Source organism: Pinus tabuliformis, chromosome 2_2, assembly GCF_031772625.1.
Source record: "Pinus tabuliformis cultivar Carrire ecotype Pingquan chromosome 2_2, CPIR1, whole genome shotgun sequence".
Taxonomy (NCBI): Eukaryota; Viridiplantae; Streptophyta; class Pinopsida; order Pinales; family Pinaceae; genus Pinus; species Pinus tabuliformis.
Window position 1 is genome coordinate 1,084,808,139 of NC_142300.1, and position 72,089 is coordinate 1,084,880,227.

Below are 72,089 nucleotides of genomic sequence, written 5' to 3' on the forward strand. Positions count from 1 at the left end.
AAGGACAAGTAAAGGTGGTCTTATCTTGGTCTTCTGGGCTGATTTGGATCTGGTTGTACCCACCAAACCCATCTAGGAAAGAGAAAAACTTCTTTCCCGCCAGTCCATCCAACACTTGATCTATGAAAGGTAGAGGAAAATGATCTTTCTTGGTAGCTTTGTTCAGTTCTCGGTAGTCCACACAGATTCTCCACTTACCATTTTTCTTGGGAACCAACAACAAAGGGGACACCCATTCGCTATCCGAGATGGGGTAAATGAATCCGGCATCCAACAGTTTTTGCGATTCTTCCTTGACGATGTCCTTAAGGGCTGGATTCATTTTCCTCTGGGGTTGCCTAACCGGTTTACAATCCTCTTTGATGTAGATGTGATGGGTACAGACCGAAGCATGGACTCCTTTCATCTCCTTATAGCTCCAAGCAAAAGCATCTAGATGACTGGCCAACAGACTACACAGCTCCTTTTCCTGGGAAGGAGATAGGGAGGAGCTGATCTTTAACGTTCTCTCAGGGCCGAACTCCACATTTTTCACTCTGGGAGAGACAGGGTTGGTCGCACAAAGGTCCACTAAGGTGCTGGCTTGGGCATCCTCCACCAATTCCTCTAAGGATAGTGCACTGGGAGGTGGATTCTGGATCAAGGTCTCAATCAAATCATCCTCGGTTGGGGGATCTCCCCTAGTGGTGTCTAGGGTGCACAAAGGTGCTGAGTACACCTCATCCTCTTCTCCCTCCTCCAACCAAAGTGGTAAGTCATGCTCTAATGAGGGTTGGGCAAGAGGGTACAGGACTAGCTGCTTGGACATAGGACCATTTTTGATGATCATGTTTCCTGCACGGCAGCTTATGTAAGCATCTGCAATGGCTAACCAAGGCCTTCCCAAAATAAGAGGATATCCAGTGAGCTTTGCCTTTGGTTGCAGAACCAAGAAATCTGCAGGGTATTCCCAAGAGCCAACAGAGACCAAGACATCCTCTACAATCCCTTCGGGAGTCACGGTGGAGCGATTTGCTAGTTGTAGGACTGTCGAGGTCTTTCTTAAGGAACCCTGAAGGTTGAGTTTGAGCATGGTATCTCTTGTCATCACATTAATGGCAGCCCCCAGATCGATCAAGGTGTGAGGTATGATGGTGCCATTGATGTGGACATCTACTACAGGACTCCCAGGATCTAGATACTTTGGGCAGATGACTTGTCCCAACATAAGTCAGACAGTTGTCCTATGACATTGATGGTTGAAGCATCTCTCTTTCGCCTGCCTGGGTGTCTGAAACACTTTTCCTTAACCAGTTTGTTGTATATCGGTACATATTTGATGGCTTGGAGAAGTGGTATTTTCACACACAACTGCTTGAGTTCTCCCAGAAGCTCATCCTCCTCTGGGTTGGGTTGTGTGGTGGCTGTTAGTCTCTCAGGAAAGGGTGGAATAGCCTTTGGTTCACTTTCCTGTTTATCTTCCTCGTCCTCTGGGGGAGGAGGTTGGCGATCCAGAAGAGTCTTTCCAGATCGCAGATTGATCTCCCAGATCTCCACAGCATAGGTAGGGCATGATGTTTCCCCAGTATATACCTGCTGGGCCTGTCTGTTGTTGGGGTTCGGGTTCGGTTGAGCAGGCATTTGAGGTTGCCTTGGAGGAGCAGGAGGTAATGGTTGTGGTTGAGCTGGTGGTGGAGGCAAAATGGCGGGAGGAGTATTGTACTGGGGCCTCCACCCCGATTGAGGTGCATTCCACTGAGGCTGTGGCTGGGCATGTGAGTGAAACGAATGAGTAGTAGGCTGAGTATGGTATTAAGGTGGGTAAGACCATGGAGGTGGTATAGACTAGGAAGAATGAGAAGGGGGACCCCAGGAGGGCATAGGAGCGGATTGGTTGGGGTTGTAATAAGCTTGGGGTGTCCCTTGCATCCCCTGCTGGTAGGGCCTAGGTCCTTGTGGCCTCCTCTGGTTGAGGAAATAGAGAGGTCCATTGGGGGCTTCTGTCCCTTGATACACGGCTTTAAGCCCAGGTAAAGTTGGACATTGGTTTGTGGGGTGGTCCTCCTCACAAACAAAACATACTTCAATCGAATGTAATGGGCATTCGTTCTTAGGGTGTTTCCTTGTACACCTAGGGCAGAAGATAGCCAAGGCCCTCTCAGCTTATTCCTTCTTCTGCTGGATTCGGAATGTATCAAGTTGCATGGCAATAGTCTGTCTCACCTCACTCTTGAGATCCTCTAATTGATTTGCAAACTCATGTTTGGAGAAAGGAATACCAGCTGAGAGGAGGTTTCCTCTACCTCTTTTCCGGGCTGCCCTAGAGTGGTTTCTAAACACAGTCTTTATGTCCTCATAAGATAGTTGGTAAATATCTCCTCCAGCTAGCATGTGAAGGATATCTAAGATGTCTTCAGGGACTCCTCGGAGCAGGACCAACTTGAGGGATTCAGGGTCAAGTGTGCACCTGGCCCGTTTATAGCTAAGTTGGAACCTTTCCTCGTAATCCTCTAAGGACTCATCATTTCCCATGGTCATCGGAAAGATTTCTCCTTTGGTTTCCTTGTACCTACAGTAGTCCGGGTATTTGGTATTGAAAGCTTGCTGCATCTGAGCCCAAGTAGTGATATTGTTCCCAGGTAAGCCCATGAACCAGCGTAATGCTGCATCCTTCAATGTTGAGGGGAAGAGTTTCAGCTTCTTCTCATCTTCAGTATAGTCATAGGTTCGACAAAGGACAACAAACTCAAACAGGAAGGTGTCAGGATCTTCAGTAGTCAGTCCATGGAAGTGAGGTAAAGCAGAGGGGCTTATGTTCTTCATTTTCATGTCTCCATTGGTCTCTCGGATGGGGAAGGCACCTTCTATTCTCTCATCTTCTCCCCTATTGTCAGCCATAGCTTCAGATGGAGTGGTCTCTAACTCTTCTTCTGCTATAGGATCTTCGTATATCTCAGGAGGTTCACCTATAGGTTCTTCTGGATCACTGTCACCAAAGAAGAGAGAAGGGTGACTCAGTGATGTGGTGGGGGTGTTGGGTAAGAGTTTGCCTGTTTTATCTCGATTCCTACGAGGCATGAAATGGAAAGACTTTTGATTGCTTTTGTTTTTTCTGGTACCTAAAAAAACTGAAACAGATTGATCTACAACTAACTATCTTGCTGAAATGAAAATGCAGAATTGAAATGAAAGCAGGAAAGAACCAATCTACTTTGCTCAAATGCAATTGCAGAATTGAAATGCTAATCTACACTTGCAAAAATGAAATTGCGGAATTGAAATGTTAATCTATGAAAGTAGGAAATGTCTATGCTACTTTTGTAGAATGGAAATGAAATAAACTACTTAGCAGAAGGCGAGAGTAGGAAAATAGAAGAAAAGCAACAATTACTAATACTCTAACGCTTCCCCAGCAACGGCGCCAAAAAGATGGTGGGCTCCAGTATTGTAGCAATAATGCTACAACTCCTGGAGCTTCCTTCTCTAATTTTATCAACCCGGTAGTTCGTAACAAACTTGGAAGCGACGGTGTTGTATGCACAAGTACTAGCTCTTGTCGCAGCTGTCACTTGGTCAGCTGGCACAAGTCTGCTAGGGCTCAAGCCAACTTCTATGAGCTCTTAGAAGAAGCTTTCTAACTGATGAACGAAAGATAACTCAAAGGAAATTAACCTACTTTGCAAAAATGAACTGAAAGCCAACAAGAAATGAAAACCCTAACAAACCCTAATTCTACCAGCTAGTCCTTCTGCTGCAACGGTGGGAATGCAAACTACTGAAAGTGATGCCATTACTTCTATTAAGGTGAGATGCATGTGTCTAGACTACTTTCATCTGAAGAGAACATATTTTTGTATTTTTGCTCAAGTTGTTGGAATTATTATGCATGTGCTTCTAACTGGGTCTTGACTGTGCAGGGATAGATCAAGGAGGGGAATGCTTGGAAGAGGTCAGGAAGGCTCAGAGAGGGTCTAAGGAGTCCCTAACATCCTTTCAGAGAAGTTCACAAAGCTGAGATGCCTAGCAACCATGTTTACGAGCTTCTACAGGAAGTCTGCAGGGGTTCTACAGGATGTTCAGGATTTCTACAGGAAGTTCAGTAATTCCTACACGATGTTATACAATCGGATTTTTGGGTGATGGATGAGTGGAAGAGGCTGTATGGATGGATAGGGAGGTAGGAGGGGAGCTTGTAAGGACTCAGTGACAGAGATATGAGATGAAGAGGGGGTGCGCTAAGCTGGTTGGTCTAAAGGAGGGTCGAGGGAATAGAAGGCCGAAAAGGTAGAATAACGTGGGTGATAGAAGAGTTAGCAGGCAAGTGGTCTACCTGGGAGATGAGTAGATGGCCTAGGCATGGCTTAGAAGGATAAGGGAGTGAGGGAGTAGTACTGCACAGTGTAAATGAAACAAATCATCCACGTCTTTTACATAACCGAAACTTCATCAACCTAATCTAACTGTTTTAATAAAACCAAAGAACACCAACGTTATTTCTGAGGAAAATCATGCATGGTGCTGAAGCAAAGAATCATTCCACAAGATCTAAACACATGGACACTTCTACAAACGAAAATATTGCATCAAAGATTGCATGAACATGTAAAACAATGTTTTTGGTGGGTGGCACGATCTGCAATTCCAATCCCTAAACAGAGGTGAAAGTGAGTGTGCAGTCAACCCTTTTTGGAACTCTTTTTAACTCCAATCTCCTTACTCTAATCTAAACTACTGAAGCAACTCTGTTCATAGAACTAACCTACTCAACCACACCATGAAATTCAACTCAGAAAACTGCGTTTCCAAATGCATGTAAAGGAAAAGAAATACAATGCTAAAAGAAAGGTAACAATACAGAGGAAGGAGGCCTTAGGCTCTCAGGTTGAGCCCAACCCGAGAGCTATGGCTCCTTTAAGGACTCAGAACTGAACTCAAATCTGCCTGCTTCTCTTTAAAAGATAATAGTCATAAGTCAAATAACATGCCAAAAATGGCTTACAAAAGAGCAAGACAGAGCTATCAGCTCGTAGTTCAGAATATGCAACAAGGTTTCAAAAGTCCCCCTCGAAGGCCACAGCCTCATCATTTATACATTACGAGGGCCAAGCTGGCCTCCTAAATTAGTGGGGTTTGGCTGACCAAACTAAGAGTAATCTGCTACTTCATCAAAATCCATTTGGCTTCCTTCTATCTCGGTGGTGGTGGCTGTTGGAGCTCGAAGTTGGGGGTGAAGATCACGAGGAAGGCCATTCAATGTTGTGGACAACCTTCCTACAAAATCTCAATCCCATTTTGGCTGTCTCCTAGCCCTCATCTGGGTGGTTTTACTCCATTAAATGTCAAAAAACCTGAAATAAGCATGTGTTAGCCACCTAGGAATACTGACTGCCCTCATTCGTACAAATGGTATAAATATACTAAAAAATGATGCATAAGTTATGAAAAATGAAGGGTTGAGCAAGGGTAGTCAGGCCAAATGAGCCCAAAATGTTACCAAATTTGGGGCTCATCATCACCCCCCAGTTAAAATGATTGCTCACCCTTGAGCAACTAATCCAGCTCCTCGTCCTTCATTGTCTTCACTGCCACCCTCACATCCCAAGCTTCTGCAGTAGTGTCCTCCTTACTGACATGGAACCCAGCCTTTCTTTCCACCTCTTCCCACTGTTCATGCTGATATTTCTCTGTGCTGCCATCCATCAATCCTAACAGTAGATGTGGGCTTAGCTTGAGGCCAATCCAGCTGGCCTGGAGGTTCTGCATAGATTTCTTATAGAGGGGCACCCGTACTAGAGCTTCCTTCATTCGAGTTGGAGTGTGATATTCCCTGATTTTTAGACTGTGGGCCAATGTGTTCCATCGGAGGGTGCAAGCTTGAGTACAGTTGTCCCCTAACAGTCTCTCCATATCCTCGAAATGTGCTATGGCCTGGGCCTGCTGATCCATATATTTCAATAAAGCTTGAGGGTTGGTGGATAAGTGTTGGTGTGCCGATATTAATGCAGTTGGATCCCCTGGCTCTGCTCTAATTAGTAATGGCTCATTCAGCTCTCGGTTCATGACCGCTTTGGCTTCTGCTGCTCTTTTGTCTTCATGGTTCAACCATGAGGCAAATGCCATTAACTGCATATCCCCTAAGACCGTGTTGGGATCCCATGAAGTCACATTAGGAAGGGCCAAATTATGGAGGTAGAACTCCGATAGTTTGGCCTTATCCTCTGATGAACTGGTATTGCATAATTCAGTGAACTGCTACGGGTCTTGGAGCTGAGAGATACCCCTTTGCACCAAGGTATTGATTTGAAATTGCAGCCACTGGTCTCTCAGGTACAGGCCATAGGATTTGGCCGGCTGTCTGCATTGTATAACATCCATGGCCCAACTGGCCATGCAGGCCAATTGTGCCTCTTTCTGCTGCAGCTGCTGTTTGAGAGCTTGTACCTCAATTTGCGCTTGCATTCCTTCTTTGCCTTGTTGTTCTGCTGTGATTTCCCCTGAGGATGTGCCCTCTCCTTTCCTCAGTTCATGTAGCTGCAGTCTCAATTTTTCATTCTCTTCCTGTAGGAATACCCGCTGGCAATTTGCCACGTGTTTAGCCATAGCTAATTCCTTTCTTGCCTCCTTAAGTTGCTCCTCCAAGGGGCCTATGTCTGCCACACCTTTTGATTTGGCTATTTCCATCCACGTGTGGGTTCGTACTCTCTCTTCCTCCAATGCAAAGAACAGTGGCACAGTGAATTTCTGTGGTATAATTTTGCTAGCTTCTAAGAAGTTATAATATGAGCTCAGACTTGGCTGAGGGCTAGGCTCCAGAATATTCTCTTTCTCTTCTTCTCTCGGTGGCTCTACTTTGTCTTCCCTCGGTGGTGATGAGGGTGCTTCTCCTTCCATCCTCTCTGTCTCCTTAAGCTGGGCCAAGGTTTCCTGTAGAGCGGCCTCAGCATCCTGTAGCTGGGCTTTTGAAGCCAACTGGTCCAACCTCTCTTTCCAAGTAGTTGTTTTCGGGCTCCCCCTCTCATACGTGACCGATATCTTTGAGGGGGACCTCTCCCTGGGCGAAGTAGGGGTGTCCTCTATACTAATTGGGCTGCTGGATGGAGGCTGTGGCTTCCCCGTTTTGATTCTCACACTTCTCCTAGCTTTAAAATATAGAGGGGCCTCCCTCTTTCTCTTTTCCTTTGGCTTAGGAGGTGTACTGAGGGCGGCCAACATGGCTGCTGCCTCCCTTGCAAGAGTGTCAGCTCTCTTTTCCTTGGGTTTTCCTTTCTCAGGGCTTCCTGTAGAAGGCCCTTTATCAGCTGATTTTTGGCTTCCTGTAGAAGCCGGTTTTGGTTTTCCTGTAGAAACAGGTGGCACTGTTTTATTTTGTTTTGCTGAGTGTGTTTTTCTTTTTGACTTGGTCGAGGCTGCTGTCGAGGTGCCTTTACTGACGTGGACCTGCTCAATCTTGTCCACCCTACTTTGTAATCTTTTCTCTCTGGCCGTCAAAATGGGTGTGTCATCCTTCTCTTTGGCACCCTTTTTCTCTTGTTTCTCCTTTTGCTCTTTCTTCGGTGCTTTGGCCATGGGTCTCTGGCATTTTTCTTTCTTCTCTGTGGGTACTGACTCCTTCTCCTCGCTGCTGGAGGAACCAAGCTCTTCGGTCAACATCTTTATATCGCCATCCTTAGTCAGATTTCAGAAGGCTTCCCACGAGAGAGGGACTTTGTATGTGTGGAGTGCATCCTCCACGAGGAGCTTAATGAGCCCGTGATGAGCTACCTGGTCTGGTGTGCCTTCTCTCAACTTGGTGGCACATTCAGTCATAGACTGCAGTAGAAAGTAGGGAATAATTAGTTTGTTCTCTGCAGGTAGGTCCATCTGATGCCTTAATTCTGTGAGTAGCCGAAAATGGTACCCATACACAATGCTAAACCGACCTTCGCATGTGATGTATTTCATAATTTGGATGCTGACTTCGCTCCAAAGTGGCAGTAAGCTAGTTCGGTGAACCCCGTTCTTGTCCTCTGTGAATTGCTCCTCTGGTGGAAAGAACTCCTTTTTAGCCTTCTGGCCTAATTTCCTCTCTTCTTTGTCCCATGGTACCCCCATTGGGAGCTCAGTAACTCGGCTGATGAACTATGGGGTGAGTCTGAGACTCAAACCCCTGAAATTGATAGTGGCCAGCGTTTTTGATTTTGGCTTCAGAGCCCGCAAGAACTCCTCTGCCACTTCATCATCATATCCTTGAAGTTTGTCGCAAAACGACATCCATTGTGCACGAGTGAACAGCTCCACCACCTCAGGATTCTCCCTTAGTTTCTTTGAGTCGGTCGGTTCCTTTCTGATGAATCCACCCGGCATGGTGAAAACCTGCTATGTAGCTGGAGGTGGCGGGTGAGTATCAAAAACTAGCTTTTTGGGACAGAGCGTAGAACTACGCCTCTGCCACGCACACAATTCACGAAGACTATCTCCAAATGAGCCTTAACAGGGCTTAATTACAAATCACATCCTATAGAAATCCTTGCATACACTTTGACGACAATTCATGCAAACAGAAGACAACACTTGCAACTTTTTATGATCAGACTGTAGAACGTCGACTCCGCCACCCTCGAAACCAATTGAATGGGAGGCACAGGTTCAGGCTTACCTTTTTAATTCGCCACCTTTGACGTGAAGAGACCAATTTTCCTCGTGGCAGTGAGCTTCCTGTAGCGGAGCTTTCCTGTAGAAGCAACGCACGGGTTCTGGAGAGCACTGCAGTTGTTCTGCACCTTCTGTGCTGCTATCAGATGTTCGAACAGGCCGAAGACTTGGAGTATCAAGCTTCAGAGGAATTCGGATGCTCACTTGACTTCTAAACGGCTGATGATAAATGCATGGGGTGGCGATCTAGCCAATAGATTTGAATCCGGCTGAATTCGTGGCGCGGGGGTGAGCTGTCCCTGCCGGACCGTTGGACGACATCACCTACTCATTCCACTGCAAGTTCCCTGACTGTTGCATCATTCCCCGCAGATCCGTCGCCGTCATTTCTGTTAAAACGCGCTTCTCCCCGACTAGACGGTTCTCACGTGTCCACTACCCGTTCTTCTTGCCACGACCACCACTTTACACATCCGACTAGACCATCTGACTGGTCGTCGTGGCCAATTGAATGGCAATACAACTGCTCAACCGTTCATTTCATACTTGCAAACATTTCAAAGTATTATTCATGTAATTCGACAAAAGAAAGGGCGAGGCACTTACCTGTGCGGCCGCGACATGATTTTCCAGGGTTCAGGACGATGATGATTAGATTTGCTTGATGCTGCTATTTGCATAGGCCCGGAGGTCCTTCCTTTTCACAGGCTGCTGGTGGTTACAATGCTTATTACCTGGCTGCGGGTGGTGCATGTGCCTGCTCTATTATTGCATGTTGCAGGCGATTTAATGGTGTACACTCTAGCTAGCTGAACTGCTACGAGATTCCTGTAGGATATCCTGTAGCAGTTTTTCCTCCTCGGGTGCATGCTGAACGGTGAAGACAATGGCATCATGATCACGCTCGCAGGGCCCTTGGATGAGCTTTGATGAGTATTGCATGGCATCTCGGCATCTTTTTCCATTTGAGAATCACTTCCTCTTGATAATTCAATGATCTGTTTTGATTGTGTAGGTATTTTCACTGCATGGCAATTGGGGTGGTAGAAGGAGGTGACAGCAGTGTGTGATGGAGAGAATAGTAGCTTGCATGCCTCCATGCCGAACCTTGGTCGTTAGATCTCCTCACACAATTAGTTCTGGGCCGTCCAAAACTTCTACAGGAAGTTTCCTATAGAAATACAGAACTTCCTGTAGAAAGTCTGTAGCTTCCTGTAGAAGACTAAGCTGTGATGAAATCACGCCCATACCTTGGAGAAGATGAGTGTTTTTGGAGGGGGTGCTGGTGGGGTCACCTAGCAACATAATAAGGACCCTTGTCTTTGAGTTGAGGGACCTCTTTTCCTTCATAGAATACTTGCAACCTGCATGCATTGCCACATTGTGAACTTGCTGTCCCTGTTTTTTTGTTTATTGTTTTTTTTTTTTTGAAAGACAGCAGGGGCCTCAATGAGGTTTTCACCCTTGCCATCTGCCTTAAGTGCCTCAGAGAGGTTTTCACTCAAGGGTCTTTTTCAAACCTTTTTTTTTTTTTTTTGAAAGACAGCAGGGGCGCCTCAATGAGGTTTTCACCCCTACCATCTGCCTTGGGAGCCTTAGAGAGGTTTTCACCCAAGGGTCTTTATTTATTTATTTATTTAATTTTTTTTTATTTTTTTAGATCTTTAGGGTGTGCCCAAAACAGAGGCAGAACCCTTCTCTATGACCAGCACTGATTTCTCCACAGTTTTGATGAATTCTTGTCTTGAGAGAGGTTTCCTGTAGATCTTCATTCGATGCCCATTGACAAGCATGGGGATGGCCATCTCATCAATGGTCCGAATAAGAACATATCCATTGTCATGACATTTTTCCACTGCATATGGTCCCAGCCATCTGGTTCTCAACTTCCCTTGAAATCTTTATGCCTGGAATCATACAACAACGCCCAATCTTCTGGCTGAAATTGCTTGTCATTGAGGTGTTGGTCATGCCACACCTTCCTCTGAAGTTGAACCACTTCTGAGTGAAGAAGGGCCTGCATTCGGTGTTCGTCCAATCCATTCAGCTGTAGTAACCTTTCTTGTTGGGCATGGCTGAGATCTAGGTCCAGCTGAGCTTCCATCCTCAAAGTGTTGTATTCAAATTCAATTGACAGCAAAGCTCTCTTCCCATAGACCAGCTCATAAGGTGTGAAGCCGGTTGTGGTCTTCCAAGTGGTGTTGTAAGCCCATGTGGCCTCAACCAGGCGATCTGCCCAATCTTTCCTGCTGCTGCTCACCACCTTAGTCAAGATCCCTTCCAATGCTCTATTGGTGACTTCCACCTACCCATTTGCTTGAGGATGATAGGGGGTGGAAGTCCTATGCTTGATTTTGTGATGAGCTAGTAGGTCTTCAATTAAGTTGGAGGTGAACTGGCTTCCTTGATCAGTGACTAGCTCTCTTGGGTAGCCAAATTTGTAGAAGATGTTTTCTCTTAAGAACTCAGCCACCTTTTCTTCTGTCGCTGCTTTGATTGCCTTGGTTTCTGCCCACTTTGTCAGGTAGTCTGTGCACACAATGATGTAAGACCTTTGCCTCGAAGGAGGGTTGATTGGACCCACAAAATCCATACCCCACTTCTCAAATGGCTCAAGAGTCACTTGAGGTTGGAGAGGCATTTCATCCCTTTGAGTCGGTTTCCCCATCCTTTGGCATCGGTCACATTGGCTGATATACCTTCTGACATCTTGATGAAGCGTGGGCCAATAGTAGCCTGCCTGCAGGATTTTGAAGGTAGTCCTCTTTGCTGCAAAATGTCCTCCACAAGGCCCATCATGACAGGTGAGGAGGATATCAAAGACTTCCTCCTCCCTTACACAACGCCTTAAGATCTGATCAGGGCCAAGCTTGAACAGGTTGCCCCCGATCCAAGTGAATGAGGCACTTTTTCTGACGATTCTGCTCTTCTCTTTTGAGGATAGGTGCAGAGGGAACTGTGGTGAAACAAGGTTGTTTGCTATATCAGCAAACCATGGAGAGAGTACTGAAATAGCAAACATATGTTCATCGGGCATCTGGTCATCCACTGTTCCATCCTCATCTGCAGATAAATCCAATCTAGACAAAAAGTCAGCAACAACATTTTCTTTACTTGGTTTGTCAACGATAGTCAAATCAAACTGCTGCAAAAAAAGTAACCACCTAAGAATACGAGCATTCCCATCTGGTTTATTCATTAAATATATAATTGCAGCATGATCAGTATGTACAAATGTTTGATAGCCAGTGATATAATGTCGGAACTTGTTCAGTGCATGGACCACGGCCAAGAATTCTTTCTCAGTTACAGTGTAATTCAGTTCTGCTTTGGATAAGTTTTTGCTAACAAAGTAAATGGCATATGGAAGTTTTTGTTCAACTTGTCCTCAGGTTGCCCCTATGGCTTTGTTCGAGGCATTAGTGTGGATGTGGAAAGGTAGGGCCCAGTTTGGACCTCTCAAGATTGTGGCAGACACCAACTTGTCCTTTAATTCATTCAGAGTCCTCTGACAATCGTCAGTCCATTTAAACTCCACATCTTTTGCCAAGAGGCCAAACAATGGCGAGGCTAGCTTGCTGAAGTCTTTAATGAATCTCCTGTAATACCCTGCTAATCCTAAGAAACTTCGGACATCCCTTACCTTCTCGGGAGGTGGAACCTTCTTGATGAGAGCAATTTTGTTAGGGTCCACCTGTAACCCTTGGCAAGAAATGGTATGGCCTAGAACGGTCCCTTCAGTCATCAAGAATTCACATTTTTCAGGACTAAGGGACAGGTTCATCTCAATGCATTTGGTTAGGACTTTTCCCATATTGGACAATGCTTCCTGGTAGTTGGACCCATAAGGAGTGAAGTCATCCATATATATTTCCACCGCATCATGGACCAGCTCATAAAAGATGCTCAGGACGGCTCTCTGGAAGGTGGCAGGAGCATTGCATAGTCCGAAGGGAAGGACTCGGTAAGAAAAGGTACCCCAAGGACAAGTAAAGGTGGTCTTATCTTGGTCTTCCGGGCTGATTTGGATCTAGTTGTACCCGCTAAACCCATCTAGGAAAGAGAAAAACTTCTTTCCTGCCAGTCCATCCAACACTTGATCTATGAAAGGTAGAGGAAAATGATCTTTCTTGGTAGCTTTGTTCAGTTCTCGGTAGTCCACACAGATTCTCCACTTACCATTTTTCTTGGGAACCAACACCAAAGGGGACACCCATTCGCTATCCGAGATGGGGTAAATGAATCCGGCATCCAACAGTTTTTGCAATTCTTCCTTGATGATGTCCTTAAGGGCTGGATTCATTCTCCTCTGTGGTTGCCTAACCGGTTTACAATCCTCTTTGATGTAGATGTGATGGGTACAGACCGAAGGATGGACTCCTTTCATCTCCTTATAGCTCCAAGAAAAAGCATCTAGATGACTGGCCAATAGACTACACAGCTCCTTTTCCTGGGAAGGAGATAGGGAGGAGCTGATCTTTAACGTTCTCTCAGGGCCGAACTCCACATTTTTGACTCTGGGAGAGACAGGGTTGGTCGCAAAAAGGTCCACTAAGGTGCTGGCTTGGGCATCCTCCACCAATTCCTCTAAGGACAGTGCACTAGGAGGTGGATTCTGGATCAAGGTCTCAATCAAATCATCCTCGGTTGGGGGATCTCCCGTAGTGGTGTCTAAGGTGCACAAAGGTGCTGAGTACACCTCATCCTCTTCTCCCTCGTCCAACCAAAGTGGTAAGTCAAGCTCTAATGAGGGTTGGGTAGGAGGGTATAGGACAAGCTGCTTGGACATAGGACCATTTTTGATGGTCATGTTTCCTGCACGGCAGCTTATGTAAGCATCTGCAGTGGCTAACCAAGGCCTTCCAAAAATAAGAGGATATCCAGTGAGCTTTGCCTTTGGTTGCAGAACCAAGAAATCTGCAGGGTATTCCCAAGAGTCAACAGAGACCAAGACATCCTCTACAATCCCTTCGGGAGTCACGGTGGAGCGATCTGCTAGTTGTAGGACTGTCGAGGTCTTTCTCAAGGAACCCTGAAGGTTGAGTTTGAGCATGGTATCCCTTGTCATCACATTAATGGCAGCCCCCAGATCGATCAAGGTGCGAGGTATGATGGTGCCATTGATGTGGACATCTACTACAGGACTCCCAGGATCTAGATACTTTGGGCAGATGACTTGTCCCAACATAAGTCAGACAGTTGTCCTATGACATTGATGGTTGAAGCATCTCTCTTTCACCTGCCTGGGTGTCTGAAACACTTTTCCTTAACCAGTTTGTTGTATATCAGTACATCTTTGATGGCTTGGAGAAGTGGTATTTTCACACACAACTGCTTGAGTTCTTCCAGAATCTCGTCCTCCTCTGGGTTGGGTTGTGTGGTGGCTGTTTGTCTCTTAGGAAAGGGTGGAATAGACTTTGGTTCACTTTCCTGTTTATCTTCCTCGTCCTCTCAGGGAGGAGGTTGGCGATCCGGAAGAGTCTTTCCAGATCGCAGATTGATCTCCTGGATCTCCACAGCATAGGTAGGGCATGATGTTTCCCCAGTATATACCTGTTGGGCCTGTCTGTTGTTGGGGTTCGGGTTCGGTTGAGCAGGCATTTGAGGTTGCCTTGGAGGAGCAGGAGGTAATGGTTGTGGTTGAGCTGGTGGTGGAGGCAAAATGGCCGGAGGAGTATTGTACTGGGGCCTCCACCCCGATTGAGGTGCATTCCACTGAGGCTGTGGCTGGGCATGTGAGTGAAACGAATGAGTAGTAGGTTGAGTATGGTATTGAGGTGGGTAAGACCATGGAGGTGGTATAGACCAGGAAGAATGAGCAGGGGGACCCCAGGAGGGCATAGGAGCGGATTGGTTGGGGTTGTAATAAGCTTGGGGTGTCCCTTGCATCCCCTGCTGGTAGGGTCTAGGTCCTTGTGGCCTCCTCTGTTTGAGGAAATAGAGAGGTTCAGTGGGGGCTTCTGTCCCTTGATACATGACTTTAAGCCCAGTAAAGTTGGACATTGGTTTGTGGGGTGTTCCTCCTCACAAACAAAACATACTTCAACCGAATGTAATGGGCATTCGTTCTTAGGGTGTTTCCTTGTACACCTAGGGCAGAAGATAGCCAAGGCCCTCTCAGCTTCTTCCTTCCACTGCTGGATTCAGAATGTATCAAGTTGCATGGCAATGGTCTGTCTCACCTCACTCTTGAGATCCTCTAATTGATTTGCAAACTCATGTTAGGAGAAAGGAATACTAGCTGAGAGGAGGTTTCCTCTACCTCTTTTCCGGGCTGCCCTAGAGTGGTTTCTAAACACAGTATTTATGTCCTCATAAGACAGTTGGTATATATCTCCTCCAACTAGCATGTGAAGGATATCTAAGATGTCTTCAGGGACTCCTCGGAGCAGGACCAACTTGCGGGATTCAGGGTCAAGTGTGCACCTGGCCCGTTTATAGCTAAGTTGGAACCTTTCCTCGTAATCCTCTAAGGACTCATCATTTCCCATGGTCATCCGAAAGATTTCTCCCTTGGTTTCCTTGGACCTACAGTAGTCCCAATATTTGGTATTGAAAGCTTGCTGCATCTGAGCCCAAGTGGTGATACTGTTCAAAGGTAAGCCCATGAACCAGCGTAATGCTGCATCCTTAAGTGTTGAGGGGAAGAGTTTCAGCTTCTGCTCATCTTCAGTATAGTCATAGGTTCGACAAAGGACAACAAACTCAAACAGGAAGGTGTCAGGATCTTTAGTAGTCAGTCCATGGAAGTGAGGTAAAGCGGAGGGGCTTATGTTCTGCATTTTCATGTCTCCATTGGTCTCTCGGATGGGGAAGACACCTTCTATTCTCTCATCTTCTCCCCTATTGTCAGCCATAGCTTCAGATGGAGTGGTCTCTAACTCTTCTTCTGCTATAGGATCTTCGTATATCTCAGGAGGTTCACCTATAGGTTCTTCTGGATCACTATCACCAAAGAAGAGAGAAGGGTGACTCAGTGATGTGGTGGGGGTGTTGGGTAAGAATTTGCCTGTTTTATCTCGATTCCTACGAGGCATGAAATGGAAAGACTTTTGATTGCTTTTGTTTTTACTCGTACCTGCAAAAACTGAAACAAATTGATCTACAACTAACTATCTTGCTGAAATGAAAATGCAGAATTGAAATGAAAGTAGGAAAGAACTAATCTACTTTGCTCAAATGGAATTGCAGAATTGAAATGCTAATCTACACTTGCAAAAATGAAATTGTGGAATTGAAATGTTAATCTATGAAAGCGGGAAATGTCTATGCTACTTTTGCAGAATGGAAATGAAATAAACTACTTAGCAGAAGGCGAGAGTAGGAAAATAGAAGAAAAGCAACAATTACTAATACTCTGGCGCTTCCCTGGCAACGGCGCCAAAAAGATGGTGGGCTCCAGTATTGTAGCAATAATGCTACAACTCCTGGAGCTTCCTTCTCTAATTTTATCAACCCGGTAGTTCGTAACAAACTTGGAAGCGACGGTGCTGTATGCACAAGTACTAGCTCTTGTCGCAGCTGTCACTTGGTCAGCTGGCACAAGTCCACTAGGGCTCAAGCCAACTTCTATGAGCTCTCAGAAGAAGCTTTCTAACTGATGAACGAAAGCTAACTCAAAGGAAATTAACCTACTTTGCAAAAATGAACTGAAAGCCAACAAGAAATGAAAACCCTAGCAAACCCTAATTCTACCAACTAGTCCTTCTGATGCAACGGTGGGAATGAAAACTACTGAAAGTGATGCCATTACTTCTATCAAGGTGAGATGCATGTGTCTAGACTACTTTCATCTGAAGAGAACATATTTTTGTATTTTTGCTCAAGTTGTTGGAATTATTATGCATGTCCTTCTAACTGGGTCTTGACTGTGCAGGGATAGATCAAGGAGGGGAATGCTTGGAAGAGGTCAGGAAGGCTCAAAGAGGGTCTAAGGAGTCCCTAACATCCTTTCAGAGAAGTTAACAAAGCTGAGATGCCTAGCAACCGTGTTTACGAGCTTCTACAGGAAGTCTGCAGGGGTTCTACGGGATGTTGGGGATTTCTACAGGAAGTTCAGTAATTCCTACAGGATGTTCTACAATCTGATTTTTGGGTGATGGATGAGTGGAAGAGGTTGTATGGATGGATAGGGAGGTAGGAGGGGAGCTTGTAAGGACTCAGTGACAGAGAGATGAGATGAAGAGGGGGTGCGCTAAGCTGGTTGGTCTAAAGGAGGGTAGAGGGAATAGAAGGCTGAAAAGGTAGAATAACGTGGGTGATAGAAGAGTTAGGAAGCAAGTGGTCTACCTGGGAGATGAGTAGATGGCCTAGGCACGGCTTAGAAGGATAAGGGAGTGAGGGAGCAATACTACACAGTGTAAATGAAACAAATCATCCACGTCTTGTACATAACCGAAATTTCATCAACCTATTCTAACTGTTTTAATAAAACCAAAGAACAACAGCGTTATTTCTGAGGAAAATCATGCATGGTGCTGAAGCAAAGAATCATTCCACAAGATCTAAACACATGGACACTTCTACAAATGAAAATATTGCATCAAAGATTGCATGAACATGTAAAACAATGTTTTTGGTGGGTGGCACGGTCTGCAATTCCAGTCCCTAAACAGAGGTGAAAGTGAGTGTGCAGTCAACCCTTTTTGGAACTCTTTTTAACTCCAATCCCCTTACTCTAATCTAAACTAATGAAGCAAATCTGTTCATAAAACTAACCTACTTAACCACACCAAGAAATTCAACTCAGCAAACTGCGTTTCCAAATGCATGTAAAGGAAAAGAAATACAATGCTGAAAGAAAGGTAATAATACAGAGGAAGGAGGCCTTAGGCTCTCAGGTTGGGCCCAACCCGGAGAGTTATGGCTCCTTTAAGAACTCAGAACTGAACTCAAATCTGCCTGCTTTTCATTAAAAGATAATAGTCATAAGTCAAATAACATGCCAAAAATGGCTTACAAAAGAGCAAAACAGAGCTATCAGCTCATAGTTCAGAATATGCAACAAGTTTTAAAAGTCCCCCTCGAAGGCCACAGCCTCATCATTTATACATTACGAGGGCCAAGCTGGCCTCCTAAATTAGTGGGGTTTAGCTGACCAAACTAAGAGTAATCTGCTGCTTCCTCAAAATCCGTTTGGCTGCCTTCTAGCTCGGTGGTGGTGGCTGTTGGAGCTCGGAGTTGGGGGTGAAGATCACGAGGAAGGCCATTCAATGCTGTGGACAACCTTCCTACAAAATCTCAATCTTATCTTGGCTATCTCCTAGCCCTCATCTGCGTGGTTTTGCTCCATTAAATGTCAAAAAACCTGAAATAAGCATGTGTTAGCCACCTAGGAATAGTGACTGCCCTCATTCGTACAAATGACATAAATATACTAAAAAATGATGCATAAGTTATGAAAAATGAAGGATTGAGCAAGGGTAGTTAGGCCAAATGAGCCCAAAATGTTACCAAATTTGGGGCTCATCAGTTGGACCAGATTTGGGAAATGTGTCTGAGTTTCATAAAATCATTCATGTTGATGTTCTTGGTGAACTTCCGTTCGGACATATGTTTTGCAGTTAGTATGGTGAGCTCATATTTGTTTGAGCCTCACTAGATTGGTGCCAAGAATCTTCTGAGATATCTTCAGGGCACAATCTCTCATGGATTGAGATACACTTCCAGAAATATGAAACTGCATGATTATTTGAATGTTGACTGGGCAGGCGGTGTGGAGGATCATTAGAGCACTTCTCAATGCTGGTTCTCTTTGGATTCTGCTTCGATATCATGGATGATTAAGGAGTGGAATTTGATTGCTATAATCACCACCGAGACCAAATACATAGCTACGAGTATGATCTTGTGTGAAGCTGCATCATTGCAAAAGCTCTTAAGTGAGCTGTTTGAACACATGATGAATACCAATGCGATTCTCTATGACAACCAGATGAGGGATTCGATTAGTGAGGAATCATGTATTCGATGATTGCTCCAACAGATAGACATTAGACACTGCCTTATCTGGATATGGTAAGTCGATGAGCGAGGAGGATCCATCGCATTGAGACTAATGTACAGGTCACAAACATTTTTCCAAAGCCTCGGGGAAAGGTCAAATCTATGACTTTCCCGAATGACTTGGAGTCATTGAGAGACCTTCGTATAAGGGTCCTGCGTGTTGCATGCATTGAGATTTAGGAGCTCTCAGGAGCTTGGGGTACTTACTGGAGCAACATACGACCATAGGGCAACTAACCTCCCCTGGTGATATGCTATGTATAGGATGACAGGTTCAACCTTCGCCTGTGATACCCTGTGGCGACTATGGAATAGGATGATTAGTTCTCCTGTGGGCCGAGATGATTAGTTCTCCCATGGCAACTATGGAACAAGATGATTAGTTCTCCCGCGGCAACTTGGAAACAGGACGATTAGTTCTCCTATGGGCTGGGATGATTAGTTCTCCCATGGCAACTGTGGAACAGAATGATTAGTTCTCCTATGGGCGGGGATGATTAGTTCTCCTGTGGCAACTGTGGAACAGGATGATTAGTTCTCCTATGGGCCGGGATGATTAGTTCTCTCGTGGAAACTTTGAAACATGATGATTATTTCTCCTATTGAGGCATGCTACCCATGCAGTCTGGGATTCATGGGAAGTACCTCTCATCTCATCAATGAGTAGGGAAAAGGGGTTAGGGACCATAGTAGTACTATCGATCGATGCATCATTGTATCTATTATACTCCCTATGTTAGGATGACCTCCATTGATTTGGGATCAACGAAACTGATCTGGGATCAGTATGAGTGGTTTGAAACACTCTCCTTTGATATTGATCTGGGATCAATAAAACCTACTTCGGGTTAGTAAGAGTGATGTGACATACTCTCTTCAGATGAAACTGACTTCGGGTTAATAGAGAATGGTATGAGACATTCTCTATCAATTCTTCCTGTTCATGGTTCAGCAGAGAAAAGCTCAACAGAGCAATGCAGGACAATGATGGTAGAGATAGTATAGTCAGGCATATGGATCGGCAGATGGAATTCACCCTAGTTGAGAGCGAGTGTTAAAATTGGCAACTAGGGCCAAACTTCATGTGGGTCATCTTATTAATGGAAGCTAATATTTTTCTTGGATCCCTCTCATCGAGAGGTGTAGGATTGGTTGATAAGTATTCATGGAGATATGAATTGATTTGTGTTATGGGACAATTCGTCAAGGTCGGACAAAAACTAAATAAACCCCACTTTTGCTCAACGTTTTAGTATAAATAGAGGTGGCCTTCAAGTCATTTTCAACACACTTGGGATCTCTTCCTCTCTAATTGTCTTTGGTTTTTAATAGAGGATAGATCCTAAGAGATAACGCCGCCCTAATCTAGAGGGCAGAAGCTGGAACCGTCATGAACTGCCACGAACAGCCGGAACAATTGGAACTACTAGAAATGTCGGAACTGCCAGGAAGTTCCAGGAACTACCGGAGCTACGAGAAGCTGAAACTGTCGGGAACTACTGGAACTACCAGAACTACGAGGAACTACCGAGAACTACTAGGAACTACTTGGAATAGCCAGAATAGCCGAGACTGCTGTAACTTCCTGAACTACCGAAACTATCGGGAACTGCCAGAACTGCTGGGAACTACTAGGAACAGCTAGAACTATCAGAACTGTTGGAACTGCTGAGAACTGATGGAACTACTAGAACTGTTAGGAACTGCCTGAACTGCTGGAACAACCAGAATTGCGAGGAACTACGACAACTACCGGGAACTGCTGGAACTACCGGAACTGCTAGAATTTCCAGGAACTACCGGAATTGCCGAGAACTTTCGGGAACTACCGAAAATGCCAGAACTTCTGCAAATGCTATTGGGACTCACAATTGACCTATTTTTGACCTTATCTTTTGCCATATAATTACCCTTTTGCAGTCATAAGTTGAAAGCTTTTATTTTATAATGACATATTAACCCCAAGGTATGAAGTAACCTTCCTCATATCTATGTTTAATTGTTTATTTCATATTCGTGAATATCTTTATACTTATCCTTGGAAACGCTGACTAAATTGTCAAATAATTGTCTTAAGCTTGCAGGAGTTATAATGTATAGTTGCTGTAACACCAAAAACAACAACTACGCAGTTGCTGCAACACCAGAAACAACAACTACGCAGTTGCTGCAACACCAGAAGCAGCAACTCCGTAGTTGCTACAGTCAGCAACAACAATTACCTAAAGCAAGCTATTTTGTAACAGCCACGAACAACAGATGGCAGCTATCTAGAGAATCTTGACGTGGCATAATCAAGCGGAAGTCTAAAGAAAGAAGAACACAGTCAGCATGAACAGCATGGGGAAATGGCGAAGGAATATGAAGATCCCGAGAAGACAGTCAAAGTCAGTTACCCGCCGTGTAACAGCTAAAGCTCAAGAAAAGAATGTATTATCATACTGTTGTAACAGCACTCTGAATTGCTTATTTTTGACAAGACGGGTTAACTGAATAGGCTGTAATACTCTATTGTAATAGATGTCTCCTCTATAAAGAGGAGACATCTACATGAAAAGGGAGTTAGTCGGTGTCTATGGTCAGTCCGTAATTGAGATTCTGAGAACATCAGCAAGTCTGAACTCTACTGTATTTAATCTTTTTGGCAGATGAATATAAAACTGTGTTGAACACTTAATCCCGTCTTCGTTTTCCTGGGGAATATTGTGAGAGGGACTGGGCCCACCTTCCTCACAAGATTCACCCATTTACTTTCCTGTCAAGTGTGTAAGTGTGCAGTAATTTCTTTCTGGTACTCTGTTTGGATTTGATAGCATTACCTCTGGTATTCTTTGTTTTGCTAGTACTCTGTTTCATTGATCATTTGAGTTTGTTTTTCACCGGTGAATGAGAGTGCAGTGTGCATTAGTAATTCTGATTAGAGGGGCAGGTGCTGAATGTCCCCATCTGGAGGATAGGGTCCTGATCCTCTGCCAACAGAGCATCCATTATTTTGCTTTCCAGATTCGTAGTTTTAATTAATTTCTTTCATCTTAACAAGTACTTTAATGACATAGCGCAAGAATTACATATACTACAGCTTTCGATGCTTTTAGACTTTAAGTACATACAGTACGCAGTAGCCTTTGAAATAAAAAGACTCTCCCTGGTCAACAATTAATGTGGTACTTGAATGTTTAATTCATAAACAATTCAACTAGCCAACATTTTGGCGCCGTTGCCGGGGAAGGAAACTAAAGAATTCTAAAAGCATTAATGGTTTCTTTGTGAAAATAACAGGTGTATGAGAGGACGCAAGAAACCTAATTTTACAGGCGGCAAAGGAGGAAGGAAGACTTACATCGACGAAATCATCTCTAAGGCCGAAGCATCACAGAGGACGAGTTCCTGGAGACCCCAGATCCAATACTCCTCACAAACAGACCAACAAACGGAGGAAGTGATAGGACCTGAGAGGAAGCTGGAAGCACCAGAGTACACCGAGGAACCGGAAGAGGAACCTGAAGAAACAGAAGACACAGAAGACAGAGCGAGTGATTCAGGGAAAATACCGATGGAGGATAACAGAACAGAAGGGAGAGGGGAAAACTCGCTCTCTACCCTGGAATTCCCTATTGGGGAACTTCCGAGAGGAACAACCCCAATGAAAAATATTCCACTCTCGGCATTACCCAATTTCCATGGGTTGTCCTCCGAAGATCCGGACGAATTCCTCTTCGAATTCAACATACTGTGTAGAAGCTATGATTACATAAGTCCTAATCAGAAGCTAAAATTGTTTCCAGCAACACTAAAAGGGAACACATTGAGGTGGTTTATGAGCTTGGGAGCTCAGGAAATCACCACCTGGGACCAAATGAAAGAGGGATTTCTGGCTAAGTATCAAGACTACTGCCAGACAAGAGAAAGAAAGGAAGAATTGTTTAAAATGGTCCAGAAAGAGGATGAGAATTTGGAAGATTTCGTGGAAAGATTACAGTATAATCTGCAGCGGTCTGATCATCCTAATATGAGCAAAGATATTTTGAAGACCATACTGCTAAAAGGGGTAAGAGATGATTGCCTGGACATGCTGAACATGCTTGGGAAAGGGGACATTTCTAAAGAACCCTTTGATGAAATTATTAAGCTCTGTATGCGGTGTTCAAGGGGAGCGGCAGGCAGATCGAAAAGCAGAGATAATGTGTATTCAAGGGTTCAGAAGTCAGCCAGTGGAGGAGCAACAAGAGCTGAGATAGGTAACTTATTAGAAGAATTTAAAACTGAAATGCTAAGTTCTTTTGCTTCATAGATTGATGCTCTGCAGGTCAAGAAGAAACAGGCAGAAGTAGAAGCTGCTCTGGCAATTTTCTGTTCAAAATGCAGAGAAAAACATCCACTTAGAGAATGCCCACTGGATAGGATGCCTATATGCACAATCTGCGAGAAGGATCATGAAACACAGCAATGCCCCTCTCTGCCTGGAATCAAAGCAGCACTGCGAACAACTGAAGAAGAAGCTGAAGCGGTGTACCTAATGACTCAGAGGAGGCAATGGCCGCAAAGACAAGGTACGAGCTCTAATACAACATTCAATCGTTGGAATAATAATTCTCCTTTTTACCCACCCATGAATCAAATGCAATACCCACCCTTCAACACAATGAATTTTCCACTTATGCAGCAACCAAATATCCCTTTTCCTGACCCTACTATGTGGAATCCTTGGGCCCCCCAGCAACCATACTTTAATCAATGGAACCCAAACTAGGCAGCCCAACAGATACCTTTTCCTCAACAACAACAATCTCTTTCCTTACCATCTAATAATCCTCTGAATAATCAGGCAATGAGACCATAGCTGCCTGTACAACCTAACCCTAATCCGAATAATAATAAGGCCTTGCAAGTTATTGACATTCACAGTCAGTCTATTCCTCCCCTGCAATGTAATGATATCCATCTTCGCTCAGGGAGAATAGTTGAACCTATTATAGATGATATCATGGACTCTGACAAAGAAGAGACTAGAAAAGAGAAACCAGCTAACCATAGTACTGAAACAGTAGAAACAACACCTAACAATAATGACCAAACGGTAGACCCACCATTCCCTGAAAGACTGACTCTCACTAAAGTACCTGAACAACCTACCTTCAATCTTTTAGGAGAGTTACAGAACTTGTATGTCAAAATCCCATTATTGCAAGCACTAAGGGATGTTCCTATATATGCTAGAACTATTAGAGACATCTGTGTAAAGAAACCTGGAAGGAAGGCTAAAGACCCCCTCACAGTTCATGTGATGGGGGAATTAACTGCCTTAATGACTGAAAAATATTATCCTGTCAAGTATGGTGACCCTGGTCACCCTACAGTAACAGTCCAGGTCGGAAAAACCTTTATCTCTAAAGTCTTAGTAGACTTAGGAGCCGCAATAAACATCATGACTCTCGAAACAGCTCAATTGCTCCAGCTGAAAAACTTTATCAGGGAAACTCCTACTATCTTAGAATTAGCTGACCGTTCTACGATCAAACCTGAAGGGGTCATTGAAGACCTTATAATCTCTGTAGAATCCTGGAACTACCCGGTTGACTTTGTGGTCTTACAAACCAAAACAAAGTTGGGGGGTCATCCGTTGATTCTAGGGAGACCTTGGTTGGCTACAGCAGATGCTTTCATCAGCTGTAGATCTGGATCAATGACCATCTCCAATGGACAAGAAACTAAACAGCTGACCCTCTATCCCCATGCCACTCCCATGATTAACAGTGATAATTCTATATGGGTAGACTATGAGGATGAGGAAACCCAACCGATATTAACTATTGGGCAAGCTTTGACCTTTAAAGATTCCACCGAAGATGAACTAATTAGCAGTTTTATTTCTGAACCCTCTTCGGTTAATCCAGAAACATCTAATCACTTCGCTGCAATCCTAGAACCTGAATCCCAGCAGAATATGAATGATGAAAACTTATGCCAGACAGCATTAGGCAACTCTTCCAAGAGCACAACAGTTGAAATTGAGCCTGGTAAAACGCTGAATATAAATCCTGATTTGACTGAGGATGAAAAACAGAAATTAATAAAGTTACTCCAAGCAAACAAAGAGGCATTCGCATGGGACTACACAGACATGAAAGGAATCTCCCCTGAATTATGTACTCATCGTATATACATTAAGGAGGGATCCCGACCAGTCTGTCAACCCCAACGAAGAATGAACCCTAACCTCAGAGAAATTGTGAAGGAGGAACTCCAAAAACTTTTAAATGCAGGATTCATATATCCAATATCTGACAGCGAGTGGGTTTCTCCAGTCGTAATTGTACCAAAGAAGAATGGGAAATGGCGAGTAAGTGTAGACTATAGATCATTAAATAAAGCAACCCAAAAAGATCATTTCCCTTTACCTTTTATTGATCAAGTATTGGATAATTTAGCAGGTAAGAAATTCTTCTCATTCTTGGATGGGTTTAGTGGATACAACCAAATCAGGATTGCACCCCAGGATCAGGACAAAACCACATTTACCAGCCCATGGGGAACCTTTGCCTATAGAGTACTGCCATTTGGGTTGTGTAATGCTCCAGCGACATTTCAGAGAGCGGTGATAGGAATCTTTTCTGATATGTTAAACGATTCATTAGAAATATTCATGGACGACTTTACTCCTTATGGAGTGACCTTTGAAGATGCCCTGCAAAACCTTGAAAAAGTACTCAAGAGGTGTATTGAAGCGCACCTCGCTTTAAGCACTGAAAAGTGCCACATGATGATGAACCAGGGCATTGTATTAGGTCATTTCATTTCATTTTTAGGAATCCAAGTCGACCCAGCTAAGATTCAGGTGATTCAGAACCTTCCTATCCCCAAAACACAAACAGAGGTGAGAAGTTTTTTAGGACATGCCGGATATTACAGAAGATTTATTAAGGATTTTTCTAAAATAGCTTCTCCTTTGTTTGTGTTATTAATGAAAAATGCTGAATTCAAGTGGACTGATGACTGTGAGACTGCATTCAATAAACTTAAGTATCAGTTGTCCACAGCTCCTATTTTGAGAGGACCCGACTGGGCATTACCCTTTCACATTTCCTCTGATGCCTCAGACACGGCAATTGGAGCTGTCCTCGGTTAGGAAGAAAACAATCTCCCCTATGCTATCTATTTCATTAGCAAAAACCTGACACCAGCTGAGTTAAATTATACAGTAACTGAGAAAGAATTTTTAGCAGTTATTTATGCTATTAATAAATTTCGGCATTATATTACTGGCTATACTACCTTTGTGCATACAGACCACTCGGCCATCAAGTATTTAATGAATAAATCAATTACTAATGCTTGAGTCACCAGGTGGTTATTACTATTACAGGAATTTGATATCACAATCGTAGATAGGCCAGGAAAAGAAAATGTAGTTGCTGATTTTCTTTCTCGTTTAAAAACCAATGAAAATGTTCCAGTAGATGATTCTTTTCCTGATGAGTATCTATTTGCAGTATCTGCTCACTCACCTTGGTATGCAGACATTGCCAATTATTTAGTTGCAGGAAAATTACCATCACACCTATCACACAGAGAAAGAAGAAAGATCATCCAACAAAGTGCTACATACAGCTGGATAAGCGGGTGTCTGTTCCATACAGGGATAGATCAAGAAATCAGGAGATGTGTTGGGGAAGATGAGATTTATGACATATTGAAAGCTTGTCACGATGGTCCTTGTGGAGGACATTTTGCAGATAAAAGAACAACTCACAAGGTACTTAGAATGGGTTATTACTGGCCATCACTTTTTAAAGATGCAAAAAAATATGTGAAGGCTTGTGACAGCTGCCAAAGAATGGGCCAGCCCAACCATAGGGATGAAATGCCACTCAACCCTCAGGTAACTCTCGAACCCTTTGAGAAATGGGCATTAGATTTTGTAGGTCCCATTAATCCTCCATCCAATCAAAGAGTTTACATTTTAGTATGCACAGATTACATGACTAAATGGGTAGAGGCCAAAGCACTCATTAAAGCTAATGAAGAAGCAGTACTAACATTCCTATTTGAAGAAATCTTTGTTAGATTTGGACTACCCAGAGAATTAGTCACTGATGGAGGACCTCCTTTTAATTCTCACGGTTTCAAAGATACGCTTCAGAAATATCATATCAAGCATAAGATGACCACACCTTACCACCCCCAAGCAAATGGGCAGGTGGAAAGCACAAACAAGGTCATAGAAGCTATCTTAACAAAAACAATAAAGGAGAATAGAAGGGACTGGTTTCAGCGTTTGCCCGAGGCTCTTTGGGCCTACAGAACCACCTAGAGAAACACAACAGGATTTTCACCCTATGAATTGGTTTTTGGAAAGAATGCTATTTTTCCTGTAGAATTTGAAATTAAAACCTTAAGAACTGCCTTAGCTGTTAACCTTGATTTAACTGATGCACAGACAGCCAGGTTGCAGCAGTTGCAGGAACTGGACGAGAAAAGACTGGATGCCGTCCACCAAACAACTATGATACAGCAACAAAGGAGTAGATGGCATGACAGAACCATTAAGCAAAAGCAGTTCCAGAAAGGTAACTGGGCTCTTCTTTACGACTCACGTTTCGAGAACTTTCAAGGGAAGCTGAGAACAAGATGGCTGGGACCGTATGAAGTGGATACTGTTTTCCCAAATGGAACAGTTAGACTATTAACAATCGATGGAAGCAGAACACCACTGTTAGTGAATGGCTACCGACTTCGGTTGTATCAGCGGCCGGTTTCCAAAGAGGACTTTAAAGCCACTTGCATGGCAATAAAACAGTATTCTTTTCCAGGGGAACTTGCCGTCCCTCAGAACACTTGAATTTCTATTATTTATGTAATTTTTAGGATTAGACATTTTTTTTTTAGGAACTAATAAATCCTGCCAAGGATTGCAATATTATATTTCGAGATTTTGCAGATGTAGCATGGGAAGTAGCTGAGAGCAAAGGCTTCAAAAGGAATTACTGGGCGGACTCCGAATTCCTGTTGCTGCAACACCATTTCCTGTTGCTGCAACACCATTTCCTGTTGCTGCAACACCATTTCCTGTTGCTGCAACACCATTTCCTGTTGCTGCAACACCACTTCCCGTGGCTGCAACACCATGTTGCTGCGGCATTATCCCCGTTGCTGCAACACCACTTCCCGTTGTCCCAACATTATTCCTGTTGCTGTAACACTAGTTCCATTACTCCAGCACATTCCCCGTTTTTACAAACGTTTCCCCCTAATCCCGGTTGCCCCAACGGTAATTTTCTGTTGCTGCAACACCAATCTCGGTGCCACGACAGTGCTTCTTGATCCGAAATATCCTTTCCACACGAAATATACCACCTTTTGTGATGATTACAGTACCTCACCGTCACTCCCCGTCATTATCATTATAAATCACCCATATTCCCGTGCTTTCAGATCCGTGGTAATGATTATAATTTGACAGCAGACGAGAAAAGACTTTTTGACGCAGCGATCCAAAAAGGTAAAGGACGAAGGTACGCACGTTTATGAATAAGCATTAAATAATAGATAAGCGGAAAAAGGTTGATAGGTCCATCAAATGATTGCATTTCCCAATCATATCATTCACACGTAGGAAGGGGGGGGGTTACCAAAGCAATTTCCATAATGGTTAACCACGCCAACCACTGCCACCCTTAATTCTCCCGGTTGTATGTAAAAACTACAGCATGTTACCATTTGTGATGTATACTCTGAGTTGAAATCGGTAGCTCGGCCCCGAATTCTGAAGATTTACCGAGATAACAGCCATGGGAGGAACCCTTATCACTCATGAACCAGGCACGACGCAGTTCTGGAGCTCTTTCCGGAAATTTACCAAATTTTCCTGCAAGCTGGATGGATAGAATATTTCAGGAGACTTCCAGACTTTGATGAGCAGCAAGTCCTGGAATTCACATGCAATTTGACAGAAGGATTCTCTGTCATCCAAGGAATTCAAGTTCCGGTTACGGAAGAATTCATAGCCGAAGTCACCGGACTCCCAGCCACTGGTACAAGGTGGTTCAGCAGGAAGCACTTGATTCTGAACGCGCAGCAAGACTTTCTCCGTCCGGGCGAGGAAGTAGAAACCAAGGGCAGAGGTGTAGCATTGCGGTCGTTACCTCAACCATGGCCAAGAGTCGCTGAATTCGTCAAGCAGTATCTAACATGCGAAGGTCGTTACCAGGTAATCTACCAGCACGACTTCGTTCTGTTAAATCACTTAAGAAATGGTCAATTATTGAACATGCCATATTATTTGCTGGGTTGTCTTAAAAATATGGCACGATATGCTATGAAAGCGAAGAATCTAGCCCTCTCCCTAAAACACCATTGCCTAATCCAACTGCTGATTAACAGAGCTCTTCCTCTGAACATCCCTCCACCCCCCATTAATCCCCATCCGGAGGAAAGAATTCCACAGCCTGTGCAGGGTAGTCCTCATCAAGAAGAGGAGACTCCTCGTGAAGCTGAGGATACACCTCAGCGAGACCAGGAGCCTCCTCAACAAACGGACGACACCCCTGAGGAAACCCCTTCGGAAAACCCTCAGCAGACAGAGCATATTCCCGAACAACCCCAGCAAACACCTCTGCATGTTACAGAAAATGAACAAGAAGCAGCGGAATTAACTGTGTCTCCCAAAAGAACCAATTCTCCCGCCCCCATACTCAGTATCTCTACTGATGATTCCGACGATAATATCCCAATTACGCAGCTTAAACGAAAAATGCAGCAGGCAAAGAAAACCCCAGTAAAAAGAAGAAGAACGAGGGTTTCAACCAAAGCACCCACCACCCCGACTACTGTTCCGACCTCAAGAGCCAGCAGGAAGAGAAAAACACCTCAATTCCCTACCTTTTTACCAAAACGAAAATCGGCAGTAGTTGGATCCCATGATTCCTCCAGCCCACCATCCATTGCCTTAAAACCCCGCACTGCAGCCACTTATCGAAACCCTTCTCCCTCACCCACAGAGGCTGAGATGCAGAGCGTTCATAGCTTCGTGGCATCATATCTTAAGACAGCTGATACACAAGAACCAGCTGCCGACACCCAGAATGATAGTGAGCAAGTGGCTGCAACACAAGAACCAGCCACTACCCCAGGTGACACACAAGAACCACCTATGGGAAATATTGATCAAATTGACGTAGCAGAACCTCTGCCTCCACTGGAATCTACTGTCTGACAGGATCAACCTACTATACCCGCCCTGCAAGAAGAAATTGAGTTTTTGAAAGCTCAGATTTAGGATTACCAGGAAGAGATAATAAGGATCAGGGAAGCATATCAAGAAGAATTCAACCTGCATGTTTTAGCAAGAGCAGCCTCGGCAGCAAAGAAAAGCAAAGATATCGAATATCTGTGTACAAGTTGTGGTGAGATATATGCTCAGGCAGGGTATAGGTTAGTGCAAGAACCAATAGAGGAAGCCCCTGAGGCTGAAAATGAAACAAAGGAGTCTGTTGATGCTGAAGTAAAAATTTCACAATTCTCTGCCGAGACAGAAAGACCTGTTGCTACACAAGAACCAACAGGATCTGTAGAAAAAGCGCAGTCAGCAAGCCCTGTTGACACACAAGAACCAACAGGAGCTTCAGAAAAGGTACAGTCAGAAAGCCCTGTTGATACACAAGAACCAACAGGAGCTTCAGAGGATGTGTAGACAGAAGAACCTGTTTCAGAGGAAGTGCAGACAGAGAAGCATGTTGTTACACAAGAACCAACAGGATCCTTAGAAGAAATGCAGTCGGTAAGACCTGTTGATACACAAGAACCAACAGGTCATCCAGAGAACATGCAAGACCAAGACCAGGAACTTACTGACACACAAGAACCAGTAAGTCCACCTGAAGCTGCACAAGATCAAGAACTTACTGACACACAAGAACCAGTAAGTTCCTCAGAGGCTGCACAGGAACACACAAAGGAGCTTCCCGATGCTATGCAGGAAGAAAAGGAAGAAGAAGATACAGATTCACCCCGGCCTACCCAGACTATTATGGAAGAAGAAGAAGATACAGATTCACCCCGGCCTACCCAGACTACTATGGAAGAAGAGCAAACAGTTTCAGAAGGGAATAAGGAAGAATTGAATTCACCTAGCAAGAAGCAAGGAGCAGAAGAAGAAAAAGAGACAGATTCACCCCGGACCACCAAAATCAATCTGGAGAACAATGAATTAGCCCAACAGGAGGAAGAAGCTCTGGTTAAAGATGAAGAGAAAGATGTTGGATCATCCCAGCCCACTTCAACAGAACAGATGATTCTGGTTGATGCCTGTATGCAAACAGAGCTTCCCACTGTTAGTGATGCATGTGTAGAAACAGAAAGTTTTCTGGAATTGAAACGCATATGGTGGAGAGAATATCATCAGTCTCAAGGCAAAGCATTTGAACAACAGAAAGGGACCTGGTTTGACCATGCCTATAGGAACTGGGAAGCACTGGAACAGTGCAGGGCCCAGTATAAAGAAATTAAGGAACTGAAACACAGGATGTCCCTGATGTTTGAGTTATGCCAAAGGATGCTCGCCACAAGGAAACCCTCCTTCAACTATGCCACATTCTTAAGGGAAAGGCTTGCATTTATTCAGCTGAAGGCCATCAAGGAGGGGAGGCCTCATCAAGTGGTCACAGCAGATCAGTTTATGAAGACTTTTGCAGAGGCGCCCAAAAGCGACCAAAACCTGCTATGTGAATTATACCTCCATAATGAGGTTGTGTCTGAAGAAAGAAACATGAACATGACACCTGTAGTAGGTGACATACAATTGAGAGCTTTCATTTCCTTTTTGGCGAATCAGCTTACCTGGCAAAATGCCTATGTCTCAGGCCTCCAAAACGAACAGAATTGCCTTTTGTGGATTCGGGCTGAACCACAGAACGCTGCCACTTTCATTTTGCAACACTTAAAAATGATAGACAATGATGATATGAAGGATCATGTTATGAGACTGCGAACAGAGGTCCTAACAGACTGTCAGCAGTATGTAAAAACCAAAGCATCATTGGCTGTGAAAGCAAATAAACTATTTTGGGATAACTGCCCCGCAGAAAGAAAAGAATATCACCCGTATAACCCATCAAATCTGCAAGTAGCATTATCAAGGGTACCTCGGTATGTTGAATGCGTGCAACGTTGTGCTGAGAACTGGATGGGATACAAATTCAAGTTCCCACTTTTATGGTTGCCGGGTGATCAGTATAAGGGTCAGTTTGGACTTTCTAACAGAGAAGAGGCAGCAGTATGGAAACATATACGAACTGTTTGTGGTTTCAGAGACAAGTTTGATGTTACTCCCTACAGCTATTGTCTTAGTAATCTCCATTGTTCGTCCCAGTTCTCCGACTCAGACTCAGAGTAGACATTGCATGGGGACATGCAATCTCTTCAGTTGGGGGGGATGTTGGGACTCACAATTGACCTATTTTTGACCTTATCTTTTGCCGTATAATTACCCTTTTGCAGTCATAAGTTGAAAGCTTTTATTTTATAATGACATATTAACCCCAAGGTATGAAGTAACCTTCCGCATATCTATGTTTAATTGTTTATTTCATATTCGTGAATATCTTTATACTTATCCTTGGAAACGCTGACTAAATTGTCAAATAATTGTCTTAAGCTTGCAGGAGTTATAATGTATAGTTGCTGTAACACCAAAAACAGCAACTACGCAGTTGCTGCAACACCAGAAACAACAACTACGCAGTTGCTGCAACACCAGAAGCAGCAACTCCGTAGTTGCTACAGTCAGCAACAGCAATTACCTAAAGCAAGCTATTTTGTAACAGCCACGAACAACAGATGGCAGCTATCTAGAGAATCTTGACGTGGCATAATCAAGCGGAAGTCTAAAGAAAGAAGAACACAGTCAGCATGAACAGCATGGGGAAATGGTGAAGGAATATGAAGATCCCGAGAAGACAGTCAAAGTCAGTTACCCGCCGTGTAACAGCTAAAGCTCAAGAAAAGAATGTATTATCATACTGTTGTAACAGCACTCTGAATTGCTTATTTTTGACAAGACGGGTTAACTGAATAGGCTGTAATACTCTATTGTAATAGATGTCTCCTCTATAAAGAGGAGACATCTACATGAAAAGGGAGTTAGTCGGTGTCTATGGTCAGTCCGTAATTGAGATTCTGAGAACATCAGCAAGTCTGAACTCTACTGTATTTAATCTTTTTGGCAGATGAATATAAAACTGTGTTGAGCACTTAATCCCGTCTTTGTTTTCCTGGGGAATCTTGTGAGAGGGACTGGGCCCACCTTCCTCACAAGATTCACCCATTTACTTTCCTGTCAAGTGTGTAAGTGTGCAGTAATTTCTTTCTGGTACTCTGTTTGGATTTGATAGCATTACCTCTGGTATTCTTTGTTTTGCTAGTACTCTGTTTCATTGATCATTTAAGTTTATTTCTCACCAGTGAATGAGAGTGCAGTGTGCATTAGTAATTCTGATTACAGGGGCAGGTGCTGAACGTCCCCATCTGGAGGATAGGGTCCTGATCCTCTGCCAACAGAGCATCCATTATTTTGCTTTCCAGATTCGTAGTTTTAATTAATTGCTTTCATCTTAACAAGTACTGTAATGACATAGCGTAAGAATTACGTATACTACAGCTTTCGATGCTTTTAGACTTTAAGTACATACAGTACGTAGTAGCCTTTGAAATAAAAAGACTTTCCCTGGTCGACAATTAATGTGGTACTTGAATGTTTAATTCATAAACAATTCAACTAGCCAACAAATGCCAGAACTGCTAAAACTGCAGAGAACTACCGGAACTGCCAGGAATAACCGGACCAACTGGAACTACTAGGAACTGGCGGAATTGCTGGGAAGAGCCGGAGGTTCCAGAACGACTGGGAACCATGAGAGCATCCATGTCCGAAGGAGAGAAGCATACAAAGGACAACTAACTAACATTACGACAGGTGTATGGTACTTAACAGCAAATACACCAAGCATGCAATGTTACATCTAGCATGCATGGGACAACTAGAATGCAACAACAAGCATGCTAAGGACAACAAGCATGCTAAGGATAACAAACATGCTAGGGATACCAAGCAAGCAAGGTGCAACCAGCACAAAGGTCGGTATGAAACATGGTGCAACAATGGCACATAATGCAGTAAAATGATGGGGACAATGACGATTAATGAAGCATCATGAGATGTAGCATAGTGATGATGGGTGCAACATGGTATAGCGCGGTGAGGCGCAACATGATGACGAAACGTAGCAAAACGATAGGTGAAGGAGTCACCTTGGAGAATGAGTTGAACTAGCATGTCTTCAACTCATCTTAGGTATGATCTTCTTAGAGACGAACAATGCTCTTATCTAGATAAGTCAAAGTGTTGAATTTTGTTGTAAACATACTATCTCTCTCTCTCTCTGTGCTGAACTATTAAAGAACATATAAGAAGAATTGATCAAGGGTTTCCCCACATTGGGATTTGTTCCTAGCTAGTGCCACATCGTGTGTCCTCTTGTCTTGGCTTGTCTTTTGCGATTTATTTTTATGTTCTATTTGCAGTTTACTTTAATGCTGATGTGATTGCTAATCTGGAAAAGATATTGAGCTAACAATGAAAATTGAAATAAATTGCTCTAAGCATGGAACATACCAAAAATTAACAGATGTTCACTACTAAGAAACCTGATGTATCTCATTTTAGAATTTTTGGAAGTCTGGTATATTTTCATGTGTTGAAGGAGAAAAGGAATAAATTGGGTGCATCTCGAAAGAAAGGAATCTTCATGGGCTATAGTGAAAACACTAAGGCCTATAAAATCTGTGGCTGGTCAAAGGGAAATCGAGATTAGCCATGATGTCACCTTTGATGAAGATATGGATCTTAGCAAAATTAACAATCTTCCTACTGAAAGGGGATCCAACGAAACTGACACCAGGGAACCAAAGGAAAAGAAAGATGAGATGACGCCTGATGTGGAAGAAGCAATGGATTCTATTGATCCCCCTCTACAAGAGCCTCCTCTTCAAGGAAGAGGCCTTCATGGCTTAGGGGGATGCTTGATGATGTTAAAGGGCATGTTGCACCTAAGGGAACCTTCCAGGAAAGTAAGAAGTCGTCCAAGTATCAGGGATACTTGACCATCATGAGGACACTCATCCAAAATGAGCCTTTGTCATTCGCAGAAGCTATCAAACATCAAGTATGGAAGGATGCTATGACTGAGGAATATGAGTCCATCATGAAAATCGATATCTGGGATGTGGTCCCCAGACCCTAGGACAAAGCAGTTGTCACTTCGAAATGGCTTTACAAGATAAAGCATGTAGTTAATGGAAGTGTGGAAAAGTATAAGGCTTGTTTTGTCGCTAGTGGCTTCTCTCAAAAAGAAGGTATAGAATATGACAAGATATTTTCACCTGTTGCCCGATATACTTCCATCTGCTCGATCATAGCCCTTTCTGCTTCGCAAGGATGGAACCTACGTTAGATGGATGTCAAGACCACGTTCTTGCATCTTTCGATCAAAGAGGAGGTCTATGTGGAGCAACCTGAAGGATTTGAGATTCATGATCGAGAATCTCATGTGTGTCGGTTGAGGAAGGCCCTCTATGGGTTGAAGCAAGCACCCCGAGCATGGTATGAGAGGATTGATAGCTACTTGATGAAGCTGGGATTCACTAGGAATGAAGCCGACCCTAACCTTCACTATAAGGTTGATGATGACAATCCTCTCATACTGGTGTGGTACATTGACGATGTCTTTCTAACTGGTGCAAACCCTCTCATTCAGAAATGTAAGAGGGAGTTGGATTGTGAATTTGAGATGAACGACCTAGGACTGATGCACTATTTCCTAGGACTAGAAGTCTCGCAGAAGCCAGGGGACATTTTCCTATCTGAAGGAAAATATGTGGTGAAGATATTGGAGAGATTCGGTATGGTGGACTGCAAGCCCATGACTACCCTGATGGATCTTGACTTCAAGAAGTTAAGTGGTAGTGCTGCCAGACCCGTTTTAAAAAATGATACCGAGTATCGTCAACTCATTGGAGCATTGATGTTCTTGGTGAAGTCTTGTCTCAATATATGTTTTGCGGTCAACATATTGACTCAACATATGGTTGAGCTTCACCACTCACATTGGATTGGTGCCAAGAATCTATTGAGATATCTTTGTGGCACAATCACTCATGGGTTGAGATACACTATGAGAGATGTGAGACTACATGGATATACCGATGTTGATTGGGTAGGCAGTGTGGTGTACGGAAAGAGCACTTCTGAGTGTTGTTTGTCTTTGGGATCTGCTTCGATATCCTGGATGAGCAGGAAGCAAAAATCGATGGCTTTGAGCACTGCCAAGGCAAAGTATATTGCTACCAGTATGGCCTCTTGTGAGGCGATCTCGTTGTGAAAGCTCTTCAGTGAGATGTTTACATTGGATACCACTATGATCCCGTGGGACAACCAGAGCGGGATTTTTTTATCAGAAAATCCCGTATTTCAAGATCGCTCCAAGCATATCGATATTACGTACCACTATATTTGGGATATGGTGCAGCGAGGAGCAATGGGCTCCAACATATCAATACAAATGAAGAGGTCGCTCACATTTTGATGAAGCCCCTAGGAAAGTTCAAATTACTGACTTTCCAAGAATGACTTGGTGTCATTCAGAGATCCTGTTATGAGGATCGAGTATGATGTATTGAGCTTTAGGAGCTCTAGGGGGGCACGGGGTACTTCCTGGAGTGACATGCGACCAGAGGGTGACTCACCATCCCTTAGTGGTGCACTATGTACAAGGAAAAAGGTTCAACCTTCCCCTTTGACACCTTGCGGCGATTGCAGGATAGGATGATTAGTTCTCCTGTCGGACATGATGATTAGTTCTCTGTGGCGACTGTGGAATAGGATGATTACTTTTCCTGTGGGTCAGGATGATTAGTTCTCTATGGCGACTGTGGAACAGGATGATTAGTTCTCTTGTGGTGACTGTTGGACAAGATGATTCGTTCTCCTATGGACAGGATGATTAGTTCTCCTCTCAAGGCATCCTACCCATGTAGTCTCGAAGTCATGGGAAGTACCTCTCATCTAATGAATGAGCAGGGAAATGGGGTTAGGGACCATATTACTATCGATGGACGCATCATTGTATCTACCATACTTGCTATCCTAAGATGACCTCCATTGATATGGGATCAATGATACTGATCTAGGATCAGTGAGAGTGGTATGACACTCTGAGACTGACTTCAGGTGAGTGGAGGATGTTATGATACATCCTTGATCATTTCTTCTTATTCATAGTTCGAGCAAAGAAGAGTAGAGCAGGTTTGAGCAATGCAGGGCAGTGCATTTGTTGGTTGGGATAGAAGCAATGGTGAGGGGGATTGCAGATGGAGTTCTTCCTAGTTGAGAGGGAGTGCTAAAATTGGTAAATAGGGCCAAACTACATGTGGGTAACATAATTTATGGCGGCTGATATTTTTCCTAAATTCCTCTTGTCGAGAGGTGTAGGATTGATCTAAAGATCATTTGATTTCGACAAGTATTTATGGAGATATGAATTTATTTGTATTTACTTCACAAATTGTCAAGGTGAGCCAAGAGTTAAATGTGTGGCACACATGTCGAGTGAATCATACAAATACAAGAAAGGTTGATTCATTTTCTCATCATCTCATCTCACTCATTCTTCTCTCTTGTTCTTTAGCTTTGGGTTATATAAGGAGCAACTCACATGTGGGAAGAAGGAGGACACATTAGGGCAAGGAGGACACTAAAAGGAGGATGCAAAAGTTGCTAAAGGTCTCTTTGACTTGGGTTGACCAAGAATTGACTCATCAAGGGTGCAGTTTTGGTGTCGCTACTTCTCCTAAGCAGGCCGCAGATTTTGGCACAAAAATCAAAGCAATCCATCCACAGGTTTGGCCAGTGTTGACTACCCTAGTTTTGGGGAGCAAGTTGACTTCAGTCCACAACAGTTTGACTATGTTTTTGGGGCTATTCAAGGGCTGTTTCTTTAGGCTGTTCTAGGGCTAGTTGACCGGAAATTGACCAAGCTTATTGGAGGTCAATTTTGACAAAGTTTGACTTTGCTAATCTAGGGTTTGTTGCTGCTAATATAAAATTACAAAATTCTCATTTTGTACTATTTCTCTCTGCTAAACTATTGAAGATAAAAGAAGATTTGATCAAAGGTTTCCATCAATTAGGGTTTGTCCATGGCTAGCCGCCACATATTGTGTCTCTTGTATTGATTTGTTTTGTGTTGATGGTTTAATGTTCTATCTGTGCTTTACTTAATGTATATGTGATTGATAATATGCAACTAATAAAAAGGAAAGAAGTAAACTGCTCTAACAATAAAACATACCATAATTTAACACATATAAATATAAATGTCATCATTTAATAACATCCACCTCTCTAACTCAACATCATAACGGTAGTTCAATTAAATTCCACATTAACACTTCAATTATATGCCAACAGAAACAGGGTAGAGAATACTACCTTAAATTTGGTCCAAAACAAGATAATGTCCAATAATGCACATAAATGAAGCCTTACAGACCATTGAAATGTTTCAAAGCACTCTCACATTCGTTTAACAGGTAATCCAAGCATTCAACAATCTAAGCTGCTAATTAAAAGCTGATCCTTGCTCATGTTTTGAATCCAGTCGTTAAGCCTTTTGAGTTGGCAAAACAGAAACGAACTTTTATAAATATTTGCATGAGCTTTCGAGACAAATATCCATCCATCGTTCTCTGCAACAGAAGCAATGGATAAATCCTACGATCATCGTTCTGATTGGTGAAATATACGGAGTGAAACATAAGAATGTCAGAATAAAGCAAATATATTAAACACGCTATGAACATTAACTAAACAATCCATCCAGAGAGAAGGAAATTAGTTTAAGCATAGTAAATCATGGAGAAGGGCATTACTTATCACTTACATTCTAGACGAGTTACGTGGTCAATAAACTCCCAGCGCTGTTTCCAAAGTTGAAGTTTTTCACGATCACCATCGAAATATAATATGGTGTGCCTCTTCGACTTGGGGTCATACGATTCAACAACCCCCTCATAGAACTCCTTATCCGAAGGCCACCACACCTTTATCTTTCGTCCAACGAACTTCTCATCTTCTCCGAATGCTTCTACAGTCTTCTCCGTTTCCGAAATGTTCTTCCTCCTGGGCGGCCTGTTAGGGTTTGAGGGATTCGGCACTGAAAGATTATTCTTCGGTTCGCCAACTTTGCCTTCTGTTAAACCTACACCACTGTAACCCTTATCTTCGCTGTCTACCATCGGGTAGGGCTTTCTCTGACGCGTGATTGTTTTATCGCCCGCTGTTGTCTAGGCGCATTGGAACTTACCGGCTTTTTCTCAGCTTCTTTTTTCCTCTTCTTACTCATTTTTTCAGCCCTAATCAATTCAGAGCTTGAAACTTGGTTTGGATTATTCACAGAAGTTGCAACTGGCTCTGCATTACCGCTTCCTGGTTGCAATATAGCCTCTGGACTCGCAGTTGTATATTGTGTAGCATTAATCTCCTGATTTCCTTCCCTGCAGATATCATAAACAATTTCGTTGTACCCATGTACACAACTGCAAATATTTTCCTGATTGGATGAAATTTTTGCTGTAAAATACGGCCCTAGCTTTTCAGCACAACATGCGACGACATCCAAGCATAACGAATGCGCAGCCGGTGAAGAATCCCTCATTCCTTTTCTCAAGTTGATGAGTAAAACAGACAAAAGTTCCTCCGATATATCATCGCTTTCATCCAAAACCCCAGACATAATCGTTTTCATGGAGTCATACACATCATTAGAGAAATTATTCTGAGAAACAGCAGAAAGCAAATGTTTGAACATATCAAGGACCAGGTGGTCTAATTCAAGGTCCAGCATAACTGTCCACAACTTGATCTCTCCAACGGTTTTGAGAATTACAAACCTTCTTTTAAAGGATGAACTGTTAGCCTCCTCCAGTTCCTTAAAACTTCCCACAATGAGTTTAAATATCCCTTTCATCTCTTCTTCCTTGTATGGTTCGTCAGGCGCCGTTATTCTGGCGATTTGGGTGAAGCAACTGATGACCAACAGCATTACATCTTTGTCAGGGTGCCTCATAAGGTATGGAGCTACCAGAGAAACATGTGAAGGGAACATTGCTTCGAGAGTTGATACGGAAGGTGCTTGTTTTACCAAGAGCAGGCAGGACTCAACTTTCTCTAAAGCTTCAAGTAGCTCATCCTTCGATGTCGGTGGAATTTCTAGCCTCCTCCCTGCTTCAAACAGTTTATGCTCGAGTTCAAGCTGTTCAACATTTTCCATTCTTCGTTAAAACCACTTCAACAGCAGAGAGAAATCAATCGAGGAGAGAGAGAATACGAAGAGTAATGACAAGAGAGTTTTTAGAATGGTTGGGCAGTACATGTGTATAATATGAATATATTTTATAATTTCTATTTTTTGGGTTCAAACTCCGTTTTACCAATGTAAATAGTATGAATTTTGTGATATAATGTAAATAATAATCTTTTTCACATTAATTACATCATTTAAGATTTGGTTCAACCAATTAAATATATATTATAAAATAATGATCTGGTCAAGATATTTTTTATTTATAATATAATGATCTGGTCAAAATATTTTTTATTTTATTTAGTTAAGATATTTTTATAATTTCAAAAAAGAGTAGTTTAAAAACCTACAAAATAGCTCACAAATTTGGTGAAGATTATAACAAATTTGAGCCTTTTTTTTAAATTTTGGTTACACCAATCAAACTTCGAGAACAATTTTGTTACATCCTTAAACAATGCCATTTCAAAATATAATATTTAAAAATATAAAACTGTTTTAGAATTTCCAAAGTCCCGAGTAGACACTTTGCCCATCACGAAAAGCAACAAATCCAGTTTATAAGATAGGTACTAGATTTTTTTATTTTTATTTTTTAACGTTATTAGATTTAGATTTTTTATTGCTTAAAATGTAATTTTAATCATATACAAATTTAAAAATTAGTGGGGTATTATCCCCACTACATATCTTAAACTTATAAGCTATGTAGTGGGGATAATGCCCCACTACATAGCTTAAACTTATAAGCTATGTAGTGGGGATAATGCCCCATGGAGGTTTATTTATACCTCTCCAAGTTAGTTTTTTCTGTTGAGAAATAGTTGACCCACAGGCAATAGGAGGTGAGAACTCCACCTGAAATTAAGGAAATTTATTTTATTTATTTTAATTTTTTTAACATATTTACGTGGGTTGGATATATGTTGACCCACGTGTACATGCTTTTATCACAAGGAAAAGTAGCGTATAGGGAATAAAACATTGTTTTTTAGATTTTGGACCAAGTTTGGAATAGCCAAAATGCCCTACACCTAAAATAATTAGACAAGAAAAAAAAATAATAGAGAAATTAGTTGCCATTGTGAAAAACTTAAAAGAAATTAAACAATAATTGAAGATTGGTAATTAACTATGAATAGTAAATGTCAATAGGATAATTTTAATTGAAAAAAAATAAAAAATAATATGGAACTTAATTCATTGTCGCTTTGAGCTTGGAATGGAAGAGATATTGTAATGTCTTGTCATCTCCTTTCATGTTAAACATTTTGACATTGTCAACATTCCAAAATAGAAGATATGTTGTAATGTTAAACATTTTGACTTCGTCCACATCCTAGAATGGAAGATATGTTGTAATGTCCCATTTTGACTTTGTCAAATTACATAAAAGTAAAACTTTAACCATTTTTAGACTCTAGATTTTGACACTCCATGGTTTTTCCCATGTCATTCTTATCTTATTCAAATGATTTTTTATTTTTTTTTGCCTATCTAGAAGCATAGAATCCCAAAGAATTTTGTTTTTCTTCCGATCTCATGAAAAGTCAATGTTTCTTCTTATCTACTTACTTAAGTTAATTATGTTGTAATGTCAAAGTCAATGTTTCTTCTTATCTACTTACCTAAGTTAATTATGTTGTAATGTCTTATTATTGTTCTCATGTTAAGCATTTTGACTTTGTCAACATCCTAGAATGGAAGATATGTTGTAATTGCTCATTTTCACTTTGTCAACATTCCAAATAGAAGATATGTTGTAATGTCTTATTATCTCCTGTCTTGTCAAACATAAGCATTTTGACTTTTTCAACATCCTAGAATGGAAGATATGTTGTAATTGCTCATTTTCACTTTGTCAACATTCCAAATAGAAGATATGTTGTAATGTCTTATTATCTCCTGTCTTGTCAAACATTTTGACTTTGTCGACATCCTAGAATGGAAGATATGTTATAATGTCCCATTTTGACTTTGTCAAATTACATGAAAGTAAAACTTTAAGCATTTTTAGACTCTCGATTTTCATACTCTTGTTTTTTCCCATGTCATTTCTTATTATCATCTGGTTTCATGTTAAACATTTTGACATTGTTAACATTCCAAATAGAAGATATATTTTAATGTCTTATTATCTCCTCTCATTTTAAGCATTTTGACTTAGTCCACATTCTACAATGGAAGATATGTTGTAATGTCTCATTTTGACTTTGTCAAATTACATAAAAGTAAAACTTTAAGCATTTTTAGGCTCACGCTCCATGATTTTTCCCATGTTATTCTTCTCTTATTCCAATGATTTTTTAATTTTTTTTTTCCTATTTAGAAGCATATAATTCTAAAGATTTATTTTTTTTTGTCTTTCGATCTCATGAAAACTCAATGTTTCTTCTTATCTACTTAATTAAGTTAATTAGATTAATTTGTTTATAGTATTCTAATGAATGTTAGTTAGATTAATTTGTTTATAGTATTCTAATGAATGTTATTTAGTTTAATTTGTTTATAGTATTCTAATGAATATTATTTTTGAAAGAAGCGTAACTAAAAGGGAGTGGATGAAAAAGAAGAAGTAACCAAGTGAATTGTAATGTTTTCTAGAATTGTTGTAATAAAAATATATTAATCTCTTTCTCTTTGGTTTTTCTCCAAATGGAGTTTTGGTAAATCTTATGTTCACTATATAACTTAAAATTTTTAGTTATCTTGTGTTTCTAGTGGAAATATTTTTTTTTAAGCAAATTTGCTTAAACCACCCTAAGAATATGTTTACCAATTATCATTTAAATGGTAGGTAATTTGTCACTAAAAGGTGTAAATATTTTTTTGACTACAAATTACTTGATAAAATTGTGGGATAAATAATATTAATTATATTTAGCCATAAAATTACTGGAGAAAGTGCTAAATGAGAGTTTCACTTACCAAAGAGTTAAAACATAGTTATTTCACTCCATAGAGACAAATATCCTCAGTTGGGAAAAGGGATCTGAGAGGGTGAGAGGGAATAAAACACTGAGGCAACCTTGTGAACTTAGTACCTAGTTGGAGGAGCTCCAAGGGACGAGAATAAATTTGCAAGCTTGTAATCCTTAGAAAGGTCATTATTGAGGGAGGTAGGAGGCTACCGACTAAAGCATTCTTGACATGGTTGGTGAGTACAATCCAAAATTTTAGCCCATGTTCTTAGTTGAATACGAGACTATGAACTTCTAGGGATCAAGAAGAGTCTTGTAAATGACTTCTTAATGGTCACTAATCAGATAATTGTTCTAGGTAGTGGATATCATACTCATTGGTTGGGTGGAGAACTCCTTTCCTTGGTGATTTTGTGGCTAGTTCAAGTAATTAAGAAAACAGAAGTATTGTTGGAAATACTAAGAGGGGGTGAATCAATATTTCTTTTCAATTGTTACTTTTACGAGATAAATCAATTATATTTAGAACACAAAATGAGCAATAGAAATAAATGTTTTTATAAATGTAATGTTTACAATAAATCAGGTATAACATATATAGGGCTCCAACTCATTGCTAAGAACCAACTTGGTCTTTTGTGAGGCTCTAACCTCTAGGGCACCAACCCTATCTTGTCAAGGCACCAACCTTGGATTTAGGAGCACCAACTCCAAGGACACAAATCCTTCAAATTCTGAGGCACCAACCTCAAGGGATTCGACCCTATCTTGTCAAGGCACCAACATTGGATTGTTCGAGGCTCCAACCTCTAGGACACAAACTCTCTCGGCTCCATCCCACTCCTATATTTTGTCTAGATATGTTTGATAGTAATTCTCTACTCCCAAAACCTTCTTCACTAAATTCTGTCAATTTACAACTTCATTGCTACATCAATGACAACATGTCTTCATATGAAGGAGTCTTCACAATTCTTCATATTGTCCAACACAGTCTGCAAACTTACCTCATGATGATTTTAAATAGCCATCATGATCTCCAACAATGTCTCCAAGATCTACTCATGCTTTTCAACATGATATCTTGGATAAGTTGTGCTAAGCCCTCAATTTCTACACGAACACAATTCTCTGTTCTCAACCCTTTGTTCTTACTATTTTGGTAATTGTTTCATGAGTGACCTCTTCTCACTGTTCTTACTATCGCGATATCTTACTTCCAAGAAACAAAATCACAAATGCCTCATTGCTGGTGCTGGCTACTCCTCCCTTCATAGAACTATTCTTCACGTTGCATTATGTACTCGATTAATTCATTACAGGTTCTCGCCTTTCAAAGATTAACCCAATCAATAGAGTTTCTTGTCCTTCGGCTTCCTTTTTCCATGTTGGTCCTTCGACTTTCTTCCTTCCCACTCGATCTTTAGCTTCCTCTATTCCTTTAAGTTCACGAGCTGTGAACTGTGACTTCTTCTCTCTTTAATCGATGTTTGAATCCCCTACCTCAAGTTAAGTGTTTCAACATGTATAGATATATGAGTTTTTCCAATAAATGAATCGACCCATTCATTGGTGGAGGGACTGACTTATGCATGAGGTGTTATATTAAAATATATTGGGGGGGTCATTTTTTAATATTCAATCAATTATAACTTAGCCTTTTTACGGAAATCACATTATAAGAGAGGCTATAGCCACACGAGGTCCCACATGCTGCATCACTACCTCAATCGCAATTGCAACTTTCAGAGGTCTTTTACAAGTCATTCACATAACATAGCCGATTGCCGATTTCCCCTACCGAATGAGATATTATATTAAAATGTTTTGATAAACTCATTGGGTCCACCACTTTATCGCACTCATAATTTCATAAGACTCACAAAATCGCAACTTTATGAAAGTCAACATTAATAGAGTTCCCCACACGCCACATCATGGCTTTAATCCCACAATTGCAACGTAGTGAGAATCCAACAATCACAACATTCAATATCACCGATATTAACATATCACCCTGTAGCAGATGTGATATTTAATAAACTATTTTTAGTAAGTCCATTGGGTTCATAACTCTATCGCAATCGGCAGTTTGACATCCATTTGAACCTTTCAATTACTCTGAATGTGATATTTAATTAAATCGTGCTATAATGGTAAGACAAACAATGAAGTTATTACAAACTCATGTGCATGGATGTGCCTATGTTATTTTATGCAACAGATCGATAATATTGTGAAATACACAGAAACTAAAGCAGCTTAGAGAAAACATAATAGGAAAACACAATAAGTTTAATAAGGAGTTCACCCAATACTCCTGGGCTACGTCTCTCGGTCCAGCCTTCAGTGGTGGCCTCTCTATTATGTTTTCAAAAGTAGATATTTTACAATATTGAGCTCAATTTGAGTCTCACACAACAGATATGAATAACCAAGATTTACTTGGATCCCCCAAGTCTCTGGAGTACACAGACTCTACTTACTGAAACTCGACCTCTATTGGTCACAGTAGTATGAGCCCAATGTGAGACTCATTTATGACAGGCATATACAGAGGAGTTCGCTTGAACCTCTCAAGCATTCTCTTGAGTTCATAGACTCTCTAACTCTCTCTAGCTCTGCCTGGATCTATGCTACCTTTTCTCTTGTAGGTCGGCTCGGTTTCTTCTCTCTGCTTTTAAATAACTCTCTTTCCTACTTTTTTTCTTGCCTTTTCTACCCTTGTCAGTTCGTGGCTTTAAAGCCATTGACTTCCTGACTGCTCGTTTCTGCTTCTCGGCTATCTAGTTTCCCTACCTCTGTCCGTCTAAGTTCCTCTGTTCTGTGTTATCATCATTGTATAATACCTCACAGGGAGGTGGCCACCTATTTTGTAACGGATGAGTGTGTGAGGTTCACTTGAAATGTTTGAACGACCATTATTTCCATTTGCTCCAAGATTGCCCGTGAAATATGAATCTCCGCCAATGCATCATCCATATCGGACTTCAAATCTTATATAACTCTACCTATTTACCTTATCGAATATGGTCAACCATCGGATCACGCCTCCTCTTTCAATCTATGCCTCCAGATCCAATGGTCATCACTCATATCGAGCGGATAAGTAACATGACGATTACCCGTACAATGTGAGCGGTTTTATCTCTCTTCCACCAAATGCATGGCAATCAATGTGTGGCATCTAGGGGTACTAGATTGAAACTGCTTACCGCCTCGATCCTTTCTGATATCCTGCAAGTTTTGTGGAATCCCGCTTTGTCAGAATCAAATTAATTACTTTTCTACATTTCATAACATTTTTGGGTCTTGGCACTCGAGGCTTAGCCTTCTTTGAGGGGTTTTCCCTACTATGTCACTAATCGCATATCAGAAACTGCCCTCGTTTCTCAAACTAACCTTCAGTTTTTCCAATTTGTGCCAGTGCACATTACCATGGGCCAAAAGTTTGCGCGCCTGACCAAGGGTCCTCGTTGCTCCGCACTGATCACAAATTACCATTGTCACGAGGATATCTCTGATAAGATTGACCTATATAAGACTTTGAAACTATGGCATAATTTTTAAGAATTCATAAAGACATAGAGAGTGTTCTAGGATCCAATTTAGATCATGGCCTTCCCTCTGAAAAAGATTTTAGACCACCAAAAGTTGGATTTTTAAGCAATCAAGTGACGGTATAAATTCCTCACTTGTCCAATTTCTATCCATCTTGCACTACTTGGTTTTGAACCTTTGAGCCCAATCATGAGGTACTCGACATTCCCTCTACACGTTTCCCTTACCTTCGTGTCTAGAATTGTATCTTCCTACAATTCATTAAGATATTCAGGCAATAGATCATCAATAGAAGGCAACTGCTCTTCAGGATCTTCAATCAATGAAGGTTCAAATAGTCTCAAGATTTCTAAATTAATAACTGAATAGATGTGCATGTATGCTAGAAAATCAAGGCGAAATGCATTTTCACCAATTTTCTCAAGCATCCTGAAAGTTCCATACCTTACTGGCTTCAACTTCTTACCTTCACCTTGCATTTTGTCTTTGTTGATATATAGCTAGAATTCATCACCAACTTGGAAACTATGCTCAATTTGATGCTTATCATGCCTTGCCTTGTACTTGGCGTGGCTCTTTTCCAGTTGTTCCTGTACTGCTTGGTGAATCTCTTGGATTTGTTCAATCAATTTAGTTGCCTTGTTCACATCACTATGTCCATCAACTGCTATGTCTTTACCAAATACAAGATCCAAGGGAGACCTTGATGTAAAACCAAAAAACGTCTCAAAAGGAGATCTCTGTGTAGAATAATGTTTAGCTCGGTTGTAAGCATGGTGCACATAGCATAGGTGCTCATCCCAAAGCTTGGGATGCTTGCTGCAATAGCCTCTGACCAACTAGATCATTGTCCTGTTGACCACTTCTGTTTGGCAATCTGTTTGTGGGTGAAAAGCAGTGCTCTTCTTTAGTCTGGTGTCCATCAATTCCCATAGACTTGACCAAAAGTTCCCAACAAATCGGGAATCTTGATCAGATACAATGGAAGTGGGTAATCCAAAATGAACCCATACATGCTGAAAGAACAACTTTATTGTTTGTTCAGCTGTAATCTATTTGTTACAAGGTATTAAAATACACATTTTGATGAACCTATTCACAATAGCATATAAATAGTGATGACTTTTTCTAGACTTAGGCAATCCCAGAACAAAGTCCATGGAAATACTTTCCCAAGGATGAGAAGGAACTGGTAGTGAAGTGTACAAGCCTAGTTTTGTATTGCTAGGCTTGCTTTTAGCACACATGGTACACCCTCTTACATATCTAGAAACCGTTTCATGCATTTTTGGCCAATAACAAAATCTTTGCAGTTGTGCAACTATTTTAATTACACCAAAGTGAAATGATATTAGAGAAGTGTGTGCTTCTCAAATTATCTTTAATCTTTCAGTTTTTGGAATGCATAACTTTCCAAAATGATACAAGAGTTGGTCCTTAACATGATAATCCAATTCTTCTACTTGTTTTCCATGACTTAAAGTTGCATATACATCTTTAAAATCTATATCTTGAGAATACTGTTCAATGTAGCATTCAAGCAATACTAAATTATGCTTAAGTATAGTGGATGCATTTAGGATTGGTCTGGACAACATATCTGCAACTTTATTATGTATGCCCTTTTTATATCTAATGACAAGATGAAACTGTTGCAGAGAGCCCATCCATCTATAGTGTCTCGATTGCTGCAACTTAGTTTGTGAGTGTAAATATTGAAGTGGTTGATGATCAATATGTATAATTGTTTCTTTGCCCATTAGGTAATGTTTCCACTTTTTCACACTCTGTACTAATGCATACAATTCCTTATCATATGTGAGATAATTAACTACTACAGAATTAAATGTCTCAGAATGATAACATATGGGTTTACCGTGTTGCATCAACACTGCTCCCATGGCATAATCACTGGCATTGGTTTCAATATCGAATGGTCTTTGAAGATTAGGCAATGTTAGTACTGGTGATGTACTGATATTTTATTTTAAGGTGTCAAAGTCTTTCTGCTTGTTCCCCCCCACTAAAACACCTTGTTCAATCCTGTTAAAGCATGTAAGGGAGTTGCAATCAAGGAAAAGTTAGAAATAAAATTTCTCCAATACTATGTTGCTCCTAGGAAGCTTCTAACTCCAGTAGCAGGTTTGGGTTTAGGCCAGTTTAAAATGACTGCATCCTTGGAGGGATCTATCTTCAATTCACTGCCCCCTACAATATGACCCAAATAATTCAAAGATGTTTTTCCAACTTCACATTTTGAGAGCTTAACATAAAGGTTCTCTTTTTTCAAAACATCTAGAGTCTCCTTTACATGCTTCAAGTGTTCTTCCCATGTTTTACTAAATATAAGAATGTCATCTAAATATACAATGACAAAATCATCAATAAAAGGTCTGAGTACATCATTCATTACTCTCATGAAAGTAGTAGGAGCATTAGCTAAACCAAAAGGCATAACAAACCACTCATACAATCCCTGCTTTGTTTTGAAAGAAATCTTCCATGCATCTTTCTCTGCAATTCTGACCTGATGGTAGCCACTATGCAAGTCCAGCTTGGAAAAGTAAACAACTTCTTTCAACTAATCTAATAGATCATCTATGCGAGGAAGGGGATAAAGATTTTTTATAATTATCTTATTCAGTGCTCGGTAATCAATGCACATTCTCCATGAGCCATCTTTCTTTCTCACCAAGACAATTGGAGATCCACATGGTGATGTGCTAGGTCATATGAACCCTTTCTCGAGTAGCTCTTGTACCTACTTCTTGATTTCTGCATTCTCTAAAGCGGACAACCTGTACATTTCGATGTTAGGCAATGGAGCATCTTGCTGCAAATTAATATCATGTACTATTTCTTTTTTGGGTGGTAGACCTTTAGGTTATTGAAATAGTATATCATATTCTAAAACAACTTTTTCTAAATCAGCTTGCTGTTTAGCATTACAACCCTCAAATACATTGGTTTTATCAGGTTTCTTTTCCTTTACAACCATTAGTAAAAATTGTTTGCATGAATTTACAATTCTTTTCATCTACCCTGAGTTTATGAGAGTATAATTATCCTTGAGTTTATGAGCTCTTACAATATATTCAATTCCATCTTTAACGAGCTGATACTTGTTTTCTTCCCTATAGAAAATAGCTTTTCTATCATACAAGTAAGGACTTCCTAAAACAATTCCACATATATCCAAGGGAACAATATCTAACTCAACCTCATCTACAAATGCTAACACAAAAGAAAACCTGAGTTTACATTGTCTAGTCACTTCCAGCTTTGCTTTATCACATAACCAACGTAATGGATATGGTTTCTTGTGAGGTGTGGTTAGTAATCCCACGTTCTTTACAATTGTTTCAGAAATTAAATTTACTTGTGAGCCACTATCAAACAAAGTATCAATGTTTTGATGCTTGGAAATAACTCTAAAGTGAAAAATCTCATGTCTTTTCTTCTCATTTTCTTCATTATCAGTAGATTGTGTAGAATTACTAGTAGATGCTTCATAATTTTTACCTTTTATACATGTGGCTGTGATTGTTGTTTCATCCCCTGAGTCTGACCCCAAATCTTTTTGAATAGCGGTACCAGTCTTCTTCTTTTTTCCATCGTACTTCTTCAGTTTCAGCTCTGGATCTAGAATCCAACAGTGTTCATCATCATGCCTATCTTTCTTGCAGTGAGTGCACAAAGGTTTGGTCTTTTGTACAAAATTTTCCTTCCTCTCTCTCCATTTCTGCTTTCTCTTTTCCTTATTCTTGCTTGCAGTGGGTTTTGATGATCCCCCAACTTCTGAGTTCACATTCTTGCCTCTAGCCTCTAGATGTGTAGCCTGAACAGATACCTCATCTATGGTGGTGGGATTAAATATGAGAATGGTATGCTTTAAATAGTTGTGTAAACCACCTATATACTACAACAAAGTTTCAGGCGAGTCTAAAGAAATTCCTAGAATCAAAAGTCTTTTCCTAAATTCTTGGGTGTAACTTTGTACACTTTACGCATTTAATTATCAAAGATTTTTCCAACTCATCATGGCTTGCTGCATATAAGCTAGTGGATAGAACTGTTTTTTACTTGCAGAAACAAGTCACTTGAGACAGAGAGAATTTTACCATGCTTCTTCATGTCAACTTGTTTCCTGCCTTCCCACCATATCAAGGCAGTGCCTCCAAGGCATAGGTTGGCTAGCTGAACCTTACTATTGTCTAAATCAACGGTTTGCACCTTGCAATACACATCAATCTGTCTAATCCAATTATCCAGCTTCTCTGCATTCAACTCTCCATCATATATCGACAAATCAAATTTAACATCTAATTTAATCAAAGATGTCTTCTTTTTTATTTTGAGGGCTATCATGAGATGTGGGAAGCCTTTCTTCTTTCCCTTTGCCTTTAGAATGGTCATGGAGGAGAGCTTCTTCTGCTCCTTTATCTCGCTTGGAGTTTAATGAATCTTCCTCTCTACCTTTCTTAAATTCTCTATATATTTCCTATACCATGGGTCTCATGGTCATGAAACTATCCATGAACTGAGGGTTTGATTCCAAGGGACTTTCTTCGGCAATTTTCCTCTTGGGATAGACTCTTCCAATTTCTGGGTTAGTTTCAACTAACCCTCCTTCTCCTAATTTAAGCTTTGATCTAGTTAGCTTTCAACAAAAAAATTCGAGCACCAGCTTGCCTAACCTTAGCAACCTAGAGCTATGATACCACTTGATTTGAAATTGATCTAAGATAAAAATTAATGTATTATAGACTCATGTGCATCATGGAAAATTTTAGGGCTAATGTTCGCCCAGTGGCTAATTTTCCTTGATTTTTCCAAAAAACGATTCGCCAATTACCAATTTTTATAAAAGACGATTCGCCCAAATTTTAGAATATAAAATTATTTTACTCAAAAATCGCCAATATTATATAGAGACTATATATAAAATCATTATAGATTTGAATAATTTTAAAAATATATCAATACACATTTTATAGTTTGCATATTAGGGATTAGTGAGATTCGCCAATGTTTTAAACTTCAAAAAAAAATTCTATCCTTAAAATTTTCCTTGATGTACATGGATGTGCCTATGTTATTTTATGCAACAGATCGATAAGATTGTGAAATACACAGACACTGAAGCAGTTTAGAGAAAACATAATAGGCAAACACATAAACAAAACAAGTTTAATAAGGCGTTCACCCAATACTCCTGGGCTAGGCTTCTGAGTCTAGCCTTCAGTGGTGGGCTCTCTATTATGTTTTCAAAAGTAGTTTTTTAACAACAGTGAGCTCAATTTGAGTCTCACACAGCAGATATGAATCAACAAGATTGTACTTGGATCCCCCAAGTCTCTGGAGTACACAAACTCTACTTATTGAAACTAAACCTCTATTTGTCATAGTAGTATGAGGCCAATGTCAGACTCATACATGACATGCATATACAGAGGACTTCGCTTGAACCTCTCAAGGCTTCTCTGGAGTTCATAGAATCTCTTACTCTCTTTGGCTTTATCTGGCTTGATGTTGCCTTTGCCTCTATAGGTTAGCTCAGATTCTTCTCTCTGCTCTTAACTAACTCTCTTTCTTGGTTTTTCTCTTGCCTTTTCTGCCCCTATTAGTTTGTGGCTTTAAAACCATTAGCTTCCTGACTATTCATTTCCATTTCTCAGCTTTCTAGTTTCCTTGCCTCTGTGTGTCTGAATTCATCTCTTTGGTGTAATCATCACCGTATAACACCTCACAGGGAGGTGGCCGCCTATTCTGTAATGAATGAGTGTGTCAAGTTCACTGGAAATGTTCGAACAACCTTTATTTCCATTTTCTCCAAGATTTCCCACAAAATATGAATCTCTACCAACGCATTGTCCATATCAGACTTCAAATATTATATAACTCTTCCTGTTTACCCCGACGAATCTGGTCAACCATCGGATTGCGTCTCCACCGTCGATCTGGCGCCTCCAAATCCAACATTCATTTCTGATATCAGGCAGATAAGTAACATGACGGTTACCCGTTTGATGTGAGTGGTTTTATCTCTCTTCTGTCGGATGCATGGCAATCGATGTGTGGCATTAAGCGAGACTTAGTTAAAACCGCTTACTACCTCGAGCCCTTCCGATATCCTACCGGTTTTGTGGAATCCCACTCTGTCGAAACCGAATTAATTACTTTTCCACATTTCATAACATTTTTGGGTCCGAGCACTCAAGGCTTATCCTTATTTGAGGGGTTTTCCCTGTGATGTCACTAATCGCATATCAAAAACTGCCCCCGTTTCTTGAATTAACCTTTGGCTTTTCCAACTTGCACCAACATGCATTACCATGGGCCAATGGTCTACGTGCCTAACCGAGGGTCCTCGTTGCTTCGTACTAATCACAAATTTCCATTGTCACGAGGATATCTCTGATAAGCTTGACCTTTATAAGACTTTTAAACTATGGCATAATTTTTAAGAATTCATGAAAACTGAGAGAGTGTTCTACGATCCAATTTGGATCAAACAGGAAGGGAGAAAGACCAAGACCCTGCAGATCCTTCAAATGTGTAAGGAAAAATTATGCAAACATAATCGTATTCTATGACTCCAATGAGATTAATGACCAATATGAAATTGTGGAGGTGTTCCTCTGTAGGTAAACCATCATCAAGGTTAAACTTGGGTAGCCATCTCTCTGGATGTTTGGGAAGGGGATGTAATGGTGGTGTCATTTGAACTACCCCTAGTTTGTTCCATGGTCTAGTTTCCATTATGGGAGTAATAGGAACAAAGGAAGTTGCAAATGATGTAGAGGTTGTAGGATATTGAGCAGTTGAAGAGGTTGTTCCTGTAGCAATACTGATTACAATAGAATTAGATGATTGTGATTAAGGAATGTGAATGGAAGGAATCAAAGTATTATAATGAGAAGGTAAAGGAGTATGGGAAGAACCAGGATCATATAAGGAGTACGAGGTGGAGAGGATGATGTAATCCCACTAGCTGAAGGCTAGGTATCTGGAGTAATTTTTTTTCGAATGGGTGGGTAATGGAAAGTGAAAAGGTTTGACGCCAAGTTTCTCATTCTGAGATCTCGTTAACACACTAGAATATAGTAGGGATGAAGTAATACTTCCTTCATATAATCAAGTTGAGCATATTTTTCTCCAGAAATGGAAATTCCTTCCAATCACTGAATCACAGTCTGAGCTTTAGGGGACTCTGTAGGTGATTCTACAGAAGTTGGGCCAACTAAATTTTGAAATATGATAGGAGATTTAGTGGCTATTTCAACAAGTCCAAATCTAGTATTAGGGGATTTATAATGGGATCTTGAAGTTGGTGGTGACTTTGAAGGAGACTGCCTCTTAGAATGACTTTTTACTTTGGGATTGGATCTTCTTTCCATTCATAGTCTCATGGCCCTCCTTCTAATGCCAAAAATGTTGAAGGCCAAAAATGTCCACCTCAACATTGGGGAAAAACCACCCGTTTGGAACCTTAGAGCAGATCCTGTTCCGTTTGTAATGGTGGCTTCGACTGGGATTATGGGACCAATTTCCCTTTAAATAAAATTATAAGAAATGAATTAAGTACAAGTATGCTACAATAAATACCTACCTTTAGCCAATATTATGTGTGAATGATGTAGTCTCAAGCATCAAGCCTCAACATTTACCTCTTGAACTAAACAACTATATAATCCTTCGGCCTTTATCCATCTGGAACTGCAAATGGGGCATCCTTGAGCTTGAATCCCTTGGCTTAAACTCTTGAGCCCCTCAAATGTGTAGATGACAAGCCCTGGTCTTCATAATTTCGACACTGGGCAGTCTCAAGGCTTAGTGATGACCCCTAACCTCTCGAGTTGTACAACTGTGAAATCCCTGAGTCTCTCTCCCAGCCTGCCACCTGATTCCAGCTCAGCCATTAGTTATCATGAAGAATATTAAACTAGGGATTTATCTGACTAATATCATCTTGTCATGAATGGATTTAAGTTGAAGGTATTATATCGTGTTATGACATGATGACGAGGAAAGAGGTGGAGAAGGAGACCCTGCTATAAGACACCTTTGAAGCTTCAAAACAAGTTGATCATTTAAGAAGGACAAAGGGAAATCATCTTGCGATAACAATAAAAGATCAAAATCACATTGAATATTCCTCACCTTCAATCCATATGGAGGGGGAAGAAGAAAATCATTTTCCATCTCTCAAGAAGATAGAAACTAAGAAACAACAAAGACGGACTTGACATTGCCATGTCATCAGTGTCATGTCATTTCGTTGCATGAGCCTTAATGTGCCACATCATTTTTTGGATTATGTAAATTCAATATTGGAGAAATTTTATGTGAAGTGGAAGTCCAACGGTCATCCATGTAATGTGAAAAGTCATGTATGAAGTCGAAAGGCGAGAAAGAAGTCGAACAATTATGAGGGTAGTCGAAGAGTCACAAGGGAGGTCAATGATCACCCCGTTTTTTATATATACACCCTCATCGCTCATGTAAATGAATTTTAACCTTGGTTCCTCCTACGAAGACTTAGAGAGGGAGATATTTCTTTTGGAGGAGTAGGTGGATACTCTAGTTCTCTAGTATTGGAGCTAGTGGTGTTCACTGTCTTGATGTATCTTGGAATATTTCCTTAATTCAGAAGCTCATTAAGCCAACGCACTTTCATGCATATGTGTCGTAAATATTGTAATAATATTCTTTGAATGTTTTTTATTTATGTTTTTTTCATATGTACTAAGGAAATTGAACTATTTCGGTGGCTTTGGTACTTATCTTGCTAAATGTGCTTTCTATATGTTTTAAAAATTATTTCTTGTATGTGAACTATTTCATTAGTTGTTGAACGATTCATTTACATGTACATGCTTTTGTGTATTTTATATATGATTATTATTACTTGTGTTTAAAAGGCTCACCTTTATTTCCCCTCTTGGTAGAAGAACCATGATACATTCTATAGTTGAAAATTCCACAAGGCATACTCACTTGCTAATCCAAAATTACCTGTGTATTACTCTGTCATTCTAAACATTGAAGCCAAGGCATATCCTTAAGAATATGACAGTTGGGCCTTATTTTCAAAAAAGCATCCACAACAAATGATGTGAAGTCTGATTGAGACTTTTCATTGAGGAGACCCCCTTGCATGTTGGCAGTATCCAACATCATCAACAAGTTGCAACAATGATAAGCTACAACATAGTTGAACCAACAATGATTTTTCTTTTATTCGACTACTATGTTCTTGATTATACTACATTCATCCTCCAATAATTTCCATATTTATACATAAATTTCACTCGGTTGATTATATTTGAAAATTAAATCACCCCTTTAGTGATAACCCTTTGAATGCAATTGGAAAAAATCCAAAATAAATTAATTTTCGGTGCTACGCCTTCGAAATTCAATAAGCTGAGATGGTGGTATCTCTTCACAATTTCAACGATAGATCAAATAATTAATTTTATTAGCATCCTTCCCTTAATTATTTCACCCAAAAAACAATTTTTTTTTGTTACACTAAAAAATTGTTATATTGAGAATTTTTCCAATAGTGAAATGTTGTTACATCATACACACCCCTATATTTTTCGTGTGAATTTCAAATAAACCTGACGAATGTTTTGCAAACATATATGCATAATAATATTATGATCTACAAAACTCCATACAAATTTCATTATTGTTTACTAAACCTTGAATAAAATGATACCTTGTATCCATATGCTTATTACTTTGATTGAAAACATGATCTCTTGATGACATAATGGAATATTTGTTGTCATAGAAAATGTGAATTGGTTATTTCCATTCACACAAAAACACATTCAAACTTCTTCTTACGAACACATTTTTTACATGATGTTGCTATTGCTGCAACATACCATACCTTAATAGATGACAACATCACAATGGATTTCTTCTTTCATTCCCATGCCACCACAATTGTTCCAAAAGTAAAAACATACCCATATTTTCTCTTCCTATCATTAAGATTTCTTATAAAATCACTATTTATATATTTAGTCAACTTAAAATTTAAATCCGATGCAGATAGGATACCATTATTTGTTGTTCCACCAATATATCTTAATTTTTCTTCCTACCTTCCCAAAGGATACTCTTCATAGAAGCCATAAATATGGAAATTAAACTTATGGTATACAATATCCCAGGTCTCATTACAGTCAAATACATGAGACTTCCAACCAATTTATTATACAAGTTCGGATAAACACTTAACCCTTAAACCTTATTAATGACTTCCGGACGAGTTAAACTTAATGTCAAAGTTTGCTTACTATTCACTATCCTACAACTTTTAAATATATATTTTGCATACTTAGATAGAAAAAGAAAAATACCATCTTTAGATGAATTTATTTCAATACCAAGAAAATATTTCATCAGCCCTAAAGAAGTCAGCTCAATTTATCTTTTTTCATCACTATCTTAAAATCATTTATTCAAATATATCTACTGAAAATCAAATCATTAACATATAAGAAGTCTGTTAAAAGTTTACCTTCTTGATTTACCTTTATATACTTGGTTGGCACAGTTAGACTTCTATCGAATCCTTTGGTATTTAAATATTCATCAATCCTGTACCATACTGAAGGTCCTTATTTTATTCCATATAATGCTTTCTTTAACCTATAGAATTTATCTTTTTTTTTTTCCATCAATTTCATATCCTTGAGGTTGTTTCACATAGACCTTTGCTTCCAAAAATATTTTAAAATGAAAAATTAACACCCACTTGATACATTTTCAATTTATTTTGTGTTGCAACAACTAACACCATCCTTACTATTTCAAGTCTAGATATAGGTTCGAAAGTTTAATTATAATCAATGTTGGGTTTTTTACTAAACCCCTAAGTTACGAGTCTTGCATTTTGTTTCTCAACTTCACATTTAGAATTCAACATGGTCTTGCAAATCCATTTAACACCTATATTGTTTTTACCTTCATGTATATGTACATGATTTCAAGTATTATTTATTTCTATGGCATCAATCTCTTAATCCATAGAATTTAGGCAAACTTCTTCTTTGCAACTTATTCAAAATTTACCATATGCAATTAACGAAGAATTTAAAACTCCTATTTAATCATTCTAATCATATAATTTTCTTCATATTATATTATTGTAACCTTTAATTCTATTCCTTAAGTTGGGTGTGTTATATTCTTTCCACGACTAACTACACACATTGTTACATTGTGTTGGGTGCAGTGGGGTTATTGCATGGGGGTGGTAGCCCCCCTGCCACCCCCTACACGGGGTCTCGGGAAGTGCCCGGGATGATTTTTTTATGTGGACTGAATAATAGCTGGGTGGACCCAAGGATGGGGAGTAGACCGAAAGATGGTGGGAGGACCTACGCATGGTTTTGTCATTCCCTAAGTTTACCTTAGCCTAAATACTAGTGTTTAGATTGGTGAAAAAAGTCTTTGTTTCAAATTTTGTGATTGTGAACTCATTGTCCAAAAACTAAACAACGTTTGAAATTTCTTAAGTCACATTACGTGTGAAAAACACAGGTTTTTGATATTTAGACTCCCTTCTAGTATGTGAAAACTATTTGTTAGTTTCTTCTTGCTTCTTTCAACACCTTATAGCAAAACGACCATAATTTTTTCAATAATAAAATTGTATCTTAGAATTATCATACCTATCATTCCCTCGCTACTAGGTTATGTTGTTACCCCCCCTTAAATTGCAAGGGTACTACTGATATTTCTCCTTAGATTGAAAATTATTTTTTTTGTCTCTTTAATAAGATATTCTTCCTCCTCTTCCTTTATAATTACTTGACCCTCTACCTATTTCTTTACTAATTTTCAGTTTAGTCTTAAAGAAATTCTCCAATATACTATCATTGTATCATGTCATCTTGGATTCATGTGCAACTAGAGACTCGTCAAATAATTAATTTGCATTTCACTAGAGTCTTTAAAATCTTCTATTGATACAACCAAAACCTCAAATTTATTTGGAAAACTTCAGAAAAATTTCTGAATCACTCTCTTATCTAACATGTCATCACAATATTGTCTTAAGTGATTAACGAGGCTCATGACTTGAGTGATAAAATTCACCATGGCCTCACTATCTTTCATTTTCAAATTCAAAAAATGTATCCTCAAGCTTAGTAACTTGAAATTATTTACCTTGTATAAATCCTAATAGCATTCTTGAAGAGTTTCCTAGGACTTCCTTGAAGACGCAACACTTAACACCTTTGGAAATATGGTAACATTTAAGCCTTGTTGCATAATACCAAGATCTTTGTTATCCTTCTTTCTATTCTCCTTCAACATATTTTTATCAAAATTTATTTGATCCATTTATGCTACGTGGTTAATAAGATTTGGATACCCAACATTGATAAGTATCCAAAGGTCATGAGAACATAGTAATGTCTTCATTCTCATAAACTATGAATCATAATTTTTCTTAGTCAGAATAGGAATTTGTGACTAAGCCATATTGGTGTTTGACACAATTTCAATTCAGCTTCTAGATAATTAAAATATTTATATAGAGGGAAAGAGTGTTTTCTAACTTTGATACAAAATTGAAAGAGTTATCGTATAACATAATACATAATTACAAGTAATAGTCAAGAAACATATAGTGAAGTTGCACAAAAGTTGAAACATATAAAACACAAAATTTCAACAGCTAATTAATTCTCCACAGAAAATACTATATTCTTCTCATATCAACAAGCTACAATAAAGATTAAAAAAAATAAGCTATAACCAAGAGGTGGAAACAATAATATCCTACAACCAACAAAGTTGCAAAAACAATATCCTATATCCAATGAAGTTGCATAAAAAATAAGCTACAAACATGGAGTTGTAGCAGTAATAACATCTACAAGTAATGGAGTTGTAACAACACTAGATTGCATCCAATGGGGTTACAACAACACTCACCTAAAACCAATGGAGTTTTAGAAACAATAAGATATAAAAAACATAGCTGCAAGATTAATAATCTATAGAGCTATCAAAGATTTAGTAATGATAAGTTAAGTAGAATTACAAATGGTAAGCTACAATATAGTTATAACAATTATAACCTATAGTAGAGTTACAAGTACAAAAATACATCGTTTTACTCTAATAGTATTCTCTTGTTTCTATTGCATTCATCCTCCACCAAGTTTGATATTTATGCATAGTTTTCATTTGGTTTAAAAATTAAATCACCCCTTTTATAATAACCCTTTGAATCTCAATTGGAAAAAAAGAAAAGGATGAAATAAATTTTGTGGCAATGCTACCCCTTCCAAGTTCAAAATATTGAGGCAATAATATCTCTTCATGATTCCAACCATAGATGAAATAATTATTGTTATTAAAAATATGGTGTTCCTATTCGAATGGAGGTCATACAATTTAAAAATTCCCTCATATAACTTTGTGTCAAAAGACCACCATATCGTTATTTTCCATCCAATCAACTTCTAATCTTCTTCACATCGTCTAGCTGAAATTTCCATGCTAGAAATGTTCTTATACTTGGAAATTTGTTTTGTGGACGATTAGGCTTTAATTATTTTTACACTGAGAGATTATTATTCGATTTGGTAGCCTTGCCTTCTATTCGAATACATCATTGTACTACCTATTTTCTGTTTTTTCCACTTATATGGATTTTACACTAGTGCATGATCATTTTATCAAACTCCCTTGCCTATTTCCACTTGATCTTACCAAATTATGATAAAACTATTTCTTCCTCTTCTACTCTTTCTTACATCCCTACTAAAATCATTATAACTTTGACATGGATAAAATTCAGAGCTTGAAACACTAGGATTTGAATTATCCATGAAAGATTGCACTAGTTGTGCATTAGAACTTCATGGTAGGAATACAATCTGTAGATAAGAATTTGTATACTTTTTAGCATTAATCTCATAATATCCATGCCTAAATATACCATCAACAATTTCGTAGCACCCATGTCAAAAAATTATAAAGAATTTCCTCATTGGATGACATTTTTTATGTCATGTTCGGTGTTAGATTTTCAGCGAAAGATGCAACAATGTTTAAGGATAACCGATCATAAGCAGGTGCAAAATCCCCATTTTATTTCCTCAAGTTGATGAGGAAAAGAAATTACTTTGAGATCTGATGGCTTTCACCCAAAACTCCACACATAATCATTTTCATGGAACAATATACATGTGTAGAATAAGGAATCTTAAAAGCAACATAAAACAAATGTTTTAACACATTAAGGAGAAGGTCATCTAATCGAGGTTTTTCCATGATTGTGCACAAATTAACTTGTCCAATAGTTTCAAGAATGTAGAAACTTCTTGCGAAGGAAGGACTATTCATGTCCTTGAGATCATGAAAACTCCTCAGAATGAGCTCAAATATTCCTTACATTTTTCCTTTTTGGTATGGTTCATTAGGTGTTATGATGCTAGTGAGTTGGATGATGTAACTGATGAGTAAGAGCATCATATCTTTGTCACAGTGCATCATAAAGTGTGGAATTAAAAATTAACATTGTGATAAAAACAATTTATTTAGAATTGATCAAGGGGGTGTTTTTCTTACATAAAAAAACACGCCTCCACTCTTTCCAAACAATCAAGCAACTTATCCTTCAACCCATGCTTATATTCTAGCGACCTCTTTCCTAAAAGAATATAAGCTCGAATTTTGAATCTTGATAGTGTCCATTTATTTGTCAAAACAACTTCAATTAAACGGAAAGAGGAAAAAATAGGAAAGAAAAATTGTGGGAAGATGAGTTGCAACTCTTAAGCGAGACAATTCTTGCATTGATGATTGCTCACACTTACTCTTACATTCACCAAGCTATATATATATATATATATATATATATATATATATATATATATATATATATATATATATATATATATATATATATATATATATATATGAACAAAAGATTAGAATATAGGATCTAAACAAATAACAAGTATTAATTATGACAATGATTCCCAACAAAACTCTAACACCACATAACAAACACTAATAATAGCTAATTCTAGAATTATCCATTATTCTAACACTTCGCAATGGAGAAATGTGTTATCTACCACTCCTAGCTAATTTATTTATAGATATTTTGATTCATTCCTTTCCAAGAGGCTTTGCAAATATGGAAACCACTTTTTCATTAGCATTATAATGAACTAAATTAATTACCTTAGGCTACATTTTTTCCATGAAAAAATAATAGCCATTCTCAATGTGTTTTGATCTTGCATAGTATACAAGAGTGCTTTCTGGTACGATAGATATTTGATTACCTCATTTATTATTTTTTGGATTTTTTTATCCTTCTCCCACATCTTGAAGAACTCACCTCGCTAAATTTCTTCACTAGTAGCACTACACAAATATTTCTAGTAAGAATCGAGTGATGACAAAGAAACAATTGGTCAATTATTACCACTCCATGATAAGATCCCAGATCTAAGGTTGAATTCATATCTTGATATCTATATTTTTCCATTAGGATTTGCAGCCCAATTTAAATTGGAATAACCCACCATCTCAACAACAAAATCATTAGTATATTTAATACCAAAATTGAGAGTCCCTTTCAGATACCAAATGACTATCTTTGCTGCTTTCCAATAGATTTCAAAGGGCTTGGAAATGAAATAAATTAGTATTGTTTCTAGGAAAACTAATGTCTTTTCGATCTACTAGTCCCACTAGGATTGGCAGCTACCCTAGAAACAAAGAATCAAAGAAATTTGTGATTTTCTCTATGTATGATAGATAAGAGAGGAGCAAAGGGACCAAACTGGATCTTCCGCTTGACTCCTTGCTTTATTTCTCTCCCCCTTGACAGAGCTTGTAACTCCTATCCTACTTGTCCTACTTAGAGAATACATGTAGAAATGATGTAACAAAACACCATCAAAGCATCTCGATCTATTATATCATAAACAATGCAGAATCAGAAATAGATTGAACATACAATGGCATTCACAAATAACAACATTCACAAATACACAATTGTATGGAGGAAAACCCAAAGAACTTTATTAAAATAGAAGGGAGAATCACAACCCAGTTGTCTAATCTAGCATCATCCTCCCAGCATCAAAGCCATCTTCACCTCATGAAAAGTAAGATCACCCAACAGTACAATGCTCCTTCTCGAAGACAAACTATCAGCACTTCCTTAGAAATTACAAAATTCCAGCCCCCAGATCTCTCAGATGAGGGATCCATTTATAGATGTTTGTAGAGGTGTTAGTCATCTTTGGGTTTTTGATTAGTGTCATTCCACTTGGAGATTTCATTGATCTCGTACTCATCCCTGGGTGAATTCAGAGAGGCAAGTGTCACAAGAGAAGTTTCTAGAAGATTCTTTGAGCATATACTTAGCAAACTGTGTCAGCCATTTGTCCATTCTCATTTATCGCAGCCCACAGAAGCCCTCTTCAGTATGTATTGCACCTAGCTAGTGTAGGAGCCAGTATGCATCACACCTTGACCAAGGAGCAGTCGGTATGGTCCAGTTTTGGTCAGTTCTCAGTGGTTTTTTAGGTGGAACTACTGGGAAATGATATAATCATTTGACCATGATCCTTTAGGGTATGAAACAACACTTTTAGGGGTTGAAAAGCCCTTGGTTTATTGACATATATGATTGGGTTTGAAGTTCCCAAATATGTCTATAACAGTTGCCCCCTAAAGCATGAGGTCGTAAATCTTTTGATGTCGGGTGAAATGATTTATCATGAGGATCTGAGGTATTCGAACTAGAAGGTGAACTATATAAGATACAATACAATACATCATCATCATATTATTTTCGTGATCTAGTTGAGGCGTGCATTCCCATGCTCAACTTTATAAATTCATTTTCATGTACAAAGTGAACAATGCATATCAAATCCTCTTTCTTAAGAACAAGTTGGAGGATATAAATATGGATAAAGGATATTCTATCCAATCTTACTTTATGACAATAATTCAAGTCAAGAATGTGATATTTAATTAAATCATGGTATAATGATGCAGCGGGTCCGCAATGCTATTGCAACCGCAGTTTTAATGTGACATTCCTTTAAGACTAGCGATGTGAAGGTTCTGATATAGTGGATGTGATATTACAGTAGGGAAAGTTATAATGGAGTAATCGGGCCTGCAACTAAATTCACAATTGGAGATTTCAATGTGACAAGGCTTTAAAAAACTTGTGGTATGCTGAATTCGATATTTTTTAGGGTGTGTAGTAATGGAAGCATTGGTTCCACAACTCATATCACAATTTGGGGTTTTCTGTGGTGGCATATAATAAAGTTGTTGATATAAATCCATCGATGTGTTTTGTGGTCTTTAAAGAGTTCCACAGTTTATTACTGTTAACTCCTCCGTTATGGCTCCTTTTTCAATAGTTCTACTCCTCTGACATAATGTTGCTCTTTGTTCTTCCGATAACACTTACCCTTGGCCATATGCGATAACCTTCTTCTCTTGCTCCGATAACCTGCTTCTTTGATTTCTTTTGACAAACTATTCCTCTTACACTTTGGATTCATGATGGCTTCTCCAATTTACTCTTTCTCATCCCCTTTTGATGGTTTCCAATATCTTTCCTCCTCGATTCCACTATTTATATTATGTTTGTATTCAGTCCTTAGATCGTCCATGAGAAATATTATGATCCATGGGCATCAATGGGAAACCACACATGTCACAAGAATTTTCCAACACAAATATTTCCATATTGACATCAATGAAAATCTAGATTAACAATGTCCCCCTTTGTCATTGATGGAAATATTATTCATCTCTCCCCCTTTGACATCAATGTAAAGGTGTGCACAAGAATTCCCGTGTCCAACTTTTCCTCTTGTCAAACTACTCCCCCTGTCATGGTGAGCTTGTTATTTCTCAAGATAACAGGATTGTTGTATGTATTATGTTGTATCCATAGTTAGATTTAAGAGGTCTTCATAGTCCAAAACAAGAAAGAAAACCATTGAAATTATCTTTCTCTCTATCTTTCTTCAAATTTGACTTCCTTTGTATATCCATGCTTCTCCTTAAGTCATTGCCATTCTATATTTTATCATTATTGCATTCAAATGAGATGGTGAGAGATTGTGCCTCATTGTTTCTATTTTCAAAAGTCACCAACATTAAGCTGAGCTTATATTCAACTGTGCAACATTATTCTTTCTATAGTACTTTTGTTGAGCCATCTCTCCTTGTGTTCTAGTAAAGGTTTCTGCAAGTTATTTCTACTAGCAGATTTACATCCAATCTGTGACTGTCTTTTGAATTCTTATTACTGATTGGAAGCATTTTTCAATGCTTTAGTTTTGTTAGATGTTGCCAACTTCTCTTGCTTTAAGCTTCATTCCCAGATGTATCTGTTTGTTTGAAGGTTTCTGTTGAAATATGGAAATAAGAATATTCCACTTTTAATTTGTCCTTGAATTAAAATTGTGAATTAAAATTCGAATTTAGTCTCACTAGCTACTTGAAAAATAAATAATTAACTCATCTTGAGTTAATTAGTTGGAGAAATTCAAGTTAGAATTCTTTCGGAAGTCATGCAACAGTTATTCCTTAAATTAAGGAGATTATCCCTTAATTAAGGAGATAATATTGAGTTATATTTGAGTTATAATTGGTTAGCTTAGTTTAGTAAGTTAAGTCCAGTTAAATTAGTTCCAAACTATTTGAGGAACTAATTGTGAGTTATCAGTTAGTTGATGCATGCATGCACTCAACTAGTGTACTCCACATAACTGAAGACTCTCTCATCATTAACTCATGCATGTCTATTCTGAGAAAGACCCAATTGAGATTAAAGACATGGAAAATGTACTATTAGTTGCATGTGTTCTCTTATAAAGAAAACTCATGCATGCAGTCAAGGCATTCATTCCTTGAGGATTGCGCAATTTTACAAGGTGTGAGATCAGTGTGAGAGATTAGTGTTCCACTTGGTAACATGAGGATCACCCAGGAGAAAATGCGCAAGGAAATAAGAGCTTGGAGGGAAGAGAAGAAGGCTCATGAGAAGTCTATTTTTCCTGTGAGCATCTGTGAGGATTGTACTGAGAGTTGGCTAGCTGTGAGAGCTAAGGCTTGGTGTAATTCTGAGATATTTCCAACTTGTACGATAATACAGATAGTGGGGTTTCTAGGTGAGGCTTTCCCTTGAGTATTCTTGTGTGTTTCATGTGCATTGACTCTTCTTCTAATTATATGTGTTCAGCTTGATCTTGCTCAAATCTTTTAAGCTTCTAAAAATTAATTGCAGAGGTACATTAAAGTATTTTATTTGGTTATATTGCATTATTAGGTTAATCTATAGTCAAAATTTCTACATGGTATTAGAGCAAAGGTTATCAGAGCTGTGAACAGTATACTGAGAAGAGAATTCAAAGTTTGAGGTTCGGGGTTGTAGGTGCAAGATAGAATTCTTATCATACTTCAAGGTTGGGCAATGGCGTTCAATGGCTTAAGACTCGAGTACGCCTTGGATGGTAGCTCGAATTACATAGCATGGAAAGATTGCATGGAGGCTATATTAGAAGAAAACAACTTGAAGGAATTCATTGATCAAGAAATCCAAAAGCCAGCTTCAACTAATGCACAAGAGTTGGCTGAGTGGAAGAAGTGTGTGTCAAAGGCGAGACAGATCATCCTTGAGGGAGTTCGAGACCATATTATCTCAAGTCTCCATGGGAAGGATACTCTATTTTCAATGTGGAAGACATTGAACAACCTCTACCAAAACAGTAGCGACCAGAGGAAATCAGCGTTCAAGGATAAGCTTCAAAGAATCAAGATGGAGAAGGGCGATACTATTTCCACATATCTAAGCAAGCTCACCACCTATAGAGATGAGCTTAGCAGTGTGGGACTAATTATTTCCTATGATGATATGGTGAGGCTCGCTCTCCTTTGCCTTCCAAATAGTTGGAATAACTACTAGGACTCTGTGAATGGAAGGGAGAAACTACCAGATTGGGAATGACTGTGGTCAGATCTCATGCAGGAGGAGATCAGGAGGAGCACACAAGATGGTTCTTCATCCAAGAATGATGATGAAGAAAATATTGCCTTAGCAAGTAAGGTAAGGAAAGGGAAGGGGAAGGCTTCCCATTCTAAATCAAATTCTTCTCATGGAGGGAAGAAGGTTGACAAGTCTAAAGTGAGATGCTTTAATTGTCACGATATGGGACATTATGCGACTAATTGCCCATTGAAGAAGTCCAAGAAGGGATCATCGAAAGGATCGGAAGGTGAGGCATTAGCCTCTCAGTTCGAAATGGACTTTACCCTCATTGCATGCATGGTGTCATTGATGATGGGTTTGTGTCTGGTATCTTGACAGTGGAGCCTAATTCCACATGACTGGTGATAAAAATTTATTCAGTGCCTTGGAGGAGAAAGACCTCAAGATGCACAAAGAGATGGGTGACGATGGAAGGTATAGTGTTTCAGGAGTGGGCATGGTTGCTTTTCAAAGGAAAAATGGAGCTCCTCTCACCTTGACAAATGTGATGTATGTGCCTGGGCTGAAGAAGAACTTGGTATCAGTCATGATGTTGGAGGACAAAGGCTACGATGTTGTCTTCAGTAAAGGAAAGGCATTCCTAAGAGACATAGCCATGGGTCAGGCCAAGAGGATAGGGATTCGGGTGGAGAATCTCTATAAAATAGAGGTAGATGATTGTGCAGCATTGAGTACGAAAGCAGAATTGGTGGAAAGCAAAGACATTGGCGAGTTGTGGCACAGGGAGTTGGACCATTTGCATTTTTGGGCCTTGAAGATAATGCAGCAGATACCTACAGGACTTCCCAAAGGTAAACTTGAGCAAGTTGACACATGCAAAGGTTGTACCTTGGGAAATTACACCAAGTATTCCTTTCATGATCGAGACAGTTGAGCAGAGGCTATCGTAGAGTGAGTTCATATTGATGTGTGTGGACCATTCTCAATGGCATCCATAGTGAAGAAAAGGTATTATGTGATTTTAATTGATGATTATTATCGTAAATGCTGGATTTATTTCATACAGAAGAAGGACGAAATCTTGACAAAGTTTTGTGGGTTCAAAGCTTTGGTCGAGAAAGAGTTAGGGAAGAAGATCAAGGCCTTGAGAAGTGACGATGGTGGAGAATATGTATCTCAAGAGCTTAAGGACTTCTGTGCAGCTGAAGGAATTAAATGAGAGTTGATGGCACCTCGTAACCCACAATAGAATGGGGTGACCAAGAGGAAGAATAGAACTATTGTAGCCTCAACACGGGCGATGTTGCATGACCAAGGCCTACCACTTCACTTGTGGGCTTAGGCATGCAACACAATAGTCTATTTGCAGAATAGAAGTCCACATCGTATACTCGGGATGAAGACACCAGAGGAAGATTTCTCCGGTAAGAGACAAGATGTGGGTCACTTTAGGATCTTTGGCTCATCGATACATTTCCATGTGACAAAGGATGCATGTAAGATGCTTAAGCCGACAATAGAGTTCGGGATACTTGTGGGGGACATTGATACACCCCACAACTATTAGGTGTATCTGCCTACCAGTTCGCAGAGATCTCAAGTTTGATGAGTGGAAGGCCATGCGAGTTTCCCTTGAGAGGGAGCTCCAACTAAGGGCTGTGGAGGAGCTGTTGTTTCCTAAAGAGGAGGAGCCTCAGACTAATGCAGAACAGCTGCATGTAGAGGTTCTAGGAGTTGAGACATCCACTCAAGCAAAGTCTTCTAGAGATGGATGGAAGTGCATAAGAGAAGCTGACAGATTGTTGATGGACGCAAGAGAGAATGTGGGAAAACCATCTTCTCATCACAGATAGAGGAGGTCACCTGAGAGTTACACTGGATACATGACCCTTGTTGGGGAATGTGTTGAGACCGAGCCATCTTCATTTGAGGAAGAAGTGCAGCAGCCCATTTGGGTTGATGTTATGGTGGAGGAGTATGACTCCATAGCTCGTAACAGTTTTTGGGATGTGATTCCGAGACCGGAGATCAAGTCAGTTGTGAGTTCCCATTGGCTTTACAAGGTAAAGCAAGTTGCTAATGGTAGTGTGGATAAGCATAAGGCAAGATTTGGTGTCCGTGGTTTTTCACAGGTCGAGGGGATTGACTATGATGAAACTTTTGCTCCTGTCACAAGGTACTCATCTATCAGATCAATGTTGGAACCACCAGCACAGATGGGTTGGAAGATCCATCAGATGGATGTGAAGACTGCCTTCCTCAATGGCAAGATTGAGGAAGAGGTGTACATAGAGCAGCTGGAAGGTTTTGAGACCTTTGATCATGAGACGCATGTGTACCAACTCAAGAGAGCTTTGTACGAGCTAAAGAAAGCACGTCATGTTTGGCACACCAGGATAGACAACTACTTCACCGGGTTGGGCTTCACAAAGAGTGAAGTAGATGCGAACCTGTACCACATCATGGTGAAAGGTAAACCATCGATCATTGTACTTTATGTTGATGATCTCACATTGACAGGTGATGATCTGTTGATCATATCTTACAAGGAGGACCTTCCAAGAGAATTTGAGATGAAAGACATGGGTCACATGCATTACTTCCTTGGCATGGAAGTGTGGCAGAAGGATGGGGAGTTGTTTGTGTCTCAGAGCAATTATGCCAACAAGATATTGAGGAGATTCCACATGGAGAAGTGCAAGCCCATCCAGACTCCTCTAGCAGGTAATTGGAGGAAGGAAGATGCTACTTCGGGAGAAGTAGTAGAGGCTACTATGTACAAGAAACTTGTGGGTTCACTGATGTACTTAGTGAACACATGACCATATTTATGCTATGTCGCAAAGCATGTGTTGAGATACTTTAGAGGCACATCTCAGTATGGATTATGGTACAGACAGATAGAGGGAGTGAAGCTATAGGGCTTCACTGATGCATATTGGGTAGGGAGTCCATCAGATCAGAAGAGCACATCAAGAGGGAATTTTAACCTTGGGTTAGCTGCAGTTTCTTGGTACAACAAGAAATAGAGGTTGGTTGCACTTAGCTCGGTAGAGGCTGAATACATGGCTGCAAGTTAGGCAACTTGTGAGGCCATCTGGATGTGGAAGATGCTACTTAGTTTGTTTGGTTAGAGGATGGATCCAACTGTGATCTATTGTGATAATCAGAGTTGTATCAAACTCTCTGAGAATCCAATATTTCATGATAGGTCCAAGCACATTGATATCCGGTACCATCATCTTAAAGACTGTGTAGCAAGGAGGATCATGCTGTTGCAGTATATTTGGACAGAGGAGCAAGATGCTGCCATTGACAAAGGCATTGTCAAAGTGTAAATTTGAGTTCCATAGAGACAGGATCAGGGTGGCAGATAATCCCTTTCTTTTTGAGATGGAGTGTTGAAATGTGGCAACAAGAATATTCCAATTTTAATTTGTCCTTGAATTAAAACTGTGAATTAAAATTCGAATTTAGTCTCACCAGCTGCTTGAAAAATAATTAATTAATTCATCTTCAGTTAATTAGTTGGAGAAATTCAAGTTAGAAGTCTTTCTGAAGTCATGCAACAGTTATCCCTTAAATTAAGGAGATTATCCCTTAATTAAGGAGATAAGATTGAGTTATATTTGAGTTGTAACTAGTTAGCTCAGTTTACTGAGTTAAGTCTAGTTAAATTAGTTCCAAACTGTCTGAGGAACTAATTGTGCGTTATCAATTAGTTGATGCATGCATGCACTCAAATATTGTACTCCAGATAACTGAAGATTCTCTCATCCTTAACTCATGCATGTATATTCTGAGAAAGGATCAGTTGAGATTAAAGACAAGGACAATGTACTATCATTTGCATGTGTTCTATTATAAAGAAAACTCATACATGCAGGCAAGGAATTCATTCCTTGAGGATTGTGCCATTTTACAGTGCGTGAGATTAGTGTGAGAGATTAGCATTCCACTTGGTAATAGAAGGATCACCCAGGAGAAACTGCGCAAGGAAATAGGAGCTTTGAGGGTAGATGAGAAGGCTCATAAGAAGTCTATTTTGCGTGTGAGAATTTGTGATATTGTACTGAGAGCTAGCTAGCTATGAGAGCTAAGTCTTGGTGTAATTCTGAGATTTTTCCAACTTGTATGATAATACAGATAGTGGGGTTTTTCGCTGAGGATTTCCCCCGAGTATTCTTCTGTGTTTCATGTGCATTGATTCTTCATCTAGTTATATGTGTTAAGCTTGATATTGCTCAAATATTTTAAGCTTCTGCAAATTAATTGTAGAAGTAGGTTAAAGTATTTTTCTTTGGTTATATTGCATTATTAGATTAATCTATTGTTAGAATTTCTACAATTTCATCTATTTGTGTCCATAATTTACCTATTCTCACACCAAATCCCTGAGTTGGAATATTCAACTTCTGTAATAATAACAACATAGTTATTCACTTATTAGCATTAGATGGCCTTCTCTTTCTCCAATTTCTATACAAACATCAAGTGGAAAATATCTTTAAAAAACGTCCATTGGATGAATAAGGAGTATGTTCTTCAATGGAGTGTTCCAGAGAGGTGATCTATCAAAGAATCAATGTCCAAGTGGCTCATAAAGGATTTCATAAGGCCCATTCACGTATAGCTTCTGCAAGAGTTCTTAATTGTCATAAGATCAACCTAAGAGTATGCATGGTCTTCCTTTTGGCAGAGTCTCCCCATAAAATACTTGGAATCTCAATGATAAATTCATCAGGTCAACAACATGTGTTGTTGGCTGGAGTGTTCAAGGGACTTCTGGATTCAATTTGCTTCCTTCTCCATAATTGTGTAATTTCCTTCTCTAGCATGGCTCTAGCTTGTGTAGGGGGCCAAGTCAAGTTACAATCACGTGCCATATGTCCAATGTTATGAAACTTGAAGCATTCTATGTCGTTCATGAATAAGAATTCATTATTTCTTCATGCATAATAGCTTCTCATAGATTTTCACGGCCATAATGTGTATCTTTGTGGTATGCCTACAATATTTTTCAATGTGTCCAAAGTTTGTACAACAATAACAATAACCAAGAAATATACTTTGGTACCTAGGAGAAGAAGGTTTCCTTGATGTAATTCTGAGCTCTTTCTTCCTTGAGGTCCTTTGATGATATTCATTGCTTCTTACATCCTTGACACGATCTGCATTTATTCTTGGAATGGGATTTCCTTCATTGTTCCCTTGACTCTTATCCTTCCCTTTCCTATTATTGGGAGCATCAACATTTCTTTTGAGCTTCCTCACATCCTTGTTGTTTGAAGCATTATCATTCTTGCTTGAGGATTCTCCTTCATATCCAAGACTAGATTTATCAAATGGGGATCTTTGATGGGTGAGCACGTCATCCAAGGCTTGGGAGCTCTTCAGAAATTTTTCCATCCTTTCTACCTTTTTTCTAAGGGAGACAAGACCTACTTCCAATATTTCACAATCGTTTTTCTTCTTAGAAAGTTGTTTCTCAATCTCTTCCTTGATGCAAGTTTCTTCATTTGCCTCTATTTTAAGAGAGATGATATT

General features: G+C 39.9%; 1 protein-coding gene across 1 annotated transcript; it reads right to left on the reverse strand.

Annotated features, from left to right (window-relative positions):
• Window positions 1-29,027: 29,027 nt before the first annotated feature.
• LOC149197156 (sister chromatid cohesion protein PDS5 homolog D-like) lies at window positions 29,028-39,995 on the reverse strand. Its single transcript, XM_089408580.1, has 4 exons — window positions 39,030-39,995; window positions 38,607-38,892; window positions 30,153-30,398; window positions 29,028-29,227 (listed from the first exon to the last, which is right to left on the reverse strand). The coding sequence occupies exons 1-4, from the start codon at window positions 39,993-39,995 to the stop codon at window positions 29,028-29,030; spliced, it is 1,698 nt and encodes a 565-aa protein (XP_089264706.1).
• Window positions 39,996-72,089: the final 32,094 nt, after the last annotated feature.

Bases quoted from the DNA above. Each gene is read 5' to 3' on its own strand.
- LOC149197156 (XM_089408580.1), bottom strand. From the start codon at position 39,995: ATGGAAAATGTTGAACAGCTTGAACTCGAGCATAAACTGTTTGAAGCA. The intron at 38,893-39,029 runs GTAAGTTCCAAT...GGCGAACCGAAG, and splicing joins AAGAAGCTGAGAAAAAGCCG to AATAATCTTTCAGTGCCGAA. The intron at 29,228-30,152 runs GTCTTTCTGTCT...TGTAACATGCAG, and splicing joins TGGTTCTTGTGTAGCAACAG to AGGTGTTTGCTGGGGTTGTT.